The following is a 51,262-nucleotide window of genomic DNA, read 5'->3' on the forward strand; positions in this document are numbered from 1 at the left end:
GGGGGGGGGGTGGTGACCTGCTTCCTCTGCAAGGATGGAAATGCAGCTGAGTGAGTTACTAATAAGATTATGACATGCATCTTAAAAATGGATTCTGGGTCACATTGGTCACAGTTGTAGGAGGCATAAACAGCTCACCGTGTGCTACATAGAGGTAGCACACCATTGAAATTGGGTTAGTTTTGTAGTGAATGAGGGATTCATGGATTTCAAGTGTATTTTTCTGCAAGCTACTTAAAATAGTAAGCAAGTCCTATTGGTGAATTCTATATTTTTATCTTTTATTATAAACCCAAACAGGTTGCTGTTGTACCCTTACCATTTGACATGATATTAGTTGATTATATTTGACTGTATTATTTCCTTTCAGGGTTAGATGGATGCAAATAAACAAAGTTACACTACATCATGGATATTTTATTTATTATAAGAGATATAATATAATATAATATTAATTTTTAACAGAGAAGGGGAAGGGAAGCTCAAGCAGAGAGATAAGAAAGCCATTGTGCTCAGTCAGAAAGTTCAGTTGAATAATATCTCAACAATATCAGTTTTCAAATTGAACTGGATGATTTATAAATAATACATACTCCAACAAGAAATGTTCTCTCATTTCATGTAAAATAAGAGATGCATTTAAAAATAAAAATAATAACAGAAAGCTTTTGAAAAATTAAAATAAAGTACTTCATTTAAAATGAATTGCCCTGCAGCTTTAAATTCAGTTCACTCAGGTGTGATGTGATGTCACCCAAAAAAGCCACAATATTATATTCTTCTCATCTTCTAAAAAGAGAAATCTGTGTGCAGCGACTTTATCTGTGGTTATCACTTGTTTCAGCTCTATTTATTATTGTGAAGTGACTTCGGATTCTGATCATATTTGGCTCTTAGGTTTATTTTTTATTCCTTCATTTCAGATCTAAGTGGGTACGTTTTCTCAAAAGATTTTAGTTATGTCTCGTAGTGATTCTTCACATTACAGCTTTTAATAATCGCCTCGGTCTCTGAACATGCAAATACATCAGCGTGCACACACACACACACACACACATGCACAGATCCCTACAGTAAGTCCTTCACGTTATTCATTAGCCGTGCAGCTCTGGGAGTCTAGAACAGGACAAAGTGAAGAGTGAAGAAGGAGATTTTTGTTGGCAGCATCCCAACACAAAGTCAGCAACTGGAAAGAGTTTGTTCACAGTAGTTAAACCAGTTTATTCATCCACTTTATTTGGTAAAAGTCAAAAAGTAAGCGCATCCATGGTGCATCTGTGACCGGGACGTCAAGGGTCACAGATTGGTTAATCATTTTACATTTTGCCTTTGTCTCTTCTAAATGAGTTTAGCTAAACTTTGATCATCTGTCGGACTTCTTTTTCACCGAGGTCGTAACATTTTCAGGTTTGAGCAATTTCAGCAACGGTCCAGCGTCATCATAACTGAAGGAAATTATGGAGGAAACTTCAAAAGGCCAAACAAACAATCGCAGAACGACACAAAGGTTTTCATATGCATCATTTATTTCTCACTGACATTGTCGATGCACAAATACACATTTTGAAGCCCGGTGCCTCCTCTCTCTGACTGACATGCGGATGCACAACAAAAGCAAAGGTACACGGCAGCGTGTAGGGCAACGCCGACCAGCTGAATGTGTGCAAAAAAATCCCCCCCGCCTTAACATCATTGCGCTGAATAGAGGAGTGCTTTCATGCCAAGACAACATTAAAGAAAGAGGTGTTGCTGGGGATCACCAGGTCGCTTTCCAAAACATTTCTAACCCTACAAAGTGAATTGATGGCCAGTAACTGCAACATGAACACTTGTTGTCAATCCAAATGAAACCACTGTGTGGGCAGGGAGTTATTTCAGCCATAATACTTAATACTTTATAAGTATTTATGTTGTTGTTATATATGTGTGAACATAAAGCAGGACATTCTGTATGTAAACAGACAATTTGTTGAAATGTCATTACCACAGATTTGCAAAAAAACACTTAAAAAAAGAAATGGAGAGAATTTGAACCGAAGATAAACTGAACTTGATTTTATAAGTTGAAGATGCCTTTCGCTCTGACGGCTGTGTCCAGTCTGCAATGACACTTTCTTTATGTAGCAGCCATTAAGGGGATCCCAATGGTTGAGTGCCAAAAAAAGAAAAGAAACGTTTTGGTCACTATGTGTGGGGTTTACTGTAAAAACAAGCTGCCAACTAGGAAAAGGAAGATCTCTTAAGTCAGTCTCAAGCCCTGACGCCTCTCACTTGACATCAGGACTTCAAAGTCAATATGTGGCAAAAAATGGCAGCGAATGCGTGTTGTTGGATCAAAATTGTCATATTTATAATAACAATCAGCTTCACGTACTAAAAGAGACAAACGCTCAATGTACATTTTAAGTTCACTACAGATGGTTTTAGGTGGATATCCAAAGAACTATTTCTTAATTTCCTCACCACACTTTGGACATTACAGAGAAGTTTCTCTTGATCTGTTTCCCTTGGAGTGTCACTTGAATCAAGACTGACTTTCCAAATCCTTCCTCTAGGGAGGACGATCTGAAAACTTTGTTGTGCAATTTGTGTGACGAGCAAAGAAAAGAGAGTGTGCTGTAAATATTGAGGAAGTTTGGGACAGTTAAACTTCAAAGTTAAATGAATGTAAACAGTATCAGGTCAAGTGGGCAGCATTTACCGAAGCCCAACCATGTAGTTCGGATTCAATCAGGTGGAGAGATGGTTTTCAGGCAACACAGTTTCAGTTAAGGCTGTTTTTCTGCTCTACGGAGCTCTCAACATAATGTGGTTGCAATAACTGATACATTTGACTTTCAAACCAAGCTGAATGAAAGCTTTGGTTGAGAATGTTCTGTCATCTTGGAGTTCTGATTAATTTTGCTGCCTGTAAAAATGTAAAGAGAAAAAAGACATTGCTCACATAACGTAAGAGACACTTCTACTATAAGACTTCTTGCTATCACAGTTTAGAAGCTGAGGTACTTCATGAGGCTTCACTACGTTTTATTGACCAGTAATCTACAATCTCCTTTTTTTACCCTTCTGCCCTTGTTCCACAATCCAAAATGGCGCATTTGTGTGTCAAATCCCAATCTCTTACATCTGCCCTCTCTCCATGTAGTCTGAATTTAAAGTGTGTTTCCTCTCAGACCACTAACAATACTCAGCCATGCAGAATGTGGAGCGTTTTCAATAATTCCACTTTAGTATTCAAGAACGTTCCTAGGCATTGTGGGTTATTTCTGACACAGTGGGTAGATGTCCAAGCTGTGTTTGATAAGATCCTCATTAGCCGCACCGGTGGGACGTCAGCTGGCCTTTTGATCTGTTGGTCCAGACTGAAAAAAAATCTAGCTGATGGATTGGCATGACATTTGGTAGAGACATTTGTGGTCCACTGAGGCTGAATCGTGAAGACTTTGGTGATCCCCTGACTTTTACATATATCACCACCGGCAGGTCAAAACTTCCTCTGATCCAACACTTCCTGAGGATATACCTCTAAGGCTAACGACTGACTCAGCCTCAGTTGCACTCTGGGATTAATGATAATACAGCATGTTAACATCCTAACATTAGCATGCAGTGCGGCTGTGCAGAGGCTGACAAACTACAGCTTGAAGTCATGAACGTTATGCCAAATTTGCAACAAAGAACTGAGCCCGACAAGCTGTCTGTCAGATGTGCTGAAACGGTCGCTGTACATCGGATACTCCCTTTTGTTTACAACGTGACCTGTTCTCAAGTGTCACCCTCAGGCCACATTTTTTTTGCCCCACTAGTGGTAAAGATTGAACAGTAGCCAAGTAGTTCACCCAACAACTTTGCTTTCTGGTGTGTAAGCATCTCAATCTCACAGGGGCTGCTACCGTGGCTGCAGACAATTTTGTCTAGTTTATTTCAGGATGATGTCACTTCCTGACACCGAGGATGGTCATCTGTAGACACTCCTCCTTCAGAGCCACCAGTTCTGTCTTGAAGCTGCTTGTCTTGGCTCCATCAGCGTACACACAAGACTGCTTCTTTGTTGACAGCGGCGTATCCACAGTCACCGAACCAGCGTTGTGCATGTCGCCGTGCGATGGTGAGGAAGAGGAGCCCCTCTTGCAAGCTGCTGAAAGTAAAGCCGAGAGGGCTCGGCCAACGTCGTGCCGAGCCCCCTCGTTGACGAAACAGTACAAGATGGGATCGGCGACGCAGTTGAGGCTCGTCAGAGCCAACGATACATGGTACGCTGCAAACAAGTTCTCCTCTGAGCCACAGTCACATGGCTTCCTTATAAACATGACGCTCCGCACCAGGAGGAGGATGTGGTACGGTCCGAAGCAAAACAAAACGATCAGGATGAGACTTAGTGCCAGACGCTGAATTTTGGCCTTTTCCTCGCGCTCTGTCGAGACGTTGCAGCGCACCGCCACCAAGATCCCACGGTAGGCCACGAGCATGGCTGTCCAAGGAGCGAGGAAGCCCAGAAATGTCCTGTAGAGGTTCATCCCTGCCACCCAGTCCTGCATGGGGTACTTCTCAAAGCAGAAGGTGTGGTTGAAGCGATCCTGGAAGAGCTCATCGTGGAAGAGGGGCGCAGAGTTGGCCACGATCTCAATTATCCACACCATGGCGCTGACCAGGACAGCTGCAGGAACATCAGGAGAGAAAAATAAAGGAATGAGAAATACTCGACTTTGCAGTGATTTCCATTCCTGTAGCCTCTGTGAATAAGGCTTTACTGTGTTGAAAGAAAATAGGGTGTTCTTGAAAAGTCCGCAACTCTCAATCGATTGAGTGACTCCATATAGCTACCAACCTATGTAATCATTAATTTCAACAAACAGGCCTGAATACCCTCTGCTTTGGACACAAATGTTCTCCATGAGGATACATGACTTTATAAATACAGTACCCTGTATGTACTGAAGTTACTGACTTGTTTTATTGGAACTTAAGTTTCATTGTAGATTCCTCCATCAGAGTTGCTAATGACATTGCATGACTTTTCATCTCCAAGCATAATTAGTTTTACGTGAGTTAGTTTTAGGTTACATACATTATCAAAAGACCATCCTTAACAGAACATACCTGTTTTGATGCGTCGAACCTTGGCAAAGCGCAGAGGATATGCCACGGCCAGGTACCTGTCCAGTGATATACAGCAGAGGAAGGCGATGCTGACGTAGATATTGGTGTAGAAGATGAAGCCGAACAGCTTGCAGCTCTCCTGACCGTGGATCCAGTCATCGTGCTGCAGGAAGTAGTCGATCCACAGAGGAAGAGTGGTGATGTAGAGGAGGTCAGCCACTGACAGGTTGATCAGGTAGATGCCGAGCTCATTGCGTTGCCGTACCTGGTGGGAGGAATGTGATGAGTGCAAGGATGGAACGACGATGGAGAAAGGGTTTGGGAGGCAGGAGTGAGAGATGGGAGAGAGATGACAATTTAAATTTAAAGGATCAAATGGATCAAAATGATGGTGCAATGATAGAGAGGTATACGAGTGTTTTGTTCAGCTTCTGTGCTTTTATATAAAAGGTAAACAATCAGGGAAAATATAATGAGTGTTTGTGTGTTTTCTTTGTATGCAAACCTTTGAAAATGCCAATAAAATGCCAATAACATGTGTATTTCGTATCAGCTGCAAATCATTTGGTTTCCTGAATGTCAAGACTTGGAAGAAATGCAAAGTCTAAAAAATGAGGTCTGTATGTATTATTGTTGTTTAGTGGCTCATACAGATGAACATATTCCATGCCTTAAAAAAACCGACACGTGCACTCGGTAATAGACCACAACAAGTGCTTGTAAGTGAGAGGAAGGGAAACCATTTTTTCGGTAGCAGCAGATCAACTTGTCCACTGGACGGCTTCCATTAAGCTTTTCTAATTTGATTTGTCAGCACATGGATTGAAATTCACCAACTAGGAGAATGGTCTGTTTCACATGCAGTATTGATATTACAATTTTAATATTTTGACAAAACTGCCGTGGTAAATAAACAGTGCGCCAAGTATGTCCGTGTTTTGGATTTGGTTCAGGCGTTGTCATTCCCAACGCTGGTGGCTCTCAGCAACGCAGTTAATGCTACCGAGCGCCGAAGGCTGTTTGGGGAACTACACTAACCATAATGCACCTAGGCCAGAGCGCACCTGTGCTCCTGCGTGTTGTGCTGTGCTTGGGCCAGGGCTCGACCGGAATTCAGAAAGTTGGAGTTTGAAAGTTGGAGGAGTCGCCCTGATGCTGAGATGGAAGCCAAACAGAAAGTTGAAACTTTTACGAGCTAGTGAACTTGCTTGAATGAAAAGTCAATAACAATTCTGTCCGCTGCTGCCAAAGTAAACTGACCGTCTGTGGGAAACACTGCCAACGTTTTATGCTGTATGGGAAAACAAGCCCCAGTGCTCTGTTGACGTGTATGTGGCCAGTAATGTCAGACATGTTACTTGGAAAATGTGTTATTACACAGTGAAAATCATGTTACTTATTATTTTTATTTAAAGAAGTAATTAGCTACATAACACATTACACGACTCGCTTTCTTCTGTAATTTTCAGAAAACAGCACGTTGTTTAATGAGCAACCAGCCCACAGTTTCAAGATGGGTTAAATTCGCTTCACATGCTGGAAGAGAAGCAATCACTGTTCATAATGCCATGACATTTTGGCACAGCTTCTGACTTGACTTTAGTTTTTGGGGCATTAGGCATGGGCATGGGCATCTTGATGCATCATCGTGGCTTCATGTGAGTTTTGATGACAGGTAAAGGAATTTTGACGTGCGTCATGCACCGCTGGTTGCGTTTGCCCCTTATGTAAGCTCAGTCTTTTGCTTTTCAAGCTGTTTCAAATTCTTCTTTTGAACACAAACATTTTTGCATTTGAGCAGAACAAGTGAAGTATTATAACGATCAGTGCGCATAGCAAGAAATGCAGTATGTGGAGCGGTCACGGCTGGGTCATACAAACACAGGACTTTCACCCAGGAGACCACTGTTTGTGCACAACATTATGGAGGGAAGTCTGCTAAAGACGGTTATTATTTATTTATGCTAGTTACATTGGTACATTACGTTGTTACGTCATTATTTTAACACAAACTACGTTTTCTCTAAACTTAACCAAGTAGTTTTGTTGTCTAAACCTAACCAATCGTATCACAACGTCAACCAAGTGGCATTGTGCGTTTCATATTGAACCGTAAATATTTTTACACTTCTCAACGGGTGGGCTAGCTTGGCACTCGCCAGGTGCATTTCCTCCACTGCGTTGTGCAGCGACCGGCTCGAGTTCGGCTCGGAAAATGAAAGTGACTAAGCCCTCTGTTCCCGGCGCGACTGTAAACCGCGACTGTCTGTCGAATGGACTGTCCTCAGTGCATAAACAGCCTACCAAAGGTGAAAGTATTCTCAATGTGTGTGTGTGTGTGTGTCCTCCTCACCTGCATGTAGGCAGCCCACAGTGCCATGCAGTTCGTGGGCAGTCCCAGAACGATGACTATGATGTAGAGCGTTGGCTGGAAGAACTGGTCCACCTTACTGTCCACATCACAGAACGAGATGTTGCACATTGTCCTGTGTGGAACGCTTTGGGTGTATTTTTGTCTGTGTGTGTGTGCAGGTGTGTGATATGTGTTTAGCAACTCTCAGCTTTGACTGTCCCTCTGTAGTTTCACTTTATTCCAGCTCCAGCAGTTTGACAGTGACATGCCGACTCTGACGTCCTGCTCGGCTACCACGCGGCTGTCCGACATGGAGCAACAGAAGAAAACGGAGCTGTCATTTTCGGGGCATTTCATGGTTCTCCTTTTTTTTAAACCCAGGGTCCTTGGCGTGTCATAATCCTCCCTCGCGCTTCAAAGCCAGGTCCGGCATCCCTCAGCACGGAGGAGAAGAGGAGAAGAAAGTAGGGAGCGAGGGGTAGAATGTGGTGAAATGAAAGCTGCCTTATCGACGCTGTGCCAGGCCTCCTGCGCTTTAACAGGACCTCATCAATCTTTTAGAGATTAGAGGTCTGCCAGGGCTACTGTAATAAGGAGAGGCTGGACATCAATGTGTGTGTGTGTGTGTGTGTGTGTGTGTGTGTGTGTGTGTGTGTGTGTGTGCGTGTGTCCCAAGGTCCTGATGAAACACACAACCCCTCTGGGATGCTCGCTCTAAAACACAGGAATGGTTTTACAGAGCCATCCTGGAGCCGAGAGGCCGTCCGTTTACTCTGGTCTGTACATCTGCAAGAGAGAGAGACACACACAAAGAGTGAGAGGCTGCTAAATTATGATGCCTTATAATTAAACGCTAAAATAACAACACTTTATTGTGTACTTCTATGATAATTCTTAATAATTAAAAATAAAAGTTAAGAAAATAAATATGTTGTACAAGTGGGCGGGCTCAGGCCCCTTAGGCCCACCCACAATGCCGTGCCTGTGTCTTACTATTGTCTGACAGTATGATACCTCTGTATGAACTGGCCTCAGCTCCTTATCAAAGCTGAATTATTCAAACCCAACACCATTCCAACAAATGGAACTGTGTCTGTGCATCATGTTTTTACACATTTTGCTGACAGTTTTAGGGGCCTTTGGAAAGTGGAATTTAAAAGGCTTCCGTTAAAACTTTAACTAAGCACAATGCTGTTTGTGCATTAATTCACATTCTCCAGTGCTCATACTGCTCAGGAATGCAGAGGTAGAAATGTGTCAGACTCATTTCCTGTATTTATCTGCTGTGCATTTCATTTACGTACAGTATATATGCACTTCGGTTTCTTGCAAACAGAACTTAGACCTGCAGTCTGTAGGTGTTTGGTTTGGTTATTTGAAGTGAATGGAATCCCGCTTGCAGTGAAAACAAACCCCTCAAAACTGCCTGGAATGAACACACCCTCAACACATACGGTCGAACCCTTTTCTTCTCATGTATTGGCTTCTGCCTGGATGGAAGGATGTACAGTGGAAATGGAAGAAAGAGGCACAGACATGAAGACTTAATGCAACAGGTACAGTGAAGCAGCAGTCGTTCATCTGGGTGACATAAAGACATTCTAACATCTGGTATGATAACAGAATATGCTGACACGATGGACAAGCACTCGGGGACCTTGCATATAGAGTGCAAACAGAGAGACCGGGACATATGATCAACTTTATGTAAGCCTTCATATAAACATGACCTGAGTATGCATGTACGGTAGAGAGAGAGAGAGAGAGAGATAGAGAGAGAGAGAGAGAGAGAGAGAGAGAGAGCGCAGGATGGGAGCTCAGTTTCTGTTTCACTCCTCGACTTCTCACTTTCCACCCGGGCTCACCTCCTGTTTATACATCTTGGACCGCCTCGATATTTTTGAATATGGCCGACATGAGTACACATATGCTTTCAATCAAAGAGTTTATGTATTCTTCAGCTTCTTTTCATTCTGCTGCTCTTAGATCGATAGATTTCAGAAACTATGAAGGTTCTTTTCTGCCTGAGGAGCCAACGGGATGTTGCAGCTTTTACGTATTTCGGTAAAATAACTATTTATCGAAGTAAAGCGTAAATTGAATTAAGAAATATAAACATATCAACTCCCACCAGAGGCTGTTTTTTCCTTATCTTTCACCATACACACTAGTTCAGGGAATCAGAATTCCTCTTCATTGTAAAAATGACAATCTGATGTTGGCAATATGGTGAAGTTTCTCTCTGCACCTTATTATTCCTTGAGTACAAAGCTGACGAAGAGATCTGAGGACGGTGCATAACAATAGTTGGATCAGACTACCTTGATGGCTCAACCCTGCAGACATTGGTGTTGGGAAAAATTTGCCCTGCGTTTCCGCGGTCCATGATCAAGAGCTTTAAAAGAGACTGTGATTGTACTGGGAGGCTCCCACTATGAAGCAGGGTAACCCTTTTAAGAAAAAGGCAGGTACACTGAGGGAGTGTTCACTTCCTGGCTAGAATTCCCTGTATGAGTATCCCTCAGAGTTCAAACCTCAGTGTTAAACCCTTTAAAGACCTGTGCTTCAGCCTGTGATAGTGTGACACTGGTATGCAACAGCGACTTTGTGAAAGTGCTGATCCAGTCTTATAGACAAACGTGAGCAAACAAACACACACACACACACAAGAGCTAAGTACGGTTATTTATACAGTGACCTTGTCAAATATTGTTATTACGTCAAACGTTGGGGGAAACACCCCTGTTGATAAGCTGAATCCCGTCTGTGGCTGAACCCAATGTCATTTCTTTTTACATTCAAAGCTTCTACTCAGGTTTTTGAATGAAGCTTTGAATGTCTGTCCACCTATTTTAAGATGTCGTCACCTTTAAAAAAAAAAAAAAAAACTCAACACAAAGCCTTCAATTTGAATAAAGTGATTCATCAGCATAAATGGGCTAGTCTTCTTTTATTATGTCAACTTTTAAATGAATATAACTCGTCAGTGCGTGCCTCGATTAGACAGCAAGTTTTTTGACTCCAGTGAAAATGTTCTTTTCGAAACAACACCAACAAATATGGATTGAAGCAGAATATTTCATGAGATAAAAAAAAATGTTGTGAATTTTGTTTCTACCTTGTTTCAAAAAATGTTGACTTTTGGCCATAACAGCAACTTTTGGACTTAACGTTGCAATAACTCATTTGGATCACACACTTAGCTTCCACCACTAGAATCTAATTCTTCAAATAGTATAAAAGTATCCACTATCAAACCCTTTGTGATCAGTACAGACATCCACACTTTGCTAGTCTCTCTTTGTAAATGTGTGGATACTGAGGCCAGCACTCGGTGAAACACAGAGCAGACGATGTGAATGGTCACGGTGTGCTACTAAAGAACAAATATAGGGGGTGAATATAGTCCGATCTTTAACTGCAACTGTACAGAAATAGTGGGTTTACACAGAATAAATAGAAATGCATAACAATAAATAATAAAGGGAAAAACTAAAACTCAGTTAAAAATAAAAGTGTGTAAAATAGCTGGATGTCTTCATTCATTGGGAGCAGAACTGCAGTCACACAGCACTTATACGTTGCATCTTCATGAACGCACATGTTCAAATGTTAAATTAGGTACAGTACTTGAGTAAATGTACTCGGATAAATCTTTCCATCAATTTGATGATTTTAACCAGAGCAACTTATGAACATAAGAGACAAGTCACGTGTGAAGTAGTTAGGACAGAAAAACAAGATGTAGTATCTGTCCAGATATCACAGAGCTGAGATCACATCCGTCACTGCTGAGTGGCGCAGAGCGACCTCACTTCCTCATTAGATAAAACAGCGGGGCCACATGCCAGCGACAGAACAACTGTCAATCAACCTTATCGCTTCTTAAAGGCTGCTCAATGTGTGTGTGTGTGACGGGCATGGGTGTGAATCTGTGCTCACATTAAACTGTCAGTCAGTTCAGACTACAGTATGATTACCCTCTGTCCATCAGCTGCAGGGGGGGGGGGGTTGTTACCTATGCAAAATGACTAACACAGAGTGACATGGGGTTTGTTTCCCCAGCAAGTAGCAGACAGCACTTGTGTTATCTTCGTCCAGCCTTTCGCCAGAAATGTGGTTTGTTCTGTCAATTGCAGATGTTTATCACGCAAAAGTTTGCATGCGACTCTCTTGTTTGGTGTTTGGTATCTGTGGTGTCTGTGTAGACGTGGCCGACGATGTGCGTGCGTTCGTCCTCCTGGGAGGTTTCTTTATGCTGTCAGGTCAGTCAGCGGCAGCTCCTCAGCAATTACACACTCTTGCACTCAGCTTGTTTCTGACACAGTTGAACAGAGTCGTGGTGCTTAATCACAGTCACAGAGGACTGTTCTGGTACACACACACCTGCAGAGTGTGGTGACTGTACATGTTACATCTCTAATGTTTCATCCTCTCTAGCTGAAGTACCCTTCTGTAGTTCTGAGTGGCTTTGTATCGTCTTTGCTTTGATTTACCCATTTCGTGTTGCATTTTTAACAATGGGGCCAATCAGCTGGCTCGGTGCTGCTTTAAAACCTCTTAAGCTCGGGCCCTATTTGTAGGCCTCTGCTCGAAAATGGCATACCCATACTAAGGAGACCACAGTTCTGTAACTACAAGGTCTATTTTAATAATTGTTGATGCTATAATCAGATAACACTTTGAGATTGTTCAGATGGGTAAATATTGTGTATATGTTGCTGGTTAATATAGTGCATGAAGATATTACACAGCTCAAATTGAAAATAATCAGGTTTGCCTGAAAAAAAGCACTTTTATTGATATTAGGTTTTTGAAATAATGCAGCTGGCTGCCTAAAACTCTCCCAAATCATAGCACAACCGATCAGTAGTTGTCGAATAAAGGTTGGCTGGGATAAAGTGAAGAATAAGAGGCTTTAGTACAGAGAGGTAACGCGAGGTCATCATTTTCGAACCAGCTTTTTATATCACTCATATTATTCAATACATCCAAATACAGCCGTTAGAAATCATTTTGACAGCAAGGGTGCACTCAGAGCCTGTTTGTGGCTGTCATCCATAGGATTTTCTCAGTTCCTCTGTGTGTATGGTAGCTCAGCCTATCATCGGTCGATTTCAGTCAATGAGCCCGCCTTCGACGCGTCAGCGTCTCAGGAAGGTGGACGTCGAAGCGGGTGTTGATTGACAGAAGTTTCAGCGAGTAAAGTTGCAAGAAGTGCCGCGTCTCCCCGAGCGTAAATTTCCGTTCGTCATAGTTGCCAACAATGATTGTAGCTTTGAACTGGATACTTTTCGATGTTATTATCATCATTTTTCATAAAACGTGACCAAAAACCAGTGAAGGGCAGTGCCATGGTACCGTTGTCCACTCACAGCTTTCTACTGGTTTCACGGAGAGAAAAATCGAAGGTATTTATGCGTTCTGTGTCGAATGCTAATGCTAAGTGATATGCGGATTAGCCGCATAGCCGCTAGCTTCGTGATGCAATATTGATTTGCATTACACATAACGGCGAGTTTTGCCCAGGATTTCATGCTTTTATGCCACATTTTCTGGATGCTTATATTAGTCTATAGTTGTGTTTGGAGTGTGTAACAAGTGATTTATATGATAGTGTTGCCCATACGTTGCTGTTTAATCCGGTAAAACAAATATACAAATCCACAATATTACCGAAGAATAAGGCCATTTTCCGAACAATATTTTCAGGGGTGCTGAGCCCGAGAGCCCCCAAATTCGGGGGCGTCGTGCTTAAGAGGTTGTGTTGACTGTAATGTAACTTTCTCCAGTAACAGGTATTATTAGGTATGCTAATTTAGATTATTTTCTTTTTCTGATCGATAGCCGACCCATGTTAACCAATCGTTAACCGACAGGGTTAGTGTGCATGCAGGGGTTGAAGCCGGCCAGCTGCAAAGATGCACAAACAGGTTGAATCCATCATTTATTGCCAGCTGCAGTCTATGCGCAAAACAGGCAACTGAGTCTCCAGTTCACCCGTACGGGGGGGAATTAGTAACCACGCTGTTGCGTGCATTGCTGTGGACACGTTCGCCACTTTCCCAAATCTGTGTACAGTTTATTTGTTGGTGAATAAATGCCACAAGTCCTCAAGACCCAAGCAAAGGTCCATATTTTTTCTTGCACCTGCTAATTGAAGTGAACACCCTCAGTTGAAATTTGATTAATAAGTGCCAAGCACAAGGTGGTATATGCACACAGACTGTATGGGTGTCTCTATGCACACCTTCTACTGTATTTTGGTTTATGTGTGGTGATTATTATATAAACTCTTACCCATTAACATTACTGGTCTCATAGCTGGAAAAGAGACTATGATGCGCCCTAGTAAACAGACATCTTCTTCATAAAAAAGCTGAGTATCGAGTACGTTTCATAAAACTCAGGGTTCGGATCATATCACGGATCGGAGTCAGGGATCGGATCAGCACAAAAGAAAAGAGACAAATATAACTTTTAGAGATCCCCGATACCAACTGCAGATCATTGATGATCCATATTGGCAGATAAAGATTGTTTTATTTGTTATGTTTTGTTATAGCAACTGCTCTACTAGTCAGTGTAAACCATCCAGTCAAACTTTATTTCACACTGTGATGTCTAAACTGTGTAATTAATTCATGGTTCACATGCGTGCCGTGAGCGGATCACGGATCCACAACGGTCCGTGACATGATTATTATCTAGTTATAACCGACCGGTCTGTGTGTAGATGGTAGCAAAAGTAATATAGTAATAAAACAAGTAACATAACTAATTACTTTTGATACCAAGTAATCAGTAAACTAACATTGTTACGTTTTGAAAGGAATAATAAGAAAAAAACACAACAACAGTGAATGTTGGCATAAGAGGAGTGAAGCTGCTTGTGGCTTTTATTAATTTATAATAAGGCATTCATCATAACAGTGTGACTATATGTTCCTGCTTTACAGTAAGTCAACTGTTCAGTTGTGCTTCCTGTGTCTCAGATGACAGTGGACTTTCTACTTGGGAGTCATTTTAAGACATTTTACCACATACTGTAGCTCACTCTGTGACATATTGACTACTGTGCTTCAAGCAACGTTTCTGCTTTCTCGCCCTCGTTGCTTTTGGGGGAAATGAGGGGACTGTAGTTCTCTGGGGGAAAATACAAGAATTTGTTTGTGTTTAAGTACAGTTGTGCGGGGACATACTGTTACAGAAAGTTTGAGGCCACAGCTCACAGCTGGAAAAACGGTTCAAGAGCTCTATTAGTGATGAAGAATTAGGGATGTGTACGTGCATGCCTGCGTGCGTGTGTGCCTGCGTGCGACCATGCATGTGTACAATGGTGGCCTACATCAACCTGTTTTGTACCGTCCGGTGCAACACAGCAGCGCCTGATCTGATGCCAGAGATTAGGTCAAGGCAGCCATGTGGACGTCATGCTGGTTGTAAGCACATTCACACACACACACACACACACACACACACACACACACACACACACACACACACACACAGATGTTTTCTCTCTCATATACACTATCTGTACTCTACATATAGCATGCTACTGGGCTGAATCCCCAAACACACACAAACCAACATTTCTCACTGTCCTTCACTTGAAATGTACTTATCTCCCTTTCACTTCCCTGCTACACTCCCCCCATTGTTTACACATTTGGCTCTCATGGCAAGACCATGAGAGCCAAATGTAGGTAACATTAAGGTAACTTAACTCTTATTGTTGCATCTCGACTGAAGACCTTAACACACTGGGGACTTTTTTTTCATTTTTTCGTGTAATTAATATGCACGTCAATTTTTGTTTTTGTCATGAGTACTCTGGCACGGAACGCGAATGTTATGCATCAAAAGAAGCAACATTTTGTTTTACAGAACAAACCGAGATTATTCTGAGTTTTTGCACTGCGTATAAAAGCATCAACCAGAACCACTTCTTACATTCTTACCTTTCACAATAAAAGCCCTAGACACATACACTGTGTAACTGTTCACCAGAGGGAATCACTCAGAGCATTTTGCAAAAAGAAAACTCAATAAAATAGCTTCCAGCATCTTTGTCTAGTCAACATTATTCAACAGCTTTGGGTCAATCGGATCCCAGTAGTTGGTCCTCTGCCTGAGTAAATCTTTTCAAACCTTTACTTGAAAAAGTGTTGCAACTGTTGCAAATTTTACATTGCTGTCGGTATGAATAGTGTTGATGCTAAATATTCGTCTCGCATTTTGCTTTTTTGAGTGGTTTATTCGTCTCGCCCCCAGAAAGTCAATTCTTAAAGGCTGGGTTGCACCAGCAAGGATTCATTTAATCTAAGATTAGTTCTAATCAGAGTTTACCCAAACTAGGTTTAAAACGAGTAAATCCAGATCTGAAATTAAGCAGAGCTCAGCTCCACAACTAAAAACGAATCTTGGTTAACTAAATCCAAGTTTAAACCAATATTAAAGAGTTTAATCAATTTGATGCTTGCTTACCCAAATACAAAATAAAAAAATTAATTTGCGTGCTTTCAGGACCTATTCTATGAAACATATTTTAAAAAACAATTCTGCAGAGGAGCTCTAATTTCTCCTTCTTTGAGAAAAACTTGTTGGCAGAATTAATGGAGCAATATGGCCAAATAATACCAGATAAACAACGGACAACAGCTCAGTAAGGAAAACAAATACTGCCTGTTGGTCCATCAGTTTCCTTACTGAACCATTAAAGATGCTTCTTTTATACATCAGAGCAATATTACAGGTCAAAGCTGAGCTGTTAAAGTCAAAGTTATTGAATTTTGAAAGTTTGAGTTGAAGTCATGACTTCAACTACCGATTTGGAAAAAAGAAATCATGACAAGCCTTATCATGAATGAGTGAACGTTATAATGTTCAGTAACGTGTGAGATGTCATCCAGACTCCACACATAAAGCTCTCCCATTGACAGTGAACGAGTACACCTTAACCTTAACAACTCATTTAATTATTCTTAAAATATTATACGGGCGTTTAAAAAACTCTGGAGTTTTTTTTTGTTGGTTTATTTGTTGGTTTATTTTTCAATTTTGTGGTGTTGATTTTGTTTTGACAAAAAGACATGACAACATAACCTCTGGATCTTTTTAAATGAAATATTCAGATTTTATTTAATATGTACAAAGTAACTGATAGGCTACTGGCTTTGTTTAATGGTTTTGTTTTGTAAATCGTTCTGTGTCGGGGCAAAAACACTTCAGACTGTGGAGCCAGGAGGGAAGACGACACAAACAACAGCCTGACCCGCATCCAAAAAAACAGAAACACCAGGGTCAGTAATGAAGTCGTTTACCCTGTTAGGAAGAAATAAGGGTAGACTGTGTGTGTGTGAGTGTGTGTGTGTGTGTGTGTGTGTGTGTGTGAGTCTGTGTCTGTGTTGTACTTGTTTCTGTCCAAACCGAATTTCCGACCTTGAGAACGAAGACATTTTTGGAATGTGAGGTCCGGTCCTCACTTCTTTGTCGATGGTTGACAGTTTATTCCGGTTCCAACTAAGGTCTAAAGCTGCATCCACACAAATACATTTTCATTTTAAAACGATTTCCATCAACACAAGCTTTATAGCGTCGTTTTTCAGAAACAATCTCCGTCCATTCTAATGCGCCTGAAAACGCATATCACGTGACCATTCACGTACACTAGGCATGCGTGTGCCGGTGTAAACAGGAAGCAACTTTGTCTACTCTGCGGCTGGTTGCTTAGTTACAGAAAATACAACTAAGTATTGTACTTCCAATAAAATAATGTAGGAGTTCAGAAATGCCAGAGTAGTGTGAACGCTAGCATCACTGTAGCAAAAGTTATGCGTCTTAAAATGAAGATGTATTAATGTGGATGCTTCATATATATCATTCATTCTTTTTAGTGATATCGCCTTGTCCCAGATGTCAGTGGTTACGTTGTGGAGTATAACGTAAGAGGAATGATCGTCAGAACTAAGCAAATAAGATCTGTTTTTACGTGAACTGGAATTATTCTTTCAGATTTGGTTTTAGCGGTTAAAGTAAACATTTAGGTTAAAGTCAAGCTAGGGTCAGGGGAACGGGAAATTATCAAAGAGGGTCCTCAAAGGTTTTTCGCTGTACCAACCTGTGTGAGCACATGCGTCTTCATGTTTTGTCAGTAACCTCGTGGCTATTTGCCAAACATTCCTGTTGACAGTCAAAGAGCGGGAGCAGGAAGACGGTAATACAACACTATCTAATACGTCAACACACACCTCTTACAACTTGGTCACTCCCAGGACACACACACACACACACACACAGTCCCATATTTAGTACTGTACAGTAGGCACTATAGTCACAGGGAAGTTTAAATGCTTGTTACACTTATTAAAAGGCAAACGTTTCCCCATTACAAGTGCTGCCATCATTAATGACCATGAACAGTGAAATTCAGCAGATCATTTATGTTTGAAAGCTGGTGGCCTAGTGACCAAATCTCATTAACAGCATCAGCAACATCTGAGGGTTGAACCCCCCCCCCCTCCCAAGGGCACAAGCCACAGTGGAAACAATTCCTTTACTGCATTTTTGGGTGCCAAGCCCCAAGTCACATGGGGTCACAGGGGAGTTTTGGTAACCTGTTAGGTGCCAGGTTAAGAGTTTTGGCAGTGAAAAAAGAGAAAACAAATCGCATTCCTGTCACTGCAACTTTACTGAACATGTTGGACGAGTCTGTCTTGATCTGATGTGAACAGGTGTGATAAAACTCTTCTCAATCAAGTCTCTGTTGACCTTTTTCAAAGTCCCTATTGCCGTCTCTGAAACGCAGTAAGACAAGAATGTGAGTCACTATGGATCTTTGTCGACCATCTCTGGGTCGGCCCACCCATGTTTCTGACCTCAGCTTCCCGACATTTACATCCCTTTTTGATACTTTTCATTAGGGGTCTTCTAGCGTGTGCTGAGGTTCGTTAAAGCCCTTTTTTTCCATCCACATATGCTGGCTTGGCTTGAAGAACACCAGTCAGTCTGAGTTCATCCTCTGTGATTCTGATTGGTTTGTACTCAATTGAGACGACCCAAAATGCTTTTGTATGACTTTGTCCTGAATGAGGGTGGGTCCCGTCAGACCTTTCTCCAGCACTGACACTGTTCAAACTTAGTGTGGATTGAGACGACGATCGATGTCATCGGTAACAGCTGAGATGAATGACCTTTAACCCTCTGAACCCCAAGCAGTTTCGGAGTGTTTTTCGCTCCTGTCACATTCTTTTCTCTGTGGCCCTGATTTTCACTGCAATATATAAGTTTTGATGAAATATCACAATTTTAAGCTAAGTTTCGGTTGCTTTTTGTGACGAAAGCGTTTGTCACACAAGATGTGTTTAAGGACCATCAGAATTATTTTTTACAACTTGTGGCTATGATAAACTGTGTAGTTTTGGCTTTTCCATCCCCCCAGCGGGTTTTGTGGGTTAATTCAGTCAGCACCAAATGAAGCTGCTTTAAACTAGTCTAGGGACTTCTTTAAAATTAATTAGTTTTTCCTGCTTTCCCAGTTCATCAGATTTACACCAACTTGTAAAAACAAACATTGTGCCCCAGAGACCCAGACGCTTCTACATTCCCACCGCAGTTTTCCGTTCAACATTGTTGGCGGCGCATGTAAATGCGGAAGCTGCCCTGAATTTTGCGAATTAAATTTGCCGTCTTTATTATTGGATCCCTTACGGCATGTGACAGAATACGCTCTTTAACATCGCAGAAGGAAGCGTGGGGATTAGATAAAGTGTGGCGGACCTCGAGACGAAACATACAAATGCCGTCCATTTTCTGTTTGAAAACAATCTCCATCAGTTCTGGTTACTCAAAGGGTTCTCCTGTGTATGTTGATCGTCATCACATGTCAAACATGAACCTTCCAATGTACGCAGAAGCAAACTGAATGGAAATCTGAGTGAGTGGGAAAAAAATCTTCCTTGCTGTTTGTTTTGCACATGGAAGTAATACAAATATGCTTCACACAGTTCAATCAATATTATGTCTATTCAAATAATTTAGTGCTACGCTGTATATACCCAGTTGGGCCGGTTGCTTTCCTCACAGGAACCTCTTCAAAGTGTTCTGCCAGGATTGAAGTACTCCTTAGAGGGCAGGAAAAAACAATACGGTTATTGAAAATGTCTTTTTCGTGATAGTTGTTAATTCTCAGCGAGGAGGGTGATTTCACCAACACCTCAGGGGACTCACACTGGCAATCATCTGGTCACAAGTATGCTTCCCTTAGGAACAAGCTGCTGAGACTCATGTTTTTTTGAATAAACAGATAAAAGAATCAGATCTGCTGGAGAAATATTTGAAGGTCCCCGGGGAACGTATTTAAATGAGTAGAAGGTTCTTTACAGGAACACAGACCCCAGGGTGAAGGTGGTCCCAAAGCATCATTATTTCCATCCTACCCAGAAACCTTCCGTCATAATGATGGCGCTGCTGACTAAAACCTCAAAGAAGTCAAAGCAATTACCAGCGTACAGGTCTCCGTCTTTACACGAAACAGACATAAAGGAGGTAGCGAGCCTTCTCTGTCATGGTGAAACATGTATTTGTAATACCAGACCGAGAGCTGCAGTTTGTCATCTTTATCTGGCTGTGTGTCATCTCTTTTTTATGCATCCGTGGGTGCACGTTTCACATCTGGGTCACAACTCGCATCCGAACCATAAAATTGGCATATTTAGTGCTGAAAGCAACAATAAATATAGTCCGGTCCACTCTCACCCTCGTCTATCATGTCAGTCCATGATCTCATAGAAGGGAACTAAAAGAAAAGTGAGTGTCTTAACATTTTAAAACTAATCATGTCTGCTTAAATTATCACTGCTCTTAGTGTACATGTGTGTGTGTGTGTGAATGGGTGGCAAATTGTAATGTGCTCTGTATAAAAGGGTTCTATAAATGCAGACATTATGGTTCCCTTTTGTGCAAGTCAATTTTTGTACACTCAAATTGTGTACAGCCAAAATGTAACTATAAGCAGTGAAGTTGGCAATGTTGAAAAAAAAGATACCCTTTTTTTGCATCTTCCAATAGCCAATAACCTCCAGCCCTTGTTAGTGCAAACTCTCTCTGCCTGAACAAACTGAAACAAACCCGATCCCTCACTGGCTTCCCACTCACCTACACTTTCAATTGAGTATAGATGGGTAGAAGCTAACCACCTAATCTCTGCCATGGTGCATCTGTGTACAAAATGTATTCTACTGTACAAAACAATGTGTTCTCCTGTTTCTGCATCCATCAAAGGCACATGTTCACCACCCACGTCTCTAGTTTATCTGATGGTAAAACCAGTGTTCGGTTCTGACCATTTTTTGACCAGAAAACCTTAATAATAGTAATATTAAATTAAGCTTACAGGAGATAATGTGTTGCTCTGTTCCTCGTGTTCCATAGAGATGATTGCAGAACAACAGGGACATATAGGCTGACGGGGGGTGGATGTGGATGTTAGCCTCAGCATCCAGCCGCTGACACCTACAGAAGGAGGCATCTGCCTGTTGTGTTGCATAGTGCATCTGAAGTAACTCCCTGTCTACACTAGAGGCGTTTACGGCCACGAATCCCATACGACGACAAAGCCTGTGTGACTGCAGCTGAACACATGTAATAACGCACCTGAGTGCTGTTGTGTTGTTTTTGTCTTCACAGGCCGCTGAGATGAGGAGTTGGCCCCGTCCCCTATCTGATATGATATTTGCAATGGGATATCTTTCCGACTGCGACAGTCTGGCCAATGAAATTTGAGCAGTCTGTCACCAGTAACTCCTGAATGATCTCAATTAAATAAGGAATGACTGATGCTGACATCTTATCTTGCTTACACTTTATGTTACGTATGCTTTCTCTATCTATCTTCCTTTCCGTTACACTTTTTTACTTAAGTATTTTACTCAGATTACATACGTATTTCAAACCCAACAATTATGTTTTTTCAAACCTAAGTAAATTTGCTATCTAAACTTAAATGCGACCATTACCGTGGTTTTGTCGCCTTAATATTACCTTGACTGTTTCATGTTATGGACATGATGTTAAATGACACGCCAAAAGCCGTTTCACAACATAAACCCCTTAGCGTTGAATGACATGCCAAGAGCTTTCAATGCATATGCTATTTATACACCTTCCCATGAGGCCACGATGATCAGCACCACGTTTATGTTGTATCTCTCTCTGTGATAGAGGGGAAAAAAAGCAGCTTCGGCTGAAAAAAGCCCATCCTCTGTGCATCGTCTTTGAAACAAGGCACAAGCTCTTCCACATCAAACAGGTCCTCCATCAGGTAGATCTGTTCTGTTAACCTAGTGGTTGTATATTCATCCATTACTTCTACACAGTCAGTTCCATAATGGAACCCCCCTTAAAGTCCCACACTAGTTTGTCATGAGATCTGTGCAACAACTGCAGAGCAGAAAACAAACAGTACACAGTTGCTTTAGTTTATAGCGATTTTTTTGCACCAGTCAAATCAATGATGGTGCACGGAAATCACTGCTCTGGTCCCTCATTCTTTGTCACTATTGTTCTTTTCACTTTTACTCACAGCCTTTATGGAAAAGAAAACATCAGTTTAACAGCTTTAAAACAGACTCTCCCATGTGGCCACGTCCAATACAGCAGTAAAGATAAGAGATTAGGTTGAATTAGATACAGTTAACATAACAACGTACGGAAGTTGCATTGAGTTACATTATGAAACGTTCAAGCTCTATTCAGTAAAAAGGAGTATTGGTCACAGGTAATTTAAAAATGATGTGTTTAAATGTAAAGAAAGATGTCGTTTTTGGTGAGAAACTTGAGGCGGATCATCAGGGATTAATAATACATTTGCAGTATGCAAAAGGTAATAAAGGACTGTATGCGGGACTGCATGGGATTTATTGTATTGTTGTTGTATTTTACTGTGCTATCCAATTGGGTATCGAGTATTTCACTGGTATTGGTATTGACTTCAACATTTCTTATAACGTGACATTCTTAGCTAATTGTATACACTCAATTGCCAGTTTACCGGATCCTCCAAGCTAAACGTAATGCAGTTTAATAAATCCATAAATCCTACTGTCATGAATGTTACTGTGTTCACCTTTTGTTGAAACTGTTTCAGAGAGATGTTTATTTTATTATTTTTATGGTCATTACGGAGACTGCAGTTTGTGGTGTTGTTGAACTGTTTTGTGTTATACAGAGAGGTGTTTCTAATATTTTGTCAAACCATTTACATAATTTAGGACACTTTTCTACCAAGCGGCATGCTGCAGGATTTCACTCATCTTCTCCTTTCACTAAAACTGCAAAAATTGAGTTGGTCGCTCCCACTTAACTGACGTTTCAGGTTTTTATTCGTGTCAAGTTTCAGGAAATTTGAGACGATCTAATGTGAAACTGTCGGGTTGCCAACAGCGTCAGAGACGACATTTGGGCTGCGTCTCCTGTCCTCATGGCTCCGAGTTTGAGTCGGGCGTCCCAGAGGGCCCCGACTGTCATAATGACTTGTAAACAGGAGGGAGGGTGGCTCGGTGTCAGCTCCCATAAGTGTGGTGGGAAAAGCCCCGGCATCATCCTGTCGAACCCCGCAACAATAAACACAGCAGGAGGAGAGGGGAGGTTTGTTGGGAGAACGTTGACTTATCATCTCCATGACAGAAAGTGCAGACACAGTGACTGGGTCAGCCTGAACTTGGCATTCACGCTGTGTTTGTGTGTACTGTGCACTCTTGTACCTCTATCTTTCAAGCTCAATTTTGAATTTAAGACCGTCAGAGAGTATTTGGTGAAGTAGGAACTAATGTCATAGGTTGAGTTACACCTCAGTCAGCTGAGCAACTGTTCGTTCATGCACACAGAAGCCTCCAGATGGCTGATGCTTGTGGCTTGTTATTTTTTAACTCCTACGGTGCTCGTGGGAGTCTGCTCTGCTTTAACAGTTCCTACTGTAATTCCCCCTAGAACTATTACAGCAAAAAACAACAACAACTTAACGCATCAATAAACACTAACAGCTTCGCTCTTGTAAAGATGCTTCTCCCAAACACCTTACAATCACATCATCTAAATGTGGCGAAGGTTGTCTTATAACTCGCGTGGCTTGCGCCTGGGACAGAACGCTGGGGACAGAGCGAGACGCATTGTTATTGACACGCTCATGGAGAGCGCTGATATCTTGTGTATACAAGAGACTTTTTTAGCCAAACAAGACCTGGATAAACTTAACTCTGTCAATAATGATTTTCATGGGGCAGGGGAATCCACAACAGATCTTAGCAAGGGAATAGTGCGTGGCAGAATACCTGGGGGGGTCGCTATTCTGTGGCATAAAAAATATGATCCACTGATCAGTGTGATTAGACTAGAGGTGGACTGGTGCATAGCAATTAAAGTTGTACATAATAAGAATGTTTTTGTAATTTTAAATGTTTACACTCCTTATGAAAGTACTCAAAACGAGGATGAATACCTTCATAGGCTTGCTTTTATAAGTTCTTTTATCAAAGAGAGTGCATGTACAAGCATATTTGTTGTGGGGGATATGAACGCTGATATTTCAGATAATAACTCCCTGTTTGGTCAACACCTCATGCAATTTTGCCAAGATAGCAAGTTGGTTCTTTCCAGCAAAGTTATGTTGCCAGTAAATAGCTACACATACACCAGTGAAGCATGGCATACAACCTCTTGGCTGGATCACTGTATATACAGCTGATGCTCATGACTGTCTCGAGGATGTTGCAATCCTGTATGAGCTGGCTACAACAGATCACATACCTGTCTCTATGACATTAAATGTTGAGAGTCTACCTGAATTGACCAGTAATGATAACCATGAACAAAACTTTAAAGTAGATTGGTCAAAGCTCACAGAAGATGATTTCTTGCATTACAACTCACAAACTGATAAGAGCCTAAGTAATATTGAATTACCACTTGATGCAATTCTGTGTGGCAGCATTAACTGTAAAAACCAAAACCACAATAGTGATCTATGCATAATGTATGATAAAATTGTCAATTGTCTAAATAATGTTAGTGAATCATTCTGCAAAAAAAGGGCTAAACAACATAATCTTAGGCCAGGATGGAATGAATATGTGTCTGAACTCCATCTAGAGGCTAAAGAAGCTTTTAAAAACTGGGTTTTATCAGGAAAAGCAAGACATGGTCCAGAGTGTGAACACAAGAAACACACAAATGCTAGATTTAAATATGCTGTGCGCTTTATTAAAAGAAATGAACAGGCCATTAGGGCAAACTCCATGGCCAAAAAGCTTCAGCAGAATAATGTCTCTGATTTCTGGAAAGAAGTTAAGGTTGCCAATAACACTAAGATGCCCTTGCCATCCAACATTGATGGGGCTACTGGTTCGGACAGTATTGCAGATCTGTGGAGTAAACATTATGGGGATATTTTCAACAGTGTGAAGAGTGATCATTTTAATATTGGTGATGTTCCTAATGATGCTGGTGTGTGTGTTAGACCTGATGAAGTGCTGTATGCCATTGAGCAATTGGCAGTGAACAAAGCATGTGGCCTTGACCAAATAACAGCAGAACATCTGAAGCATGCTAGCCATAGAATTTCAGTTTTACTTGCAATGTGTTTTTCTGGATTGTTACTGCATGGCGTACTTCCTGACTCTATGCTGACTGTTTTGTTAGTGCCAGTAATCAAAGATAAAACCGGTAAAATATCCAGCATTGAAAATTACCGACCAATTGCTCTGGCTAGTGTACTCTCTAAAGTATTAGAACGAATTCTCTTAGATAGGCTTCAAGAATACATAATAACCACTGACAATCAATTTGGTTTTAAAAGTAAACATAGCACAGACTTATGTATATACGCACTGAAGGAAGTTGTTAGTAAGTACAGGAGACATAACTCTACAATATTTATGTGTTTCCTGGATGCATCTAAAGCTTTTGATCGAATTAATCATGGTAAATTGTTTATCAAACTACAAGAGCGAGGGGTCCCTCCATACTTGACTAGGATTTTGCACTTTTGGTATTCACATCAAACCATGCGAGCTAGATGGGGTAAGAGTGTATCTGCACCCTTCCTAGTGACCAATGGCGTCAGACAAGGTGGAATACTGTCACCTGCTCTTTTTAATCTATATATGGATGATCTTTCGAAAAAACTAAAAGAGTGTAAGACAGGATGTATGGTGGGGGAAAGTCTTGTTAATCATCTGATGTACGCTGATGACTTAGTGGTCCTGTCTCCTTATAGCGCTGGTTTACAGCAATTGCTCAGAGTCTGCTCACGGTATGGCGTGCAGTATGACATCAAATTCAACTCTAAAAAGAGTGTTATCATGATTGCTAAAACCAAGGAGGATCAGAAGCTACATTTTCCCTCATTTTTTATGGGAGGTCAAGAGCTAAATGTGGTGCACAAAATGAAATATTTGGGTCACATCATCAGGAATGACCTAAGTGATGATGACGATGTGCAGCGGCAGTGTTGCAAATTGTATACTCAAGCTAATATGCTGGCACGTAAATTTCATATGTGTACAGATGATGTTAAAACAGCTCTCTTCAGAGCCTATTGTACTCCACTGTATACAGCCCACCTGTGGTGCAGCTGTAGTAAAGCCAAAATGAAAAAGATTCAGGTGGCATTTAATGATGCTTTTAGAATCTTGCTCAAGCTTCCAATATGGACAAGTGCAAGTCATATGTTTGTGAGTCGTAATGTTCCCACCTTCCATGCTGTGTTGAGGAATTTTATTTACAAATTTAAATGTCGGTTAAATGACTCAGAAAATGTTATTATAAAAGCCTTAACTGATCCAACACAAAGTGACACAAGATATTCTTCTTCTTTCTGGAAATATTGGAACAAATGTCTGTATGTTTTCAACAACGAGTGACTTTTTTAACTGCAATGATTACACTTGTGTCTTGTTGTCCTCGTATTGTATTGTATTTTATATATTGTTGTTGTATTTGTTTGTTTTTTGATACTATATGGACTCATGAGTCTGAAATAAAAATAAAAGTTACAATATTATAACCCTAGTTCTACAAGCACAGGCGGAGCCTTCTACTGGACTCTGTGGGTAATACTCTCCTCCAATCACAAGCAGGCATTCGCCAATCAGGACGTGCCTTCCTGAATACATGCAGACCCTGCAGTATATAAGGCAACACACCCAACTGCTACGCTGTCCTACACCTTTACTAGCAAGCGGTAGGGCCTCCTTGGTAGAGGTGGGCGGGTCCTGTCTGCCTATAGGCTTGGGAGATGCACTCACAGAGCTATCTCAACAGAAATTTCTTGGATATGGCTTCACCGACCACACCATCCCCGAAACATACAACCAGCTGTTCAGTGTGTTTAACATAACATGCCAATGCACAAACTGGGCAAAACGGATGTAACTTTGCTTCCCCTTCTCCCAAACAGGTTGGAAGACAAAAAGAATGCAGATGTATGACCCTCGACCTGAAAGTACTCCTGAAGTTCTTTGGAACAAAGGAGGGATTTGATCTGAGGGTAGCCCCAAAACAGCCAGCAACTGGGGTGCATCGACAGGGTGGTGAGTTCACACGCTCTCTCTGCAAGCAGTAAAGCTGTCTTGAAGAACAATGCCTTCAGATAAGAGCCCTCCAGAGGCCGGAACCTTCACCAAAGCCTCGAGCACCAAGGCCAGTCCCCACTGCAGGGAGGAGGCATGCACCACCGGGCGCTCTCCCTTGACCCCCTGCAAGAACTGCTTCATGAGAGGGTGACCAAAGACTGGTCTATCGCAAAATCCTTCTTGTCAGGAAGAAATGGCTGCTGCGTACACTTTAACATTGGCATGAGACAGCGTCTATCCACCAGACACTACAAACAGTAGAGAATAGACCCAACTGCACATGCCAGGGGATATAGCCTCTTTTCCTCAAACCAGCGCTGGAATCCTGACCACTTAAACAGGCAATGGTGGATCCCGCTCTTACCACTTGGCACCATATGTACAGACAGTCCAGCCCTCCTCAGCCTTTCCCTCATAGAAGCTAAGCCTGGAGAGGACGGCCCACCAATTGCACTCTCGTCAACAGGGGAGGGATGAGATGAATACCTTGATTGCGCTACTGCTGAAGTTCTTCTTTTCTTACAGACGTATTTTGGTGGCAATTCTTGGTCGTGTGCCAGAGTATTTGCACACAACACAACTCCTGCCCTTATATAGTGTTTAGGGGGCGTTGCCTTAATAAACAATCGGCCACACACCTCCAATTTATGACCATGTGGGATTCATCGATCAGCATTCCTGGGTAAGTGCAGTTTTGGATGGTGTGGAAAGTTTAGTACATCTCGAGATGACTTCCATTATTTTTTTCTTTTCACATAAAAGTAAGCCAGAACCTAAGAGACATTTAAGAGATTGTTGCTGCATGAGCTCCATTCTGTAGGGGAGCTTACGAAGGAAAGGTCCGTCGGCTAAACGTGTTGGCTGAAAAAAGACCTACATTTCTTTCCTTCTTTATTGATGTCAGCTGATTAAGCTAAATCAAAAGCACCATGTTTCACTCAAAGCCATATTCAGCACCAACCTGCACCCTGTGGCCCCTCTGTCCAAACATGCATCATAGTTCCCCAAACAGATCTATTGTGAGTTTGCTGTTTGCTGCCTTTCACAGGCAGCTCGCCTGAGGCCTGGAAAAACGGCATCCCTGCGATAGCCACAGCGTTACCCCTTTAAATTTGTTGGCGAAAACACAAAATCTATGGCGAGCTCAGACATATTTTGTCACATGGAAGCAGGCCACTGGCTGTAACACCAGCATTCATGTTACACAGAGACATACGGCAGGATGAGGGTTGCTGATCGATGCCACTGGCTGCAGTCCTGCTGTAAAATATTTCACAAATCTGATTAAGACATGTCAGGTTTTTAATGAAATTACCCTTTTGTCAGTAATGCTAAAGGCTACAGCTGTACAGTGGACTGTGTTCTCATAAGTTACCGTGAAATACAACATGATGCTGCTACTGCCACTACTAACATTGGTCCAAGCAACTCTTTAAAGGTACAAAAAAACCGGGACATGTCACCAGATTATGGCAGAGCACATAGAGAGACAGACAACCAATTACACTCACATTTACACCAACGATCAATTTAGAGTCCTTAATTAACCTAAGCTGCATGTCTTTGGCCGATGGGAGGAAGCAGTAGAACCCGGAGGGAACCCACGCTGACATGGGGAGAACATGCAACCTCCACACAGAAGGACCGCCCAACCAGGGATCGAAGATTGAACCCGGGCCCTTCTTGCTGTGAAGGGACAGTAAAGTCGTGTTGTTAAGCATGTTAGCTTTACAGTCCAGCTGAGGATGATGGGAATCTGGTCATTAGTATTAATTGGTGTGCTGTTATGACCAGAGTGTGCGATCTATCGATAGATATATCACATGTACATAATAAGAATTTTTGGATTCTAAAAATTGGGTTCAAGAATTTGAACAACCCACGCTGTAATTGTTAGAATTAAGTTCACCTAGTTCACAGTTTGCTGATATAATTTGCTTCAGGTTCCACGATCTGCTCAGCACCTTGCTTATATTCTCTGTAGGAAGTGCTCACAGACAGTTGTCACCAGCGGTGCAGTGACAGTTATTACAGCAATCCATCAAAGTCCTGATGCATTTACAGGTGAGTCACATCAGACGGTGACTTCAGATTAGATTACAGTGAAGATGACTGGGTACATCTCGACCAAACAACCAGACCGTATTATTAAAAAAGGCTCAGTCTCCAGCACGGTAATCAGTATTTGAAAATACCTTAGGAGTAAAATGCTACTACTGTGGCATCTGACTTCAAGGTCGTTGCAGAGTGTGAGTCAGCAAAGTGCAGCAGTCAGTATATGTCATCAGCAGGGACCAACATGTCTGTCATACAGTCTCACCTGTGTCATATTTGTAAATCTCAGCAGGAAATTGTTACACGCTGTGTGTCATATTGACCTGCACTGGTCCCAGCAAGGTGACTGGAACATGTTACAGGCTCTAAAGATGTGTCTGTCGTGTTGTCTCACAATTTTTCCTGTCTGTCTTCCCCACTTTGATGTGTCAAATAAACACGCTGTCCCTGACACATCTACTGACTAGAGGGGTACCTAAAGCGTCAAAGTTTAAAGCTTGAGGCCATTGACCAAGCGTTGGTATTTTGGGGATTTGGGAGTAAGAAAGTGTTGAATGAACAAAATCACAAGGAATTTGAATCTGGTTTCTAGAGGTGCTCAATGTACTCAATATACTTACACGCATTTCGATAACCACGGGGCTCATGCAAGATCCTAAACCTCCACGTTTTTCGTTTCGGCTTGTTCGTATTAATGTGTTAGGTCGGATTCAGCCGTCCCTAGTAACTGCTCAACTGGCCGTATATGCTTTGATAGAAATTAAAACTCAAGGCAGGGATCTGTGTTAACGTTAAAGATACTGTCATTTTGCAATCTACGTCAAGTGGAACACCAGGAGATAAAATAATAACTGTTCATATTACCACTGAGCTCTTATTCAGTAGACATCAAGAAAAGAAAGTGAGTAAGTCAGTTTCTCCAGAACAGGTCACCAGTGAGGAAGTTAAGGATTACATGAAGGCAGTCATGTCTCACAGCTACAATATCAGTGAAAATAATCATCAGGACAGGATGTGTTGCCGTTATGGCGCAGCCCAAACACGGAGACCGTCACCGCAATACATGTTAGACAAGATGACGGCGCTGCTGAGAGCAGCAGAGCTCAACACGACAGAGAGCGTCCGCATGATAACAGCTTCCAGCCCATCATCAGCTGCTGAGCTGTCATGAGACTGGCCCTGGGAATATCACCCATTTTCCATCCATCTTTTCTGGTGGGTACACATTGCTGCACAACAACTCCCTGTCATCTCAGCTTTGGCTCTGCCAGTGCAACTACTGACTGTGGCAAACACGTGGCACAGTGACAGTGGTGACGAGCGTCAGAACAGCGGCAAGCGAGCGGCACTCGTTCGGCACACGTCGAGAAGAAAGTGGTAATGTTTGTAGACAAGAACCCCATCCATACAAGATCGGGAGCATTTCTATTGCCTCTCAAAGGCTCTCAACATGGCGACATTTTAGCTGGCGGCTCGCAGCTAACGGTGCTAACAGTGCCAACCAAGTGCTGACAGAGCTAACAGTGTTTACATGTTGGGGAACCGAAGGGTGGGTGCTACGCTTCCACAACAGTGGGAGAGCAGTGCAGAGCCGCGGCCATTAGCTAGCCAGCGGGTCACGCTCACATGCACTAACACGCACTAAAAGCATGCATGTTCGACAAAGCAAGGAGAAACTGGGATTAACAACACCCGCAGAGGGAGGGCGACTTCATTCTCTGCTCAGGTGGACATTACTCCACTACGTCTTTACATAGCAAATAGTTGTTTGCTGCTATATTGTTGCTCTGAATCATGTATGTTATACTTTTAAACAGACAAAATTAATAAAACACACACTGTACAATCTTAATAACAGTAAGAAGAGAATGAAAATGCAAGCCAGAAAGACAAAAGAAACAGAGATGGACAGAAATATAAAAAGAGAAAATGTAATAAAGCAAGGACAGAAGCAAAGATTTAAAAATAAAGATAAAAATGAAAAAGGGAAACAGAGTACTGTTTATTTCTGTCTTCCTGAATATTAACAATCTGCTGAAAGCTGCGACATGAAACATTTCCCAAAACAGACAGCAAACAAAATCTAATTTGTCAGAGGCGATGTTAGAGAGATTAGGACATTGAAGGAGAGATGGATGAGAGTTTCTCCTCAACCAAGTGCCCACTTCATTCACACAGACTGAACTATCTAATCTCTACACTATATTTATAATATCTAACATTGGGATATTAACATTTTAACACCGTAAACATTTTTGCCATATTGTGAGTTTCTCCATCTCAGGGACACCAACTTTGTTGAAACTCCACCACCTAAATTTGATGTACATCCCTCCAAATTTCAGAGTTCATGTTTATTATTAACAAAATGTATATATACTGTATATATAAAGGTATGTGTCTGTTTTTTCGGTTCTTTGAAGCTTTTTTTTTTTAACTTGCGGTTGGGATGTTTTGTTGTTTGTTGTCTTCTGTCTTTACATTTCAATTTTGTTTCCTAAAGTGCACCCTGCCCCTTTTCATAATTACATGCTATCATCAATATATATTGTCAATTATTACGGTTACAGTTTTAAACATGTGGTTAAAGTTGTTAACTGAAAGAAAAGAAAAGAAAACCCACTTGGTTTCCAGTTTGAATAAAGTCTGTTTAACATCGCTTTAAAATTAAAGAACTGGTTGAATTCATTCAATCACACAATACAGCACTGGTTGTTGCAGACACACCTTGCTCAGAGACCTGCACTCTACTGAGGGCACTTTTCTAGTTCTGAATTCTTTGTTTTAAGATTGAAGCACATTTTATCATCAGATAAAACAACCTCTGATGCCAAGAGGCATTGACCAAGCGTCGCTCTTTGACGAGTAGGGCGTGAGAATGTGTTTGCTTAGGTGCTGTGAAACATAATGCTATAGGGAAAACCCTGACTTTCATAAACTGCATCCACATTTTGGCAAGTTCCACAATAGTCTGCATTTTACAGCTGATTAAATTTCCATCATCAAATTCCTTTATTCCATCCTTGTTTTTCAAATCGCAGAAATCACAAGGCTCAAGTAATGTTACGTCTTTCATCAGTCTCTACTGTAAACAGGAACATGAATGGAAAAGGGAGGACTGAACGAGGCACCGAGGATAGAAAGTAAATAGAAAGATGCCAGCAAACACACACACATGAGCTGTGGGAAATTTATTTTGCGTTATGTGTTGCAATGTGAGCGCTGTTTGGGCTTGAGTTCCTGCTATGCTGAGCTTCCACACACAGTTCTCAAGTAGCAGCTGCTGTAACAGATTGTATCACAAAACAGCTGACTTTGAACTTCCAGATCTTTTTCCCCCACTACAACAGCTATGGCTGAAAAGAAAGACAGGTATGAAAACAAAACTCCAGACCATTTCCTTCCTTAACTGTCTTTGTAGATCTAACTTCAGTACAGATTTGAATTTCAGGAACTATTCCAAGACTTTCCAGATTCATATTTGCCCTTGTTCAGAGCCTGAAAGTGTTCCTTGCTGCTTTGTCACATGAATAACTGTGAGAAATATTTCAGGAATTGAAGGTGCTGTGCCAGGCTGGGTAACTTACTGCAGACTTCATATCACTCTACAATATACAGCAGACAATCAAGAGTTAGCCCCTCTTTCATGTGTCTCACTTCCTGTTTCTATATCGGGCTCCAGGAAGCCTTAACTCAATGAACCAGCTCCATTTACATCCACTTCTGACTAGCAGCCCGTTTACAGTAACACAAAGTCACAAAAAGGAACAAAGACAGCCTGATAAGGAATTGGTTATTCATACAAGGTGTACTGCACACAATAACAGGAGCTTTGATCCTTTGTGTAGAGAATCAGCCAACAATTCGTCAGACTTTATTACGGGAACATCTTTTCCTTTTAATGTCTCCTCTCATTTCTTCTGACGTTTTTACCTTTTAAAAAAAAATACTGTAATGGAAATCTATACTGGTTAGTAGTAAAGTACAGTGTTTATTCACTCTTCATAACAAAGTAGAGAAAAAAACATAGAAACCATAAAAAAAGTTTCAACTAAAATGCAAAAGTCAATCCCCAGGCTGGACCCCACACATCTTTACAATGCAAATACAGAAATTGGAGGCTTGAAGTACCTACATGACAAACACATTCCGGTTTACAGTTTGGGCTTAAAATATTCATTGAGTGAAACAGATGCAAATGTTGGTTGACAACAAATGCAAAGCTGGTTGGGTGTGTCGGGATGATTTGTTGTCCCAAGGAGGAAATCAAATGTCAGTTTCGTCAACGTGTTACAACGTAAACTCGTGTTCACAGGAAACATACAATTTCAGCTCGTCATGCATGCAGTGTCTTTTCAAAATAAAAGTCCAACATGGGTTTTACTAGCACAAACAAAAGCACTTGGTTGTTACGTAAGAAAACTGAGGTAAAATGTGTTTTCAGACAGAACACAAACAGCGGTATCCTGGGTGAAAGTCCTCCCTTACTGCTCGCCCTACGTTGACCGGTATCAGACGTCAAGGGGCACTGACAAAGTATTTGGTATTTGACAAGTTGGGTCAATTGTTTTTTTTATACAAACACACTGTCAACCTGACATATAATCATTGCAGCACCAAGTGGGGAAATTACAAGAGCTGAAGACGAAAGTTCTTGAGGTTATCGAGACATTTCTATAACCTGCTCATTCACGTCCTGTTTCGTTATTATGTCATCTTTCTCCTCCAAGTCACATTGAAATTGCATTCCTGCTACATTCTGTTTTGTGGGATTTAAGAACTCTGCCTAGTGTTACTGAAAAGGAGAAGATACATACCCTCATTGTCTTCCTTATCAGCAATCTTTACTAGCTTAGGGGTAAGACGGCAGCTATGAACCGGAATGTCTCCACATGGCATCGTAGCTGCCCCAGCCTCAACATGTTCCATTTTGGCGAAAGCTTACGGTGCATCTACAAAGGCCCTTTGCAGAGGCTCATTTACTACCCCGTAACCTCCTAATGCATCCAGCTTGTCTGTACTTGACACTCTGACCATCTGGTACACTGAGAGTTATCGGCACGTAGGAGGAAAAGAAATCACGAGTGTAGTGCAGGGAAAGTTGAGTTGAAGGAAACAGAAACTGAACAGGAAAGACAATAGCAGTCCAGTGCCTGAGGCAGAGAGACAGAGGGGAAAGTCAAAGGCTGCAGGTAGTTAATCCTGGCTGTTAATTTCATGCTCGGGTGGCCGTGCAGCCGTCCATGTTTGAAAGCCCGACCTGATGCCCCGCAGGGAAAATTAATGACTTCAATAAAAGTGTCACATTTTCATGTGACGTTTCCCACATCGTGCTTTATTGGCCAAATCCTAATTTGGCCTTGATCAGATCACCAGAGCTTGTTACTGTACTTCTGGAGAGAAATGAATGAGGTACTTTGTGTGTGTGTGTGTTTGTGTGTGTGTGTGTGTGTGGATGACTAACTTATTTACTTTCTGCAGCAGCAAATACACAGGACATGATGTATGATACTGTGTCCTGTTAGCTGAGCACCTGTGTTGTTGTAGTGTACCTGAAAGGGTGATGGATGACACGGCAAGTTTTGTTTTCCAGACGGTGATTTTTTTATCCATTTGGCCACAATGTCAGCATTTGGTGTTGTTTTGTTCCCCAGTCCTATGAAGTAAAGAATTTGCATTGCACATTGACGAATGCAAATTCAATTTGTACCACTAAGTTTAGTTTGAACTTCTTTCCCACAGCTGGAACAAAAGAGGATTGTGTAATTTTACTCTCAGTGTCCCCAAACAGTCCATCTTCAACCACTAAATTCTGACCATATGTTTTCATGGGCGTGCTCGTGTTTTCTTTTTGGTCCTGTGACTTGTGTGGGGAAGGCAATTTCCATCTTTACAAATTGCATACATTGTTATTTTCTAATCAAAAGCAGCTGATCTTTGATTCCCATCAAAAAAAGTCACAACTAATCTTGCAACCCGGTCTCTCCCCCAATGTGTCAAATACCGAATACTTGGTTAGTGCCCCTCTGGGTCGACGAGGCACCCTTGAGCGTCCGTATGGGAAGCACCAGGCTTTCAACTAACTCCAATGTAAACCCATCTGTGTTTGTATTAGTCAAAGCCATGAACGTAGTGCACATTAACGGGTAAACAGGTCAAACAAACACAGGACTTTCACCCAGGAATCTTTGTGTCCCCTGTGAAACCAAGTCAGCGTATAGTTGTTCAAATGTAGTTTTGTTGTGTAACAATTAAACCCTTTTGTTTTCCCTCAAGATCCCTGGTCATATCTGCTTTTGGGTCCACCACCCCACCCCGTGACATTTACTAATGCCAGTTGCGTAACCAGCGTAGTTATTTTACATAACAAACATATTTATCTAACCCAAACCACTATCTTCTCCGAAACCCTGACCGAGGAGTTTTGTCGCGTAAGTAAACCTAAATATAAGTAAAGCTATGTTGGAAGTTCATTTTCAAAAGTGACTTATGCATGTAATGAGCTGGAACTTGTCTCCTTGAGTCTGAAAGTGATGCTAGAGGGGTACCTAGAGCGTCAGAATTGGAAGCGTATGGCCACTGACCAAGCTGCCGTGTTTGCCGATTCAGGAGTTAGAACGCATCATAACAAGCTGTGCATTTGCTCGCTGTCTTACTTGTGCAGTGGATGTCTGAAGTGTTTTGCACCATGTCGGTGGGACATGGTGGTTTGTCCTCGGCTGCTGCACTGCACCTCAGACGCATGGTATTCCAGTGGAGGTTTGGATGTGGAGGTGTCAGCAGTTTTAATGACGGGCTGCAGAAAACCTCCACTCATTTCTGAGGCGCTGCCTACCAGAGTAATCCCACCGGAGATCTGGGTTTGTTTGTGTATATGTGTGTGTGTGTGTATGTCAGAGGGACAGAGAGGGAGCATACATATGATTGTCTGAATTTCTGTCGAGTCGAGTGGTATGTGTGGGTGTGTAGACAGCAATTAACGAGAATGTCTACCCACCGATATGCAGAAACACAAACATAAAAATAAATACAACACCTACATAGCAGCCCAACCTGATTTGGTATCACAATAATCCATGACAACATTAAAAAACATAAAAAATGATTGAACCCATCAGGTGGGACTAATGTTGCAAATTATGTTATGCATTTGTTTATAATATCTGGGAACAATTGCAATGAATAAAAATTAAATGAAGCATTCAGTGCAATTTAAATGTTTGTGTATGAACCAACCAGGGTCAAAAAGGAAGAGTAAGCGCTGAAGAAATAGTTTTATTGATTCATTTAGGTTTAAATGTAATTACTGATAATACTACAACCAGAAGTTGTGTTGAAGACATTTTTATAACGTGTTGACTGGTTCTCAGTCCTTCAGAGGTCTGTGTGACGTGGTTCTGGGGTTTAGGTTAGACTTAGCAGCACTTGGGTTTAATCAGTTTGTGTAAAAGGGTTAGAGTTAGGGGCTATGGAAAGTTTTATGTCAATGAGAGACCTCAATAGTTTAAAAGAAGAAACGTGGATGTGTGCATGTGTGTGCGTTTGCCAACACCGGTCTGCTGCCAGGATGTGGCCGCTTCCTGTTTTGTCTCCTCTCGTCTGATTGGTCTCTTCTATTCTGGTTTGTGGTGTCGAGTGACATGAGGACACAGAGGGTTGAAGTATTAAAAATGTTTTTCCTCTTTGAACTCCAGCTGAAGTGGGTTACACGTATCTGTCAAAAATACTAATAAAACACACTGGCTCATACACAACTTCTTTCAGATCAAAAATGACCGTTTGATCTTGAATATTTGTAATAGAAATAAGAAAGAGTGGCTACCCGACCGTGGTCCAATATGTGTGGTACGAATAAACTGAACCGTGATAAAAAACTTATTTTATTGATCGAACCAATTGATATACAAGAAATATTGGACAAGAGGTCAATTTATGTGGATGAGAAGCATGAGGGCTCCAGGTTACATTTAGAAATTGTTGTTGTAGTGATATGATCATAAAAGAAGACATTCATACGATCAGCTGTATCAAACGTAAATGTTTTAATATGGTTCTGTAAACACAGTACACAGGTGCAGGCAATCAGCAAGATGTGACCAAATACAGCAAAGTTTCAAGGAGGACGAGGGTCAAAAGGAGGAAACAGCTGTGATGAAAACCAAACAAAATCTGGTTAGTATTATAAGTCATGCTCTGGTAGACCAACCATCAAAAAACACATTGTTTTGGTCTCTTTTCTGTCGTCATCACAGTTTATGGTGTTTTTATCGTGATGTTTATTGCGAGCTCTTGCACTGGCTGCTATTGCATTAGATGAGACACGACAATAACACGATAAATAACACTGAAGGTGATGTGCTACTATCCATGCACCACTGCAGTGCAAAATACACAACGTCAACGTAGCTGAGTTATGGATGAATCACACTGTTTAAAACGTCTCAGTACCTTTACAATGACAATAAAGCTGAATCCAATCTAAAATCACTGAGTCGAAGAGAAAAGTATAGGATAGAAAATATATACAATTAAGGTTATTGTGTCACTGACCTAAATTATGGAATCATGTTATTTGTTATAGATGTATAGATGCATTTGTCTCATGGTGCAACTTTATGCAGTTGGTCACAGGATCATGGGCACTAAAATAAAACATGCACCAAAAAGAGTAACCCTCAAAGTCTCTTCTTGGCGGAATAGAGAAGGCTTTTGTAAACCAACATGCCTCTCAGTATTATTCAGTATCTTATGAATCCCATTAATAACAAACAGGCTTCTCTGTCAGCCTGGTTGAGGCACATAGCTGGCGGTCAGTCAGGCCCCAAGCAGTGAGGTTAAATTAGAAGCGCTCAACAAATCAACCGAGCTGCCATCGTGGAAAACAAAATAAGTTACAGCAAATTAAAACTGACTCGGCGAAACATTCTTGCGGAGCATAGATTATACTTACCCTCTTTTCTTTGCTTCAACCACCTTCTTAAAATGGTTGGAGTTTTGATATTTGCCCATATCCAAAAAAATCTGTTGGTATCCAAGTCTTTCATAATGTTCAAAACTAAGTGAGACAGAAATGTGGGCGTTTCTTTTGGGCATGCATCTCTGAAGACTGTCAGCGAGCTTGTGTACAACCAGTGTACAGCGCACAGAAGAGGCCAGCGGTCCTGTGTGCTCTCAATGCGCTGTAAACATGTCCAGAGAATGCTCCTGAAACCCAAACGGTATCGACATATCTCATATGTCTACCATAAACTGTACATGAATCAACATGCAATATGTGCATCAATAGACTAGACTTTTTAAATGGACGGTGATTCATAAAAACGTGCTCTCCGTCTCTATGCCGTCCAAGCGTCTGTCCAACAATAATAAATCCTTGAAAACTTGACCGGTGGTCACCAAAACACTATTTAAAGTTGTGTTGAGTGACTTTTACAGCTCTTGGGTCCTATATATATATATATATATATATATATATAAATAGCTTTATTTACGTTGCTTCTGAAACACGATCCCTTCAACAACAACAACACACTGCAGGATGGAACAATAGGTTTGGATACAGATTCAAGTACGGGACAATTTCATTTTTGCTGACAGGAGCTACAGTACTCCTCTGGATCCGATGACAATATTTACCTCAATGTTTAGTCATATCCATTCCCTGAGATGTAACAGAATTGATCCCTTGGAGTACTACTGCTACACAAAATCGTGTTCGATGTTTTATATATGGTCCGGTACGTGTCTGAACTTGCCTGTGTGGGTTTCTCTTGTCTTGTTTGGAGGCGAGCACGCAGAGCCTCCGGAGTTAAAAGTTAATATAAATTTCGACTCCAATGAGGTTTTCAACAGAACACCAGCTGCAGCTGATTTCCCTCCAGCAATTCCATTCCATTCAATTCTAGCATCTCAGACCTTTATGGTGTTTGATGATGGCCTTTAGTAGAAAAGGTGTCTCTCTGTGACTGTCCATGTGTACGTTTATTGATTTTCTTTCACATTTGTCTTTTTACCATGTATTTGCACTTAGTTTGCTTTTTATGTCAATGAAATGTACTGAAGTGTTTTATCTGCTTGATGGTTAATATATTGATATATAAAGGTGGACTGATCTATAATCTATCCGCCCCAACATGGAGCTGTTTTCAGCTCTGATTAACACACTGTACGCTACCTGCTCAGCACCAAATGGCAGAGAGGCAAAGTTAGCAACTAGCTGGTGGACTCAGGGGAGCATTTTGATTGGACTCACATTCATTAGGCTTCTGGACGTGTAAACAGGAAATTGTTTGTTAATAATCCAGACTAAACTCTGCAGATAGTAATAATGTTGCTGCTCTTTGCACGGGACAGTAATCATGTCAGCCATTTTGCGCATTATTCATCCATATGTCAACGCAATTTATCTGACATTCACAATCATGCACACAGAGGTGTAGAGATGCGCACACACACACACACACATACAGGTATAGTATTTATTCTTGCCGCTGCAACAACCGCATTTATATCCTCCGAGATGTTTGAAGTTTCAACGAATCAACACTACGTTACTAAAACAGCCGACAGGTGCAGACCTGAGTAGAGACTGTTGGGAGAGAGAGGGGAAGAGACTGACAAAGAGAGAAAAACACACATGCAAACACACAAACAACATCCACACACGCTTCCAAAGTCTCTCACAAACACACACACGCAAAGTAAGGGTCAATCGTTGATTGTTGTAGACTGTTTCCTAGATTTTATGAACATTATTAAGCATGTTGAATTGAAATCGAGAGGGCTAGCTTCTCGTTCAAACAGCACTTTGAATAGCCAACATCATCAGACGTCTCTAACCCAAAGCTCTACGCCTGCACACTAAGAAGACAAAGAGTAGCCTCATTAACGTCAGTGAGCTGTTGACTCAAGAGGGCAGCGGCTCATCCGTTGAACCTGGTCGACTTCTGTTGAAGATCTTTCCCTTTTGGAATAGATCAGAGTGTCTGAGGAGGAGCCTTAAAACTCAAATCACGTGTGTGCATATCCATTTGTTTTATTTCTTCGACCCGTCTTAATGTCTTGTTCATCGTTTTTTTTCTTGCTTTTAGATTCAAACCAGCAACCGGTGAGGAAAAAGTAAGAGAGCAAGATTGAAAATGGAAAGAGCACAGCCCTCATACAGTCTGGACCAACCAGATAAGGCCAAAGAGAAAGAAATGTACAACAACCACTTCATCATATGCTAAAATGTAAGGTATCGTAAAGTCTTTTTAGGGAGAAATAAGAGACGGAGCAATGAGAAGAAAAATATTGATCAAGGAAAAGTAAAGAGAGGAAGGGGGCGTGAAAGAGATTGAAAACGAGGGAGATGAGTGAAGTGTAAAGAGAGTGGTGATAATATAAGAGACGGAAAAAGGGGGAGAGCCAAATGGATGCAGAGTGTGTGTAATTTTAGATCCAGAGAAAAGAGAAAAAAAAGAGATGACAAAAGAGCAGAAGCGGTGGAAAATAAATATCATGAGAGGGAACGATGAGACACAAACACAGCGGAGAAGAAAAGAGAAAGAATGAAAATAGAGGAGAAAGTCATTGATCTTGAAAAAAAATAAGGAAAGGGGGGGAGAGAAAGGGTTAGAAGAATGAACGAGAGAGGAAAAGGAAAGTGGATCGAGAGATGGTGAGAGAGGTATAATGGGAAAGAAAGAAGGAAGACAAACAGAGAGAGAGGGAGAGAAAGAGGGAGATGGTATCGACCCTCTGTTGGCCGCAGGTGCTGCTACTGTCTCCGCACTGGAGACATCTGAGTGTGTGTGTGTGTGTGTGTGTGTGTGTGTGTGTGTGTGTGTGTGTGTGTGTGTGTGAGTGTGTGAGTCTGACAGGGCTCACAGTGTTTACAGACAGACAGCGGTGACCTCATCATGTCCTGGGTGCATTTAGAGCGTCACACTGTCAGCAGTTACACAAACGAGAATAAGAGAGAGAGAGTCTATCACACACACTTCTGATTACTGTAACCCCCCCCCCACACACACACACACGTTTTCTTTTACCCTCCCGTTTGTTTAAATCTCGTCCTCCCCGTCTGCAGGCCATCGGCCGTATCGTTTCATCAACACACAAAAGACCTGCTCCGTTGCAATGCATTACAGAGACTCACTGCATTGTTCTGGGAAGGCTTTCACAGTTTGTTGATACCAGGATCCATTTTTCCATTTGAAGAAATGCACCAACAAACTGAGTTCTGCCGAAATTCCCCTACTGGCGATGTTTCTTTAAGAAGAACAAAAAAAAAGCTGAAGTAGAGTGACGCACATAGAAATAAATATCTTCCATAAGTTGCCACAGTGAAAACGCTGTTTTACAGATGGGCATGCTGAGATGAAATCAATGAACTGGTAGTGACTGCCCTCGTACAGTCTCACCAATGTAGACTGTTACCTTTATATTTTGTTACCTTCAGGATTGAGGGTTGACTGCTCATGTGGTAGAGTTGGATGGTGAGTTTTAAGATGGGAGCCGTTGAGCGCACATCACTGTGCTCACGTTCTCTGGCTGTCGTTTGGTTGAAAACCAAAGAATCGCCAAATAAATACTTCAGCATTTTTGTTGCTAATGAGAGCGGACATCTTTCCTGCTATAGAAAGGACTAAGTAGGACTGTACCGAACAGCTTAAAGGGTCGGAGCTTCACTCATAACGTTGAGGGTGTGGTGCTGCACTGTGTCCTCGTCTCTGTGATTATCTCAGTCCTTAGTCCACAATTCAAAATGCATGGACAAAGGATGGAAGTAATCATTTCCAAAATCGACAGCATGTTTTTATCTAACGAAATATATTATATTTAGCCTTTCAAAAACAAACTTTTCACTGCGGTACAAAGCTGTTTGCTCTCCTGCATGCACCTGTAATAACAGGGCAGTCTAGTAGCAATCTAGCAGCGCCATAAATAACATTTATACAACCACATAACACACAATTAGACGTAGTTTTCAGGATGTCCGTCTGTCCCGTTCATTCTCGTGAATGCAATATCGCAGGAGCCCCTGGAGGGACTTTATTCAAATTTGACACAAACATCCAATCGGACTGAAGGATGAACTTCACCGTGACCTCCAAAACCCATTTCTGGCCATAATATAAGATTTCACATTTCATGTATGACAAATGCATGATGTCATTTTGAACAGACGTGGATATAAACTGCGACTTGACTGGTTCGCACTGGTTATACAACCGCGAGGTGGTAATTCCAGTTTTTAATTAATTTCTAAAAGGATGAAATGATCTGAAACGTACAGAGACACGCACAGCCTGATAATCACCTACATTCACTCTTAAACAAAAACTCCGATACTAATTGAATACTTACAATTCTTCTTTCACACAAATTAAAAGGAGCTAATCATTTTCTCATCATGAGTCAGTTCATGAATGAAGTGATGGAGCAGTGAAACATCACCTCGCTGATGTCTGGCAAGTTAAAAGCTCTTTCAAGAATAGAATAGAATAGAATAGCACACATGGAATCAGTAGAAGTAAAAACACAGCAAAAGTCAAACAGATAAGTTCACAGTTAACCTGTATTTTTGATTTACTGTGAAGAAATGGACTTTGTCTAATTGACTAATTGTCTTATCGCCATGACAACAAACGAAGCGCAGGTTGGCAGGAGGCTTCGTTGCTGATGCAAATGAGCTCTCGTCACTGGAGAACAGAAGCAGAGTCGCCCACGATTAAACACACCGGCACAAAAACACCACTCTGCTCGGAGACCTCCAATTAAGCGTGTAGCTAGCTTCACTCACCACAGGGCTCTGCTGTGTGTGTGTGTGTGTGTGTGTGTGTGTGTGTGTGTGTGGACGGGTGGGTGTGACTCAAACCATTGTCACCAGCGATCGCCTATGAGTCATCCCCCTAATTAAGAGACCAGAATCGCGACACCTCTCTGTGTCTCCGGAACAATTATCCAATTAGGTGAGCCGCTGACGTTTCTCTCTGTGAACTGGACAAAAATAATCCATTTGTCTGTCCCATCACCCCAACGTGTGTTCATTTTGTTCATTCATTCATTTAGGGAGATTAATCTGTTGGTCAACTTGATAACTTCCCTGGTGGATCGAGTACTCCAGCATTGTGTGCTAACACTTAAACATTCACTATTGCACAGTTACAGTAGATTGAAATTGTGCTTCCTTTGTCTGGTTTTATTGCATGGTGTCTCAATTGTTTTCTTTCGTGAAAACCACGACAATAAGGGTAAAGTGCAGATCAACTTTCCACGGTCACTTTTAGAGTCAGATATTATGTTCTTAGGAATAAAAGCCTGAACTTTTTTTCAAAATTTGTACTTTACACGAGCTAAACGACATTGGCCACCGTCATCAGCTCTCACTGACTGCTGCTATGCCATTTGACATTTATCTGTCACTTGCGCGTAGAGGGGCGCTGTCCGTAGTGCTGAAACAGAGACGAGGAAGTCGATAGTTGTTAAAAGAGAGGGAGAAAGAACAGCACCTTTTAGCATCGCAAACAGCTCTTAGCGATCGGTTAGTCACTCCCCCCCAACGGTTAACATTGTTAGCTCTGTCAGCGCTGTTGCTGTCGTTTGCACTGTTCGCGCTGTCAGCGCCGTTAGCTGCTAGCAGCCGGCTCAGACGTCTCCACGATGAGCGCCGTGTGGAGGCAATCCCTCAATCATAGAGATCCTCTGAACTTGGAATGTAGCACCTTTTTATGTAGGATATCAGATGAAAAAAAAAATCACTTCATATGTCAATATAAACTGCAGCTTGTGTGAAGCATGAAAGAAAAACGACAGGGCAGATTTGTAATTTCACTGACCGTTCGCTGTTCGGCTGAATCAATTGTACTGCTACATAAATAGTTATTCAACATTTGCAAAATGTTTATGACGTTACTGTCAACTGCCAGCTAGGGCCCCATACATTACACAAAGGAAGTCAAACAATTCAGAAAAAACAACAAAAACACTATCTGTCCCTAAATCCTGTAAAGCAACATCCATTTGGTGGAAATCCTCTTTTCACAACATTTCAAAAACTTGCTTTTTTTTTTTGCACGACTGCAGTGTGTTGTTACGTTATGCTATGTTATGCTATGTTATGCTATATGTTATGTTATGTTACAGTATAATGTGACGACGTAGCACGGTGGGTGTCAATGCTCCAGGTTAGCTGTTAGCTTTGTTCTCTACAGCACCACTGGAGCCGTTCTGGCCTCTAATCACAGTGATTACTTAACCACAGAGGCTCTTAAGTGCTGTTTATCAGAACTCCTCTGGAGAGCAATTACACCATCACTGCTCTGTGTTTCACATTCACCCTCCTCTGAAGCTCCATTTTTTTAATCTCCCTGTCCTCTCCGCTCCATCCATCATGTCTCCTATCGCCCTCCTCTCCTCTCAACCTCTTCCTCTCCTTTCTTTTATTTCCTTTACTTTATGTTCACCTCGCTTTCTTCCCTGTCCTTTGAAAAATTCACTCTCTTATCTTTTCTTTCTTTCCAGTTGGTCCCGTCTCATCTCCTGTCCTTGAATTTTTCTTTTCCTAATCCAATTTTTTCCAATCCATCTATTCGATTTTGAGATATTTCACAGGATAAGTGAAAACTTTGATCTGCTGGAAAGAAAGCAATGTCATGAGATCACCAAAGTCCTGAGGATTCATCCTGTAAGTGGCAATCCATCCAAAGGATGTTGAGGTATTTGAGTCTGGACAGACCGTCATTGCCGTCCCCAGAGCTAGGTGGCTAAAAACTAATTGAAAGAAAGACTTAAAAGTCTGTTTTAGTCCATCCATACTCACATTTGTGCACTTCTCAACCAAATGTGCTGTCCGCGAATAAACTCACACCCAACTTCACCACGGGGAGAAATCATTCTTTTAAAGGTTGCACCGCCGTATGACTTCTGAGGGAGACGGTGAACAAGGGGGAAGAGGAGAGAGAGACATCTGGGTGGGGGGTGGGGGGGTTGAGATTGGTTGGGGATTGGTAAAAGGAACCAATAAGTAAAACTGAGGCTCTTAGCAAACCACAGTCATCCTTCTGCCTTCAAGGTCGGGGCGCACAGATTATCTTTCCGACGAGGTTGGAAATAGTTCAGTGCGAGAGGATGGAGGAGGAGGAGAGGATGGGTTACTTGTAATGTTGTTATAAATAAAATACAGGAACAGATAAACAGATGAAGACAGTTATTGCTGTTTTTCTATATATATCTTGTCTTTCTGCAGCCAGCGAGGCAAATTCAAAACTGAGAATTGTAATCCCATGAAACACACAGCAACAGGAACGAGAGGGAGGAGGGAGGAGGACACAAAGAGAGTGGGAAACAAAAGAGAGAAAAAAAGAGGAGAAACTGACTCTATGCCCTACACAATAAAAAGACAGGGAGGGAGGGAGGAGAAAAGGAGGAGAAAAGTGCAGACTTAGAGAAGTAGAGAATAGTGATTTTTAATATTACAACTGTTGGCGTTGAGAGGATGAATTCTGTAGGAGGAACAGAGGATTCATTGTGCCGGCCGTTTACTTAAAAACATCATTAAGGTCTGCGGAAGCATTTCCCTGCAGCTCAATGAAGCGCGATGCTTTTCAGGAGATCACAGTCTCTCTCTGCCGGCCTCGTCTGCTCGACTGTTTGACGGCAAAATCACATATGTACTCATTTGTGTAATATATGCATCAAAAGAAGAATTCCTCAACAATAAGAAGAAGCAAGTGGCTGCCGTTCATGCTCGTACAGCATGGAAATCAACTTCCGTGGTGCGAGGTAATCCATCTCAGTGAGCATGAAGCCTCAATTTGATTTGGTCAAATTCCATTTGTCTTCACCCTGGAGATGCTTGGCTTCATATATCCATGCAGCATTTAGTAAGTGAATGCAGCACAACTGCAATAGTAAGACCAAAAAAAAAAACTGGATCATCACCACATTCTGTTTGTCAAATGCTTCCATCGCGATATAGGTAATTTCATATCTCGATGTTTTCTGGTAAATCAATAAGTAAATAATCTATATGAAATAACCACGTGGTTTTATATACTCCTGTGTGAATTAAATACTTGACTTACGAACTACAAACTCAAGTGCAAAATAATCCTTTTGTTTGGAGTAATTTGAGTCAGTATGAGCGTGTACATTTTCATGATGTAATTGTGCATCACAACATCTCGATGAGTGATTTCATCACGATGTGATTCAATTGAAAGATGATTAATTATCGTATTGAATTATCTAACAAGCCCAAGATGGGCTCGAACTGACACAAGCTGTCTCCTTCAAATTTGACGGTGATTTAATGTGGAACCCTTCCAGCTTGATTCAACACGTAACAAACTACGTTCTAAAGCGTTCTGCACAGCACCAACGCTGGCTCTGCTCTCATCTAAAAGAACCTTTTTCCTGAGCGAGATAAAGTAGGACGGGTCCAGTGACACAGGCGGCTGATTTAGTTGTACAGTCTCATGATTTATTAATTGTCTGCAGTCAAAACCCCTGGAGCTGTGGCAGACACACAAGTGCCCAACTGTACTGTACCATCAGCGCTTCCAGCTCATCCCCTCATCCACTTGCTAATGCAATTTGACTTGCTTTTGCAACAAGTTAATGGGAGCAAAAAAAAAAAACAGCCTGCTGTGTGAAGAGTGTAAGCGAGTTCAGATGCAAGGGAAAGAGCAGAGATGTTCTCGCACAGCATGTGCTCTGTCTTTTTCTTTGATAAAACCCCTCTGACCACAGTTTATTATGTACAGTGAGAGAAGTTTTGTTCACTTAGTGTGGTGTATTTTATCCACACCGTAAACACTGAAGCAACGTGTGACTGAATGTAATGGGATGTGAATACTCTGACACACTGACCTAATAATCCGACCGCCAGGAATAATACTAACAACTGAAAAACTAAATAGATAGATAGACAGATAGATGGATGGATGGATGGATGGATATATAGATAGACAGATAGACGGATAGACAGACAGATAGATGGATAGATAGACAGACAGGCAGACAGATAGATGGATAGATAGACAGACAGGCAGACAGATAGATGGATAGATAGACAGACAGGCAGATGGATAGATGGATGGATATAGATATAGAGAGAGAGAGAGAGAGAGAGAGCGAGAGAGAGAGAGAAGAGGCATTGTGCCTGACTTGAAGACTATTCCGCCCTCCCTCTCTCTCTCTCTCTCTCTCTCTCTCTCGGTGTCTCTCAGTCTGCTGGCTGTAGCCGCTCTAGATAGAATAGAATATTACTATGACAAATCGTGCAAGATTTAAAAATGAAAGCCCACATTATATGACATATTTAGTACTATATTAATATTAATATAATTCAGTGTTGTTGTTTGTTAAAATAACTTTTAAATCCAGCTCTTAAGTGCGTGTCCTAGGTGAGTAATGATGAGTCTAAAAATACACGTTTACGCGCACATTCCCACAACGTATACAGAGTTCTATCTCTCTGTAGCAGGTGCCGGTTTTCACTTGCACTTCTTCCTCTCTGCATTTGAAGAAAAACAGTGAAGAGAAGAGACTGAAAGGCAACAACGACGTACTCACGTTCAGCTTCCACATTCAGCGATGTCACCTCTCAACCACAGCGCGTATCCATCCAGAGAGAGAGAGAAAGGTCATTTCACTTCATTCAACCTCCGCGAGAAGAAAAAAACCCGCTCAGTTGTAGTGGTGATGGTCAGTTTAATTAAACAGCCTCCACAGCGCAGCACAGTGTGGACAGAGCGGCTACAGCCAGCAGACTGAGAGACACCGAGAGAGAGAGAGAGAGAGAGAGAGAGAGAGGGCGGAACAGTCAGGCACAATGCCTCTTCTCTCTCTCTCTCTCTCTCTCTCTCTCTCTCTCTCTCTCTCTGTACTTCTCTCTCTCTCTCTGTCTCCCTCTCTTTGTCTTTCCCCCTCTCTTTCTGTCTCACCCACACACATGAGCACAGAAAAGTAAAAGTAAAGTACAAATCTTGTTTTTCTCATGTCTGTTCGCTCTCATAGGAGGTTTAAGCATTACCAAGAAAGATGCAATAAAATAAATGTACGTGATTGTTGGTCAATTCTTAGCTCTGAAAGTCAGTGATATTACGAAAAGGCTATCCAAAACCCTTTTTTTTAAAGATATTGATTAAGTATTTTGCACAAATCTGGACCAAATTGACCTTCTCATTATGATTTAAAGGGCCAGTGTGTCGTATTCATGGGGCCTTATTAGCAGAAATGGAACATAATATTCACTATGTTTTCATCAGTGAATAATCACCTGAAACTAAGAATCTTTTTTGTTAGCTTAGAATGAGCCCTTCAGATCTACACACAGAGACAGCCATGTTGCACCGCCGTGTTTCTACAGTAGCCCAGAACGGACAAACCAAACACTGGCTCTAGACAGAGCATTTCCCGTTTTTATGTTACCATTTTAGCCCACCGTAGTTCTCCAACATGCTTGTGAAACTAGGGTAACGTGAGACGCAGTGTGCAACTGATTTCTGATTTCTGTTGCTTCTAAAGTAGAGATATGATGGCGAGTGATGGCCTCTAAACAAGAGTGAGGGCTATTCAATTAGTTGCAGCCTGCAACCACACCACTAGATGTCACCAAACCACACTGTCACTTTAATTCATTAAATACATTGCACCAGTCTGGACCATAGACTGTACAGTATATAAGAACTAGACGTGATCATTGTGATGTCACCCATTGGTTTGTGATCTGCCATTTTGAAGCCTCGAGTTCGGCGCCATCTTTGAGTACGTCTGTCGCCATGTCGTTTCTTTCACAACCAATGAACAGAAGTGACCATATTTGGAATGCGGAAGAGTAACGTAGAGACGCCGTATACGTGTCTGGTAGAGGCAGCAACCTGTCAATCACTTTAAGTCCGCCCTAAAGCATGCTCTGCTTCTTGGTCTATTTTCTCTAAATGGGATCATAATTTACTAAATGAACATCATGCTGTATTGAAGAAGACTTGAAACTGGAGATTGAGACCATAAACTCATGTTTACAATGTTTACTGAGGGAATAAATCAAGAGAGAAGTAGAGTCATTCAGACTTCTTTTGCAAATGGGGGAGTCGCCCGCTGCTGGTCAGTAGAGAGAATGCAACACTTCCGACGATGTGAGATGTGAGAAACAAAGAGACAAGTGATCTAACATGGTTGCTATAATGTATTACCTATAATAGTTTTTACAAAACTAGTCTTACAAAAAATGGTCTGTAGTCAGTGGGCAAAAAGACGTCAGTAGTCCACGGTCAGGATTACAGATGTATGAAATGGGTCACTTAGCTGCAGATCTGCTTCTTTACACCTGATAGGAGACGGTAGAATATCAGCACTGATGTGCACTAAGTTGAATCTTGACAGTCCATGAATCTCCCTGGTGACAGACTCCTCGCCATCTGGAATCGAGAGGTGGGAGACGATGTTGTGGAGAATCAGAAACTGGTTTTCGCTCGTTTCTGCATTTCTCCGAATGGGCTCTCCATGTGTGTTTTGCGTCGGATGATCACACCGCGTGATCATCCGATCATCCGGCTACTGTAGAAACACGGCGGTGCAACATGGCTTTCTCTGTGTGTAGATCTGAAGGGCTCATTCTAAGATTCTTAGTTTCAGGTGATTATTCACTGATGATCACACCTGGAGGAGGCTGGCTGTGTGCTGCTTCACCCTTCCTGCTGTGTTGTCTGTTAAATGACTTAAGGGTGTTAGATTATGTGTTTGGTTTCAGGCTGCAGGAACAAGGTTAGGGGGGTTTCATGTCCTGTTTGTAAAGCTGTAAATGTGAGCTGTGTGCTGCCATCAGTACTGTGTGTTTCCTTCACAAGAACGGACATGATGTTTTCCTTTCCTTATTCCTAAATGAACGAGCTGCACAATGTACTAAATGGTCGACATCTAACTGTTAACTGTACCTCAGCGTGAGTTGCCATGTTTGCAAATATTGTTCACTGACTGAGCCGCTGATTTCATTTTCATTTGGCATCTTGTCCTGGTGAAATCAGCTCCTACGGTAGAGGTGGGCTGAAAGAAAGATATTAAAATGCTGGAAGTTGTTGCATAAATGTCCTCAACTCCTCAAGGGAAATGTGTGGCCCCTAAGCAGTTAGGGTGCTCCACTACGTTGAACCGCTAGCCACTATAACTCTTAACGTCTGTCAGTGGTTTATTTGCGGGTAATTAGTAGTGGGTTTATCAGAGTTTTTTTGTTGTTGCTGGAAACAGCTTGTTGTCGCCTCTGAAAACAGCACTGATGAGAGCACTGACACCAAAGACGGTCTATAATAAGTGGACGTAGTCATCGTGACGTCACCCATTGGTGAATCCTCTGTCACCATCTTTAATTACAGCCGTCGCCATGTTGTTGTTTTTTGCAACCATGAACGGAAGTTACCATATTTGGAATGCGGAGGAATGATGTAGAGACAACATCATGCTGTATTGAAGAAGACTTGAAACTAGAGATTGAGACCATAAAGTCATGTTTACAATGTTTACTGAGGGAATAAATCAAGTTAGAAGTAGGGTAATTTTCCCATAGACTTCCATACAATCTGACTTATTTTTGCTACTGGAGGAGTTGCCCCCTGATGGCCATTAGAAAGAGTGCAAGTTTATGACACTTCAGCATTGGCGTCACTCGGCAGAACGGGAGGTTGCCTCCTGGCTGAGACCTTAAAACAGTAATGTTGCAGGCTGTAAAACCAAAACAATGTGCTGAAAGATGCTAAACCAGACCTGAGGAGAACTGCATCGTGGGATAATAATTCTGGGTGGTTACATCATACGCAAGATCCATTATCACACCGAAAATGGGGAAAGGGGTCATTGCCCCCCCCCCCCCTGACTTTACCCCCTGGTCCCATTTGGCATTGTAGCTGGTGTGATCCCATCACGGGATGAAGCTGAAAAATGAAAAATGGATAAGTGCAGCTTCAAGGTTAGAATATGCTGAGGTTACGGTTGAGTAAGCGTTTGGGTTAGACGAGATGAGCCTCCAGGAATCAGTGGAGGTCAAAACAGCGTTCTCACAAGTGAGTTTGAGTTGTTGTGATATCTCTTTCAAAGGAATGTGTTTGTGTGTGTGTGTGTGTGTGTGTGTGTGTGTGTGTGT

The 51,262-nt window shown here is 41.7% G+C and overlaps 1 protein-coding gene across 2 annotated transcripts; it reads right to left on the minus strand.

The window, feature by feature from the left end:
• Window positions 1-1,559: 1,559 nt before the first annotated feature.
• On the minus strand, window positions 1,560-47,879 carry gpr4 (G protein-coupled receptor 4). 2 transcript variants are annotated; one of them, XM_031863503.1, is made up of 4 exons: window positions 47,701-47,879; window positions 7,454-8,239; window positions 5,101-5,365; window positions 1,560-4,657 (listed from the first exon to the last, which is right to left on the minus strand). In XM_031863503.1, exons 2-4 carry the CDS (start codon window positions 7,580-7,582, stop codon window positions 3,936-3,938), a joined length of 1,116 nt encoding a protein of 371 aa, XP_031719363.1. In that variant the 5' UTR covers window positions 7,583-8,239; window positions 47,701-47,879; the 3' UTR covers window positions 1,560-3,935. The 2 variants fall into 2 exon arrangements, with proteins under 2 accessions (XP_031719363.1, XP_031719364.1); XM_031863504.1 differs by having other exon boundaries at window positions 47,697-47,879.
• Between the last annotated feature and the right edge of the window lie 3,383 nt (window positions 47,880-51,262).

This window comes from Anarrhichthys ocellatus, unplaced genomic scaffold (assembly GCF_004355925.1).
Source record: "Anarrhichthys ocellatus isolate YVR2014 unplaced genomic scaffold, GSC_Weel_1.0 scaffold29, whole genome shotgun sequence".
Lineage (NCBI taxonomy): Eukaryota > Metazoa > Chordata > Actinopteri > Perciformes > Anarhichadidae > Anarrhichthys > Anarrhichthys ocellatus.

What these genes read in the sequence shown, in the direction of transcription:
- gpr4 (XM_031863503.1), bottom strand. Translation starts at nt 7,582, where the DNA reads ATGTGCAACATCTCGTTCTGTGATGTGGACAGTAAGGTGGACCAGTTC. An exon ending in TGTGGGCTGCCTACATGCAG is followed by an intron (nt 5,366 to 7,453) that starts GTGAGGAGGACA and finishes TCCTCCCACCAG; the next exon opens with GTACGGCAACGCAATGAGCT. An exon ending in GGTTCGACGCATCAAAACAG is followed by an intron (nt 4,658 to 5,100) that starts GTATGTTCTGTT and finishes ATGTTCCTGCAG; the next exon opens with CTGTCCTGGTCAGCGCCATG.